Source organism: Micromys minutus (genome assembly GCF_963924665.1).
Source record: "Micromys minutus genome assembly, chromosome: 1".
Taxonomy (NCBI): Eukaryota; Metazoa; Chordata; class Mammalia; order Rodentia; family Muridae; genus Micromys; species Micromys minutus.
The window spans coordinates 104,399,533-104,470,363 of NC_137969.1; the positions used below are offsets into that span (position 1 = coordinate 104,399,533).

The 70,831-nt window shown below is 49.5% G+C and overlaps 2 protein-coding genes across 2 annotated transcripts; one reads left to right on the forward strand and one right to left on the reverse strand.

Annotated features, from left to right (window-relative positions):
• Window positions 1-6,144: 6,144 nt before the first annotated feature.
• Window positions 6,145-18,091, forward strand: CARD19 (caspase recruitment domain family member 19). The gene is made up of 6 exons (XM_080929531.1): window positions 6,145-6,249; window positions 13,240-13,382; window positions 15,700-15,853; window positions 17,032-17,091; window positions 17,248-17,319; window positions 17,806-18,091. The coding sequence occupies exons 1-6, from the start codon at window positions 6,243-6,245 to the stop codon at window positions 17,919-17,921; spliced, it is 552 nt and encodes a 183-aa protein (XP_080785657.1). The 5' UTR covers window positions 6,145-6,242; the 3' UTR covers window positions 17,922-18,091.
• A 6,971-nt stretch (window positions 18,092-25,062) lies between these two features.
• On the reverse strand, window positions 25,063-33,849 carry NINJ1 (ninjurin 1). The gene is made up of 4 exons (XM_080929538.1): window positions 33,715-33,849; window positions 27,508-27,736; window positions 26,297-26,460; window positions 25,063-25,727 (listed from the first exon to the last, which is right to left on the reverse strand). The coding sequence occupies exons 1-3, from the start codon at window positions 33,787-33,789 to the stop codon at window positions 26,306-26,308; spliced, it is 459 nt and encodes a 152-aa protein (XP_080785664.1). The 5' UTR covers window positions 33,790-33,849; the 3' UTR covers window positions 25,063-25,727; window positions 26,297-26,305.
• Window positions 33,850-70,831: the final 36,982 nt, after the last annotated feature.

Sequence of the window (70,831 nt, forward strand, 5' to 3'; positions counted from 1 at the left end):
TAGAGCAGAGAAATAAAAGTTTAGAAATAAGAGACTTTGGGATCATTTGTTTGCACAGAGAGAATTTGGAGATTTTTTTTTTTTAATTTCTATTTATTTATTTTATGTTAAGTACACTGTAGCTGTTTTCAGACAGACCAGAAGAGGGCATCAGATCTCATTACAGATGGTTGTGAGCTGCCATCTCTCAAGCCCCCAAGGATTTGGAAATCTTGTATGCCATCTTTGGCCACTGAATTGTAATGAGGCCAAGCCATTTGCAGCAAGACAACAAGGCTTCATGGAATCTCTGAGTCCTAGGAGGAAAAAAATTTAGAGAAGGCCAGTGAGGGCCATTCTGGGAAGAGCCTGTGGAATAGGAAGCCTTGTGGTTATCGACAGGAGCCAGCAGAGAGATGGAGCAAGCAGAAAAGAAGAAATCCTTTAAAAGAAGAGTCAGAGAGAAATGTCCCAGACCACAAAGGAGAGACATCCCTTTCTGTATGGTGGATGCTCAGTGCAATTTCTAGAACACTAGTCAGCTCTAGAAGCTGCCAGAGGCAGAACAGGCAACTCTAAGGTGGTACCAGGAGTGAGAAGGTGGAGAGAAGAAGCAGCTGAAGATGTAGACTCTCAAATCTGGAGTTCAGGATGGTGGGCAGAAGCCAGCAGAAGCAAAGGATCTGACCTTAGGCGAGCCAAATCAGCTGCGTGGTTCGGTTAGGAGAGACAGCCCCTTGTAAAGGGGTCCCAGGTTTTGATACCAGGTGTATAAACAGACATGACTGTTCCACAGTATGGTTAAGGGAAAGGTTTTTATTGTAGATTTGAGAGAGAACAGCCAGAGGCATCTGGAAGAGTCCAGAGCAGAGAGAAAGAAGTAGGCTGAATACGGACAACAGACTGGACCTGGCCAGGGAGAGAAGCAGGAGCTGAGCAGAGAGAGAGACAGAACACAGTGAAAGATAGCAGTTATACGGAGAATGAGCAGCTATGGGTAGAGAACCTGTGAGCTGAAGAGAGGTGAGTAGGGTAGGTCATGGGAAGGATGCTACCATGGACTCTGAAGTGTGTAAGAGGTACTTGTGACTCTCAGGGATCCTGGAGGCCAGCAGGAGCTTTGGTATGCTAATAGGCACCATAGATAGCCCCTCTTTCCTTCTGCCAGAGCTAAGGGAAATGACTTCTTTTGGCAGATAGGAACCAGCTTCACAAGTTCCTCCACCAGAAATCTTCCTGTAGTCCAGGTTGAGCCTACTGGGATGCCTTTTGGAGTTTGGGGAATATGAATTCCCCTTGGGGACTGGAGAAATGGCTCAGAAGAGCCTTTGCTGCTCTTCCAGAGGTCATGAGTTCAATTTCCAAAACCCATGTGATGGCTCATAACCATCTATAATGAGATCTTGTGCCTTCTTCCGGTCTTCAGGCATACATACAAGCAGACCTCTGTTTACATAATAAATAAAAAATGCAATAAAAAAAAGGGGGGAGTTCCCTTTGGACTTAACAGTGGGCTCAAGGTTTCACAAAGCTATAATCAAATGTCAGCTGGTTAGGTAGTTTCATCTGAAGCTTTAATTTGGGCTAAAGATCTACTTCCAAGATGACTCTCTCATCAGAGTTGGTGTTGGCTGTTAACTGGGACCCAAAGACTTCTTGATCAACCTTACAACTACAGCCGCTTCTCCAAAGAATATACCCCCCAATGACCCAGCCTGAAAAGTCATACAATATCCCCCAAGCTACACATGTTACATGGACCATCTGGGTTCCCTGTGGGAGGAAGCCACACACTACTATAACCACATGACAAGGTTCAGTGGAGCCATCTTGCATGTTAACAACCTCCTGAAGCATTTTCTGCTTCTTGCTCTGACTCAACTTCATAGTACCCATTAGCACCTACACAGATGTGTGTCCGTGACCTTGAATTTGTGTGTGTGTGTGTGGCGGGGGGGGGGGGCTACTTTGTGATCTGGTTCTGGCTTGAGCATTTTGAAAATACTTATTGAATAAATTAATAGATAAATGAATGGATGGTGTCCCCTGGTCACATGAGAATGTGGAGGATGCCCTGTCTTTTGCTCAGCATAAAGGCCCCTCATCAGTCACCATTGCCTCTTCATATCTTCAGCCATGTAGATCTCCATGTACCCTACCTCCCCAGCCTGGAGACGCTTTGTCTAGCTTCATCCTCTCAGGAAGACCCAATAACCCTGTCATACCTGACAGGTATGTCAAGGTGTGTCCTGGCCTTTCTGTCCCTCACCACAGTTGTACACTGTGTCATTCACATGCATTCATTAAATGACTACTGCATGAATGCTATAGCACATATACATACACCAATAGGGAATCATCCTCAGGAGGTGATGGTGCTCTGGAGTTGGGAGCACGGTGTCATGTGAGAGGGCAACAGAAGTTACAAGAAGTAGTCATATTAGGGCTGAGGCCGAGCGTAAAGTAGGGAAGACGTCCAGTGCGGAGCGGGGAGGAATAGTGTGGGAAGGAGGCACACACACACACACACACACACACACACACACACACAAAGGCCTGGAAAAAACAGGAACCATTGGAGGAACAGGAAGAATATGAACCCCAGGGAGCAGTTGATGTTATGGTCATACTCCTGTGGCTGCCTTGTGGAGTACAGCTATGGGGCAGGAGAGGGGGAAAAAGCCAGTGAGGAAGTAGCTGCCACCATCCAGGTTAGAAATGAAATAGTGACCATAGAGGTAGGAAGTGGGCTGGGTATTTGGGATCTCTGGAAGAGAGAGCCAACAGATGAGAAAGGAGCAGGAAAATGGTTAGGCATAAGGAGAGGAATGGTGAAAAGCGGGGACAGGCCTCACCTGTCTAGCACAAGTTGCCCTAAAGAGAATGAGTTTCTCCGTGCAACTTTTAAACTTTCTTGCTCTCATGCAGCAGACCCTCCTTAAACTCAGTCTTCCTGCCCCAGCTTCTGAGATTTGTCACGGTGACATAATAGGACTGTCAGGAAGATCTTGACAATGATTTTTTTTTTTTACTTGACTAAACTTTAGTTGGACTCCTAGGCCAACTACACCCCCTTGTTAAGTTTAGATTAAACTAACATCCCCACATGTCAGTTTAGTACCTGCCCTCCATATTCCATGGAGTTCCTTGTCCTCACCATCCTCCTAGACTGTCTGATCACCTTGGCCTGCCTCAGCAAGAACATGGAATGTCACTGTCTCAGCTTGCTTTTTCTTGCTGTAACTGTTTACCACACATGAGACAGCTGGTGTACACATCCGGTTAGCTTAGTTTACATATCTGGAGCATGGTGCTAGCATCTTCAGGACACCTAGCAAGGGTCTTCCTGCTGAACCACTCAGTGGAGGACAAAGTGAGAGGCAGCAAGCTTTCCTTCATTACAAAGCCATTCTTCATACCCCACTAATCCCCTAATCCACTAATTCACAGATGGATGAATCCATTTGTGAGGGCAGCGCCTTAATCACCTCCTGACAGTCCAAAACTGGTCACACCTCATTGTGTGCATTAAACTGAATGAGTTCGAGCTGTGAAACTCAAACCCTCACAGTGGGGTTAGCCAGTCTCCCTTACACTTTGTGTGGTTGTGTGTGTACATACTGGAGTATGTGCAAGATGTGTCTGTGGGTGCGTGTGGAGACCAGAATTTGCAGTACAGATTTTCATATAGGTACTGTGGATCTGAACTCAGTTCTTCAAGGCTTGCGGAGAAGGTGACTTGACTCATTGCATCTCCCCAGCCTCTTCACTCCAGATGTTGCCTTTCTTTTTACTTTATTTTTTGGTATAGTCTCATCTCTCCCAGGCTAACCTTAAACAATGTAGCCAAGGAAGACTTTGAATTCCTCCTCTACCTGCCTCTGCCTTCTGAGTCCTGGGATCACAGGTTTGTGCCGCCAGGACTAGTTTATTTGGTGTCGAAGATCTATCTAACCCAGGGCTTCATGTATGCTAGGCAAGCAAGCACTCCACCAACTAAAGCGGCAACCTTAGACTTCTCGTTACAACTTTGTATCTGCCAGGCCTCCACTGACCCTAGCTTTTCTTCTTTCCCTCTACTGCAATGGTCCTGAGTAAGTTGGGTCTCACAGGCTGTGACTTCCGACCCGCTCCTTTGACTGTGTCAGTGAAGGCTCCCAGCTGCTTTGCCGGAGGTGAGATGCCATACCAGCTGGCATGCTAGAACTCTGCACAGCCTTTCCATAGTCATGTATCTTAAGTCAACAGGTCCTGCTGGCAGGGAAGCAGCAACCTGTGCCTCTTAGGTCTTCTCTCCCTGCAAGCTGGGGGGGGGGGGGGAGAGGAGGCTCCTATATGGTCTAGGATATAGAATCTCTGTGAGCTAGAGTGGTGTCCTTGGATCAAATGTGGTATAAACTCTGGAGTGCCAAGGAGCAGGCAGCCTGCAGTTGGGAGGCTACCGCAGACTGCTAGAGCTGAGTGTGGGACTCTGCTCTAGGCTTCAGTTTCCTCATAAGACCAAGTAAGGTCCTCAGGTTCAGGAGAAGATATAAAGGTGAAATGCTGGCCTTCCTAATGATGAGTCTGGTAAGGGATGTCTAAAAATGGGTGGTTCGGGGAGTCCTCAGTCTCACCCTAATACAATAACACAGTGATGGATGGACAGTTATTGGAGTCAAGCTGTATCCCAGAGGCCCTTCAGAATGGTCCCAATGGGGTCCGTGTAGGGTTCCTTTCTGCAAGATGCAGATATTGGATCTAGCCCAGACTTGCCCAGGCACAAATGTAGGTACACACTATTCCCTGCTCTGGAACAAAGTCTGTCCAATGCTGTCTGTCCCTAAGCAAGCATAGAAGGACACTCAGGGCAGCTGCCTGCTGGCTCTCCATCTGCCTGGCCAATGGGGAGCCTGAGCAAACCTCGCTTTCTGCAGTGTTTAGCAAGGAGCAGGACTGTATTGATCACTACCACTGGGTCCAAGAGTTTGGAACTCTAAGTGACCTTGCAAGCCAATCTCCAGGTGCCTTTCAAGCCTCTCACAAGATGAGAGATTGCAGCACTGGGGGTGGGGGGGGGGGCAGGCATGGAGGGTTCAGGGACCCAGGGGATTTCTGAACTGTCTGGGAAGTGCATCCTGACTTGGGGCCCCCATTCCTGGTCTTGGTCCTGGTCTGGTTCCAATATCTCAAGTTACAGGTCTAAAGTGTGCCACATTAGCCGCACCAGCAGAAAGGCAAAATCTGGTGCCTGCTGCCATTGCTAGCTGTAAGGGTCCTGCCACCCCTACCCCCACAGGTCTCCATTTCCTAGTCAGGCCTGCGCTTGGGGGCTTCCTGTGCTGGGTCCCAGAGCTGGAAGGGCCAGACTACCTCTAACAGAAGGGAAACAAGTTGGGCGATGGAAAGATTTGTTGCCTGAGGCCACACATTTCATAGTTAGGAAAATTGAGGCTCAGTCAGACTACAAGACTTTCGTAACTAGGCTGCAATAGCAGGCATTTGTCCTCTGTGTAAATGGGGTTCTTGATAGAAGGACGATTCACCAAACTCATTGTTAAGTCTCAATTCATCACTGCCCGGGTGATGCCCTGGTTGCCAATGAACTCCCATCTGCCGTTTTTGTTTTTTGTTGTTGTTGTTTGTTTGTTTGTTTGTTTTGCCAGACCTGACCTCCTATGTGACCTTGGGTAATTCTCTTTTAAGACCGGTTTCTTCATCCAGAAGATGGGAGTGGGCTGGTCAGGGTGCAGCTGCGGAAAACTGAACCAAGAAGCTCACAACCCTTCCCTAACCTCAGCAAACAGCAGGCAGCGAGCCCGGAGGAGGGGCGGGGCATAGGCGAAGGGGCGCGGACTAAAGTTGCAATTGGAGAGGCTCTGAGTGGGGCGAACCTTAGGGGACTTGGCTGGAGTTCTCAGGTCCCGACAGGAAGCCGGGTACTGAGCGTCTCCCCTTAAGTCACTTAAACTAGCTGGGGCTGGACTCCCGACGTCGCTACAAGCGAAGCTCCGCAGGGGCGGGGCTCGCTGGAGCGCTTAATTTAGAGTAAGGGAAGTAGTTCAGAGCCGGGGCCCGGCCTATGCTGACGCGTCCCCAGAGCTCAGTACGGAAAGGGGCGTGGCTAATTGGAGGGAGGGGCTCAGTGCTAAGATGTCGTCGCTGGGCGGGGCCCATGGGGAGGAGGCGGGACTTAGGGCCAGGCCTGCGGGCGGCGGTCACCGGAGCCCTCGGGCCGGGCGGCGGACGGCCGAGGACGACGGGGCGGCGCCGTGTGCTCCGCCATGACAGGTGGGCGCAGGGCCAGGAGGGCGACGGGAGCCGAGTGACCTTGGTGTCAGCTGGCGCGGGCGAAGCGAGCCTAATAGGCGCATGGTGGCGGGGTGTCCCGGGTTCCGCGCGGCGGGCCTGGGGCGCCAGAGGTCTCGGGTGCGGAGTGGGGGGCCGTCGCGGGTCCAAGAGGCAGAGCAGCAGGTGAGCGCTCACAGGGTGCACGGCACGGGCTGCATCTGCGGAGCGGGGCCGCGGAGCGGGGCCGCATCCCGGGACGGGATGGATCTGAGAGAGGCAAATGGTTCTCATAGGCAGTCTGCCGAGACTTTAGAGCGGCGATTGCACACATCCCCCTTGGAGGCGGGACCGGCATTCTGCAAACCTGGGTAGCTTGTAGTACCAGGGAGATGCCTGTATTTCCCGCTTGCTCCGGGACCAGACTCCAGCCAAGTCCCTTACTATAGATGGGTCTAGGGAATTCGGAACCAGCAACTAGATCCATGTTCTCCAGGCTGGCTTGGTAGCCCCAGCCCAACCCTTGGGAACTCACCTACTTTATTCCTGATCCCAGAGGGACACGGTGACATTGCTGTGCTAAGTTCTCCCTGTAAAGGAACGCCGTGAGGATGAGTCAGCGAGGGACCCCTCCTGACATAGAGCCCAGGGAATGTGGTAGCTTCCAGATCCCACACTTCGTTTCTGGGAGTCTCTTATACATCATATGGTAGAGTTCACCGGAGATAGCCCAGAGAGTCTAGGTAAACCCAGAAGTACCCAGGGGTCTCTAAACTGGAGTCAGCGTTGGTTATGCACAAAAATAAGATCCCTCGGGCTGCAACCTGGTGACTTCTAAGACAAATTAGAGGAGAACCCCAGACTCTTTCCACTTTGTTATGCCTCCAGGCCCTTCTTGTTTGGGGCTGCAATTTCTGAGCATTGTGTGTAGAGCCCTGATTGAGCCCCTAATGTGCACTCTTGTTTAGAATGGCCATGTGGGGACATAAAGAATATTATCATGCCTGTGTAAAAATGGGGAGATAAAAATCTCAGTTTGGGTAAGTGCCCCCAGATCACCGTGCTGGTCAGTGGTAGGAGCAGAATGGGAGGGAGCCTTGGCCTCAGCATTTTTGCCTGGACCCTGCCCTGCCTCTGTCTTCCCAGATCCTCCAGTAAGTTCATCAGGATGTATGGGACAGAGCTCAGCTGTGTTGGCCTCCAAGGGTACATTGCAGAGACAGGATACCAGTGGAGTGAGGCATCCCACCTCCAGAACAGACGTTGAGGGTGGCGGCGTGCTTTTAGCTGGAAGTACACAGCCAGTCCCTAACTGTGGCAATGGTACACTTCCCTCTCTGCTGTCTACTTGACACTTCAAAGCTTCCCACTGTTTTCTAGTGGGAGATGGAGACTGAAGAACAGAAGCTTGACAGGGTTGGATGGGCAGCTCTGGGGCCACAGATCCCTTGTTCTTGGCTCAGTACCCTAGTGCACCGCCATCCACATTAGTCTTTGCTGTCTCCGTGTGTGTGCTCGTGTGTGTGTGTGTGTGTGTGTGTGTGTGTGTGTGTGTGTGTGTGTATGTGTGTGTGTGTGTGTGTGTGTGTGTGCTTGGTGGCTATAGATACTGAGGGTTGTGTCCTCACAGAATAGGTAGTATCCCACGGAGCGAGTGATCTAAGCCAAACCAAGTACTGTGACATGAATTTCTGGGTGACATTCAGAGAGGAGGTGATGTGCGAGTTATGGACCCCAGGGGAATGGTGAATTCGTGGAAGGGGGTTAAATAAGGTAGGCATGAGTCAACCAGATATCCCCAGCCTGCAGCGTGGGTCCTGACTCTAGTGGTGAGAAGGCTCTGGAACCCTAGGGGCAGAGTAAGGGCAGGTGGGACCAGATGTCAGAATGAGGACTTAGGTCTGGACTGCAGAAGTTGACGATGAGGTCACAGGGCCAAGTTGGCAGGAAGGGAAGATACAGGCAAGGGCTCATGGATTCTGAACAGAGTGGTCTATCTTTCTAGTAGAGGCGTTCTGGGCCTTGTTTACCAGAGCCTGGTATTCAGGCCTGAGTCTCCGTTACACCCAGTGGCTGCCTTTATGTGGTTGCATGAACAGCTTATAAGAGCCACAGGAAGCACAGGAAGTACATTGCCCTAAAGCTTCTGGCTTCAGCCCTGGGCTGGGCCACCCATGGCAGGTGACTCAGGGCTCCTGTGACTCATAGCTGTGGGCAGCAGAGTTCCATCTTGGCTAGTGGCTCTCAGGGTAGGAGGAGGCCGCTATGAGGCATTGGCCAGTATCTACCAGCAGACCTCGCCTTGCCTTTGGACTGAAGCCCACACACTGCAGAATTCCTCAGTGAGTGCCTACTGTGTGTGGAGGTTTGTACACACTGGCACAATGTGAATTCACAGCCTTGGCTGCTCCTGTCTGGAAGAGAGCAGACCCCTGAACTCAGAGTGATTCATATGTAAATGACAGAAGCCCAATGTCAACAGCCCCAGCTTATTAGCTTTTACCTCCAGGCTGATGGCAGACTTACAGCCTTGCTGTGCCTTCATTTTCCTCTCTGAAAGTGGGGCAGTTGCAGAGCTGGTGGGAGGATGGAGGTTATAGGTAGGTGTAAATAGAACCACACAACGTCTGCCCTGTGGATTGTTCTGTGAGTTAGCTCGGTGGTGTTCATTTGAACTGCTTGGGAGCACCTGGCAGTGTGGCATGTCACTGGGTGTCCTTGGGCTGTTGGTAAGTCTGTCTCCTATACACACTGTCAGGGGGCTGGGCCAGTATTGTGAGTCTCCAGCAGCCATGATGAAGTGGTGCAGATGGCCTCGGATAGGAATGGAATGGCCAATGAGCCAAAGTGTTGGCCTTGGGGGCAACAATGGCTTTCAACCAGGACAACCCTAGTCTTATTCTCTTGAGAGTAGCATCCTGGGCCGAGGATGTGGGGTCTTTGATGAATGCAGCTCCCACTGTCACACCGTGAACCCCTGGAAGACACCCCCAGGTTCCTGGCAAAGGGTAGGCGTGTTGATAGGCTGTGCCCACCCAGGTTGGGCAGGACCCCACAAAGCCACCTTCAGGGATGAGAGGTTGCAGGAGTCAGGAGACAGACCAGCCAGAAGGAAGTAGCAGTGGACCGGAGATGTGAGGAAGGTGGCCTGTTGATTCCCTACCCTGGGATGAAGCCAGGGACAGGTCTCATCTTTCCTGACATGGTGACCCTATTTTAAAAGCCCATCCTAGGGGTCTAATCCAATTGGAAGCAGATACATATACTTGCTTTTAGATTTGTTTTCTGCCTTTGAGTATTTTGCATATTTGCATGTACCATGTGTGTGCCTGGTGCCAAGAAGGTCAGAAGAAGCCATCAGATACTCTGGAACTGGAGCTGTAGACCATGTTCTCTCCAAGAGTAACACATGCTCTTAACCGCTGAGCCTCCTCTCTAGCCCTTGCACTTGGTTCTAAAGAACAGTTGTGATATATTTGATATATTCACACACACACACACACACAGAGGCCTACAACTGTAAGCATTAGGGAGATAGCATCTAGACATTTCTGTGGCTCAGGAAGATTCTTTAGACTCCCTCTCAAGTAGCCTATCACAACTCAGTGTGGCTCTGCCTTCTGTGACTCCCTCCTCGTGCCCCGGTTTCCCTCACAAGCATCAACAATGGAATTTTCCAACTAAGTTTTCTTAATAGACTTATTTATCTCATTTATTTTGAGTCAAAGTCTTTCTCCGTTGCCCAGGCTGCCCCGGCTTCTCCAGTAACTAGAACTGCAGGCGTACACTGCCTGGCTCTGGGCTTTGTTTTGGGGACTGTTGGCTGAAGATTGAGGAATTGGACTCTGGCCCCTCCCTCACATCATTACCGTTGTATATCTACTTACTATCGTTAGCGGAAGCCCAGAACCTGCACTAGCGTGCCCTCCTTGTATTGGCCATTCTGTAGGCTTTGATAAATATTTTATGCCATTGTAGAGAATAGTTTCACTGCCTAACATTCCCCTGTGGCCTGCGTATCCCTCCCTCTCTCCCTCCCTACTCACACCTGGCAACCACTGATTTCATTGTCTCCTTGGTATTGCCTTTTCTGCAGCTTGGTGTAATTAGAGTCATAAGGTCTTGGGCTTTCTCAGACAAGCTCTTTCACTTAGTAAAGTGTACTTAAGGCTCCTCCACATCATTCCGTATTGCTGGTTTATTTATCCCTTGCAGTGCTGAGGGCTGAGCCCAAGACCTTGTGCATGCTAGGCAAGCTCTCTATCACTGAATCATATCTTTAGATTTTTTTATTTTTGACATATGGCCTCACTAAATCACCTAAGCAGGCCTTGAAGTTAGGTCCTTCTGTCTCAGCCTGGCTCATCTTTCTCCCCCATATCCTGTGATGTATGTGTGTATGTATCTGTATATGCATGTGTGTATGCATGTGTGTATGTATTTGTATGTGTGTGCATGTGTGTATGTGTGTGTATGCATCTATGCGTGTGTATGTGCATGTGTGTATGTGAGTGTGTGTATGCATCTATGCGTGTGTATGTGCATGTGTGTGTGTGCATGTGTGTACGTATCTGTATGTGTCTGTATGTGTGTATGTGTATATATGTATGTGTGTGCATATGTGTATGTGTATATGTATGTGTGTGCATATGTGTATGTATGGGTGAATGTGTGTATGTATGTATATGTGTGTGCATGTGTGTATGTATGTGTGTATATGTGTGTAGTTATTTGTATGTGTGTACGTATCTGTATGTGTATATGTGTGTATGTATTTATATGTGTGTGTGTGTATAAGTGAAAGGAAAACCTCAGTGGCAGTCCTCACCTTCTACCTTGTTTGAGACCGTCTCTCTTCTGTTGCTCACTGCTGTGTATCCCAGGTTAGATGGCCCGTGAGCTGCTGGGGATTCCCCAGTCTCCAGCTTCACTTTTGAGGCAGGCTCCCAGAGTTCACCAGTTCAGCTAGACTCCTTGTCTAGTGAGCTTTAGGGATCTGCCTATCTTAACCTCCTCAGTGCTGGGATCACAGGTTAATGCCAACACTCCTGAGTTTCTGGGTTCTGGAAAATTTAACTCTGGTCCCCATATCTGTGTATTAGCCCCAAGCCCAACTGAGCCATCTTCTTCCTGGCCTCTTTTTTATTTGTCTTATTTTTGTTTTTTGGTCTCGAATTATTTAACCTAGACTGGCCTTGAACTCATAATCCTCCTGCCTCAGCATTCTGTAAAACCAGAACTACAGATGCTGATCACCATACCTGGCTACTCTGTCATCTCTGATGTTAGTAGTTTGAGCCATTTCTGCCAGTCTAGCTAAATGTCTGTTAATTCTGTTGACCTTTTCAATGAATAAACGTTGTTTTTGTTGATTTTTCTCCTTTATAAATGTTCTCTCCTCTTGGCATTGTCTTCTTCTGTTAGCTTTGTGTTTGGCTTTTCTAGTGCTCCCTCCCCCCCCCCCTTACAATTTGGTTGAGGTTACTATTAGGCTATTTATTTAGCGTTTTTAAAGACAGGTTTTTCACCGTGCACTGTGTAACTCCAGCTAGCCCAGACTCTCTATAGATTAAGGTGTCCTGAAACCCAGAGCAATCTTCCTGCTTCTGTCTCCAGAGTGGTAGGATTGGGGTGGGCGCCATGCCTGGCCCAAGCTCTTACTTGAAATGTGTACATTTATGGCCGTTGTTTCTTCCTCTCGGCACACGCTTGCTCTATCCCTTAGGTTTGGTGAGTTTGTTTCTTATTTGTTCCAATGTTGTTTTCAAATTTATTCTGTGGTTTTCATTTTGACCTATTGGTGATTGAATTAGTGATTAAATTCCCAAAGATCTGTGAACTCTGGTGGTATTGATTGCTCGCTTCATGTCACGTGACCAGAAAACAGCATTTGGTTTAAATGCTTTTAAACACACGGGGGCTTAGTTTGTGGCCTGGGATCTGCTTGTTTTGTGATCTAGAGTATGTTCGTTGTGCACTTGGGAAAAGTGTGGTTTTTGTATTACTGGGTAGTTTGTTTTGTGTGTGACTTTTCGGCACAGTTTACAGGATTGTAAGTCTTCCATTTCCTTATTGATATTATCTGGTTTATCTCCTGTTTAAAATGGTTTATTAATGTCTCTAAATATGATAGAGCTGCCTGTTTCTCCCTTAGGTTCCACCAATATTTCTTCATATTTGGGGATCTGAAACTTGGTGCATATATGTTTATAGTTGTTACATATTCCTGATGAATTAACCTTTTATTAACTATGCTAGTTTTTTTTTTTTCCCCTCTTGTACCAGTTTTGACTTAAGGTCTACTTTTTCTAATACTTATATAGCCATGCCTACTCCGTTTTGGTTTCTGTTCACAATCAAGTGTGTGCGACCTGACACCTGCCGGCCACCTGTGGCTGGATGTGTCTCCGGACAGCTGTGAATATAGCCCAATACAAAATTGGAAACATACAGCATTATGAGGTTCTTTTTTAACATAATGTTTGTAGTGACAACCTCCCGTGTTGAAATGTCAGAAGGTCAGACTTGCCCACACGGAATGTCTTTTTAATTCTTCCATGTTCAACTGATTTATGTGCTTAGCTCTGTGGTGAGCATCTTGTCAGCATTTAAGGCCGTTCTGCTCAGCTTTGCCTTTTGATTAAAGAGTTCAACCTATTTACATATGAAGTAATTGTTGATAATGAAAGATTTATTTCTATTTGTGTTTTGTGGGTCTTTTAGCTTTTTCAACCCTCACTTCTACCTTTACTGATTTCCTTTGTATCTAGTTAATTTTTTTCGGTTGTAACATTTTGATTCTCTTATTAATTTTGTATATATTTTATAGATATCTTCTTTGTATTTAACATGAAAATTACAGTTGCACCCTCCAGAGAGACTGTTCCCCTTCCAGTGGGTGTGGGTTTCCTGTGGTCAGCACCAAGGGTGCCATTTTTGGTTCCTCTTGAGGCTGTGCTGGCTCACCTCATGCTATTCCCGAATGTGTTCCAGATCAGACCTACTGTGACCGGCTGGTACAGGACACTCCTTTCCTGACAGGACAGGGTCGTCTGAGTGAGCAACAAGTGGACAGGATCATCCTCCAGCTGAACCGTTACTACCCACAAATCCTTACCAACAAGGAGGCCGAAAAGGTGCTGAGGAGTGAGCAGGGCCAGGGAACCTCTTGGGTGTCTTCTCTGAGCTGGGAAAATCACCACAGGCCCTGGATTATTGTCTCGGGAGCCACCTCAGGAACTCACAGGAGTCACACGTGGGCTTGGGCCAATCCACGTGGTCTCTGATCATTAGATCTTTATGCCTCAGTCTCAGATGTTCTTGTGGTTGCTGGTTCATTCCAGATTATGCCCAGTTTGCAGGAGATGATGCATATGGTGTCTTAGGGTTCCTGTTGCTGTGATGAGACACTATGACCCAAAGCAATTTGGGGAGCAAAGGTTTTATTTGGCTTATATTTCCATATCCATAGTCTGTCACTGAAGGAAGTCAGGACAGGAACCCAAACAGGACAGAAACATAGAGGCAGGAGCTGATGCAGAGGCCATGGAAGGTGCTGCTTACTGGCTTTCTTGTCATGGCCTGCTCTGTCTGCTTTCTTACAGAACCCAGGACCACCAGGGCTGGCACCATCCACGGTGGCCTAGGCTCTCCCCAGTTACTGTTCTACAGGCTTGTCTACAGCCTAATCTTACAGAGACATTTCTCAATTGGGGTTCCCTCCTTTCAGCTGACTCTAATAATATCTGCGTGAACACGCGGACTTGAGTTTGCATTTCTGAACCTGTAACCCTAGCAGGCCAGAGACAGGTAGAGCCCAGGGGGTTGCTGGACAAACAGTTTAGCAAAATTAGTGAACTCTGGGTATAGTGAGAGACTCTATCTCAAAAAAGTAAGGTGCGGAGCCATTGAGGAAAGCATCCTGACGTAACCTCTGGCCTTTGCATGCACCTGCATGGGTAAGCACCTATACCCACCCCCCAACACACACACAGTCTGGGACCACACCATGGGTCTTTGGTCTGCATCTTCCAGAAGGTCAAAGTAAGGGATGGCTCACTGCATTTTTCTCTTCATTCTTCCTGTGTTTATAAGGCCAAAAGGCCCAGCCTATGTTAGATGTGCAGTGGTCGCTGACCCCACCCACTGCCCAGCTCGGCCTGCCTGGCCAGGCAGACTTGAGGGAGGCTGGTCCCACTGAGAGCTTCTGCACCCCATCTGTGACAGAAGCATGACATTCTACTTGGCTCAGAGACTGTGGTGTGGCCTGGCCCACCTGAGCCAGGTGAGCAGCTGCCAAGAACATCCTTTCTGCACCATTCCCAGTTCTCACCTACAACCTTACAAAGAGCCGAAGTCATAACCCCATTTTACAGAGGGGGCAACCAAGGCCTCAGGTGTCACATCTACAGACACTAAAATGGTTCTGCCAGAGGTGGCATTTCAGATGCAGTCCCTGGCCTTTGTGTCAAGGGGCTAATCCTGCCTTGTCTCTCTAGGCCAGAAAAGAGGACCCTGAGAAGCCATAGGTTTTGGAAACAAGGGATGAAATTTGAACCTAGCCTTCCCCAAGTTTCAGTACATGCCCCTGGAAGTCTTGAGGAACTGAATAGAACAATGAATGCCAGAGACCCACTAGACCTTAGACCTTTGGGAGTCGTCCCTTCTGGGTAAACACCAATGATTCCCTTTCTGGGAGGTTGTCTCAAAAGCAAGCACAGTTGGGCAGGATAGAAGCAGGGTCAACTCAGATTGCCTGTCAACTCAAACACTTATGGTGTGAGCCACACAGTGGTTTTAAAAAGTGACAGGCTCAAATTCATCTCATTGTGTTACATAAGGTACTACTACCAAAAGGGGGAGGCCTTCTCACAGGCCAGGCAGGCAGGCTTCTCTTATCTCTGGTCAGTTTTCACGTGTTGCCACCAGGGGGCAGCACCAGACCACAGCCTCTTGGTTCTGGGCTTGGTGCCAAGTCCACTGACCTTCACAACCACATCAGAAGAAACTACTTTTTTCAACTGGCTTTTGAAATACTAGACTCATGTCCCTACAAACTGAAAAATAATAGCAATGGTCACGTATGTCATCACCCATCACCCGTGCTCCGTAACAACCTTACCACATAGGCTTATTTCCCTTTTATAAGAACTGACTCCCAGAGGGATGAAATGATTCACTGAGGCCACATGGGGAGAAGCCACACTGAGTCTCATTACTTAGGGTGATGCCCCCCACACCCTGCTTTCGTGGTGACCTCTCCTGGCCCGTTGCCCTGGAGACACAAGTATTAGCCAAGACTTAGCCAGCAACTGACTCCTCCAGTGTTGGACGTATATCAACGGGTGGTATGAGGGGTTGTGAGGGTTCTGAGGTCTGTGGCTCTGAGGCTGGGGTCCTGAGTGCTCTGCCTCACAGCTGTCCCGTCCAGCCTACCCTTTCTTCTGCCCTCAGTTCCGGAACCCCAAGGCATCCCTGCGTGTACGGCTCTGTGACCTCCTGAGCCACCTGCAGCAGCGTGGGGAACGGCACTGTCAGGAATTTTACCGAGCACTGTACATCCATGCACAGCCCCTGCACAGTCACCTGCCCAGCCGCTACACTCCTTGTAAGTCCTGCCCCTTATCCCTACCTACAGTAGTGCACTCATCAGGGACAGCACCAGGCCAACTGTTGACAGCATGGCCGTCCTCGGAGCCTCAGATGCCCCTCCTGGGCATATCTCCCCTTCCCTATCCTTCTTCAGAGATCACCCAGGGAGAATAGAACAGGCTGGCATGTCAGTCTGCCTCTCTCCCTCTGTCCCCCTCCCTCTTGGACACTCCCCTCCCCATGCCAACTTTCACATAGAAGCCACCATTCCATGTATCCAGTCTGCCTCCCCCTGCGTGCTGTGGCTGTGTCTTCATTTCTAAGTAGCAACTTCATCCTCACGTCCCTGTGCTCCTTGGCCCAGCAGAGCATGACCAAGCCCATGGCAGACCCCAAGTCTACCTGCCTTTTGTATCCTCCAGTCTGTTTATGTGGGAATTTTGTAGAGCATCTTTGGGGATAGGTGTGGGTGGTAGGTGAGAGAGATTGTGATCTCAGAGCTCTAGGTGATATGTAGGTCCCAAAGGTCTTGGTGGGGGGGGAGGTGTCACTCGAACTGCTGGGATCTGGGTTTCACAGTAGGGCTGGTATGTTCTCTGCTTGGAAAAGTGAGAGTAGGTGTTGCTACAGTGGACAAAGATGAGGCGACTCTGCCCGTGAGCTCAGCTGAGACTCTGGGCTGCTGTCTGATCCCAAGGAATCTCCCCCAGACCTCATGTGACACAGTGAGGACAAAATGAATAGGCTCTCCCTCTCCCCTCCCCTGAAAGCATTTCACTGGGTCCTTTAGAACCCTGCTGGATCCGATCCCTATCCCTACTGGAAATAAAGTACCTTTTATGGTTCCTAGGTGCCCTGGGGCCTGTGTGACAAGTCATGAGCCTGCTAACCCCATGGGGACATCTAGAGAAAGGTTCTTGATCGTGGATATTTGTCCTGTATTTGATGACTTATGGCAAACAGGACATTCTGTCCTACTCCACACCTATGATGTCACAGAAACTGGACCAAAGAAAACCCAAATTTAGGCAGTGTCCTCTGAAGAGCTGATCTCACTATACCTCCAACTGGGCCTGCCCACGGCACCCAGTACGGTGGCCATGAAGAAACATGAGTGTGCCTTGGGTCTCCCTGGGAACAAGCCCTCTCTCAGCCCAGCCCTCCACTAACCATGCTCTGTAATTTTGTTTCCAGACAACTCAGATTGCAGAGAGCTGGACTGGGGCATCGAGAGCCGCGAGCTGAGTGACAGGGGTAACGCCCCGCCACCTCCTTTCTTTCTCCCTTTTCCCTCAGGGCTCTGTCTGTGTCCTAAGGGCTTCTCCATCCCACACCGGGCTTTCTGTTAGGGGACAAACCCCTGTAGTGCTCACCAACTGCTTCAGGACACTCATACTCCTTTCTCCTCAGGACCCATGAGCTTCCTGGCAGGCCTGGGCCTGGCAGCGGGCCTGGCCCTCCTCCTCTACTGCTGCCCGCCAGGTGAGTGCCAGCCACCTCCAAGCCCCTGAGTAGATGAAGGGGGTCAGAGAGTGATCACCAACACAGTGCACAGCCAGCAGAGTTGAAAGTCATGTTGGGGTTACCTCCCCTGATGAGACTTGATCTCCCAACCTGTGATAACAAAGCCCCTACAAGCCCACTGAGGCCTGAAGCTTGCAGCCAGCCGTGCCTGCTCTACCCCCTCTCTTCTGTGATGCCTGAGTTTGCCATCTGGGAAGGCCTTTGGGGATAGGGCGGTGTGGGCTTGTTTACTGAAGGCCTGGGGGTCACCCAGGCAGGAGCTTTCGGAGTCAGGTGTCAGAGCCCGTTCTCATCTTTGGACCCAAATACAAAGACCATGTGTGAGTGGGAAAGTGGGACGTAGGGGCAGAACTGTTCCCCTGCCTGCTTCGGTCCAGAGGCATCCAGGACAGAGCCTCCTTCATGGCTGTCCCTTTGATTGACACTTTTCCCTTTGTCTTCCAGACTCTAAAGTGCTGCCCGGGACCCGCCGAGTCCTTGCCTTCTCACCCGTCATCATTGACCGGCATGTCAGCCGCTACCTGCTGGCCTTCCTGGCAGATGACCTCGGAGGACTCTGACAAACCCAGACCCCGGGTCTTACCTGCTGCTTAACCAAAGAATCCCATGGCCGCCCACTGTGAGGCCCGTACTTCTTTTTCTAAATATTAATTTTTCATTATTTATAATTTCTATGAGAATACATCACCTTTACTCTATAGGGTGCTTAATATTAAATGTTCCAGCTGCATCTGCCTGTCTCATGTCCTCTTCTTGGGAGGTGTGTGTCTGTGTGTGTTAATGTTTTAACAAAATGGCTACTTACTCAGGACTGGCCTAGGTGTTCCTGGCTTTGAGTCCAGCTTTGAGTGTCCTGCCATTGTCCCCTCCCTGGTGTCATTCACACACTTTAGAGGTTCACACACCCTTCTCTCCCCATTCCATCCCTCTTCAAACGACAACCATCTTCTAAAGATACCGCACCCAGTCCCCGACCCTTTACCTACCTCATGTGCCCTGCCGCACAGCCCCCTCCCTTGCTGCATCTTAGCCTTCCTGGTTCTTCCTGCCTGGATGTCCGTGGTGGCCTCATCACCTGGCTTTGCTATCTAGCCCACAGGCCAATATGGGGGAATGGCAGTCCCTCCCTGATGCTGACTGGTCCCAGGCCTTATTTATAGGGGAAAGGGTGAGGAGTTATCTCCATGGGAGGCCTGCCCTTTTTCTGAAGAGAAAAGGAGGAGTAGATGAGGGGGGGAGGAGGGAGAAGGACTGGGAGGAGAGGAGGGAGGGGAAACCAGTCAGGATATAAAGTAATTAATAATTAATTAATTACTGCATCCACTGATAGACCTTGAACAGTTTGTGGTTGTTCTTTCGGTTTGCACTAGTATACAAAAGGAAACTCTCTCTGCGCTTCCTGCCTGCCTTTGTGGCAGTCCAGATTGAATTGGGGAGTTCATCTGGAAAGATAATTAATTAATTTTTTAAATTAAAAAGAATTTGTTTTTCACTTAAAAAAATAAATAAACCAGCCACACTGGAAGAAGGTCCGACTCCCCCCATGAACACTTAGACAGTGCCTCCTTCCTCTAGAACTTCTCTATATAATCAAGCCCTCTCCTAGATCCTGCGACCATGTGCAGTTCGGGAGAATTGCATACATCTGGTTGGGAGGGGTGGCTGTGTACTCAGGGGAGGGTACAGTGACCCTTCCACCCCTCCCTTTGATGAGGAAAGTCAGTCAACAAGCCCAGCTGTGTGATCTTTTGCGCACAAGCCCAGCCAAATTACTGAAGACGGCCAGTTCGGCTTACAGAGTAGTCCATGCAAACTTACACGTGTGCACAGTACTCTGGATGTACACACATGCTCAAACATGATCATGCTGTGTAGATGTTCATGTTCACTCACATGTATGCCATATGTACGGATACACAGGTCCATTTGTATGCAAACAGACACACCAGGCATGGAATATGCGTCAGGGTTTGGGTCAGGGTGTCAGGCTCGGCTCAGGGTGCCTGGAGGGTTTGTTCTTGAGTGTCTCCTCCACCAGTTCCTCCACACCAGCCTTTTTTGAGGAAACACAACATCGTCAACTTGCGGAGTCATCATGAGTCTGTTTTCTGCCTAGTTTCCGGAGTCACACGTGCTAGGCTTAGAAAGTACGGGGGCAGGCTCAACTGAGATGACCCAAACGTGAGAGGAGGACATGGTGTTGGGCCCCCAGGGAGGGATCCCATTCAACCCGTGGGCTCACAGAACAGAGCATAAAACAGAGAGCATCGAACACAAGGAGAGAACTCTGGTTACCACCCTGCCTAGTGGCTGACCCAGGCCCTTAGGCTGGTGCCCTGAACGTGTACTGCGCATGCTCCGTTCTGCGCCATTGGTGAACTGCAGGCAAAGGTGAAGGAAGGCTGCTCCTTCCTCCCTCCCTCCCTCCCTCCCTTTCTTGTTTTGTTTTTTGAGACAGGGTTTCTTTGTGTAGCTCTGGCTGTCCTGGAGCTCGCCCTGTAGACCAGGCTGGCCTCGAACCCAGAAATTGCCTCTGCCTCCCGAGTGTCGTTTGCAACCACCGCCCTGGAAGGCTGCTTTTCCGGTGCCTTCCCATCTGCCAGGACACACTGCATGCAGTGAGAATGGTGGCTTGCCCCGCAGTGAGCATGCCACTGCTCCACCTCAGAGTTGCAGGAGCGGGGGATAGACTTACTAGTGTCTAAGCCTCAGTCTGCACCCCAGGAGACCTACCCTGGGCACCCTCTTGTGAGCACTGCTCATGGACCCAGCCCCTGCTAAAGAACCATGGCCACAGAGTGTTGTGTGAACTGACCACGTTGTTGGAGGGTCACACGACATGTGACACAGTAAAGGTGACACCTGGTGGAAGTGCTAGACGCTTGTGTCAGTTGTGTGGACGGTCTCAACTTGGCCCCAGAACATGAAGAGGGGTCTCAAGGGGCACTAAAATTCTAGCTTTTGTCAGGCAAAGGGTGAGAATGCCTAGGATGGTGGTTGGGAAGGTCCTGGGTCTGGTCCCCATTTGACACCATTGAATATACCCTTTCTTAGAGATGCCTCAAAGACCTGTGAGCCCTGATCTTCTGGCCTGACAGGAGGGCATCACCCTAATGCAGGCCTGCTCAGTCTCCCAGGATAGCTGACTTTCTCCTACCCTGAGGCCCTCAGCCTGCCAACCCTGGATACGGGCTGTCCCTGGATGCCCCTCCAAGAGTATCTGCCACTTGAGCTCCATTCCATAGCTGGACTCAAAGCCTGTGGCTGAGGCTTTCAACATCCTGGACTTCAGCTGCTGGGCTGGTTCTCCACAGGACTTCTCCATTACGCCAAATCCCGTAGAGGAGACAGTAAAGGAACTCTGCCTGGACCTCAGTATCCCCATCAGACCCTACCCTTCCTTCCAGCCATCTTGTCACATGGTGCTTGTGACCTAGGATGAGTGAAGTCCACAAGAAGCAAGGGGCACCACTGGCCACTTGCTCACTGATGTCCCTTGTAAAACAGGATGGCTAGGGTCTCATGCTAACACATCACAGTGCTAGAGGCTCCTGTAAGGATTAAGCCATTCTCTCTGGACACACCCCTTGTTATCTTTCTGGTCCTAGGAAAGGTGTCCCTGACTCCTTGAGGCTGTCTTGGACAACTGAAAACAATGTTCTTTGGGCATCGTTCCCTGAAGATGAGAGGATGGTGGGGTTAGTGCAGAATGGAGAAGCCCTCCCAACACAGGGAGTGTGAGGTGAAGGAGCCAGTGGAGGGGTCCTGGAGTAGAGTGGATGGACCATGGTGGACTGCTGAGCAAGGGGACACAGGGCACATGAGGGTGGAGCCCAGAAATGCCTCTGCATCTTGCACAACCCAAGCTGATGGTTTGGGGGGGGGTGTTCTGACTATGTTCTTGTGTGGTGTCCTTTTCCAGTTACTGCTGGATCAGCATCTGTAGGCTGGGCCACCTTCCCTTTGCAGATGGCTTGAGGAACTCTGCCAAGGTCCCCTAGCCATAAGCTCAGTCAGCCACAGACCATGGCTCTCTCTGGTGGATCTTGGGCTTGTGCCCTCTTTCAGATGAGGGTCTGGGACAGGTGGACCTGTTGTGCTTTCTATTCACTTTGGCACCTGAAAGGTGCTGGGGAGATGGAGAGCCGAGGGACAGCTGCTCAGTTCTCTTCCTCTCATCTCTATAACCATCTTGTCTATTTGACTCGATGTGAGACCGAGGACCCAGTGTAAACAGCAGGAGAGGAGGCGTGGCATAGCCTGGAGAGGCTCTGATGAAATCACTATAGGTCTCTGTAGACCAGGCTGGCCTTGAACTCACAGAGATCTGCCAGCCTTTGCCTCCCAAGCACTAGGATTAAAGGTGTTTGCCACCGTGCCCAGCCTCTTGTCAATCTTCATCTGATAACAAGGTAGTATCTTGCTGAGGATCCGGGGCACCAGGGGGATGAGCAAGGTTGTGTTTCAAGGATCCTCATGTCCCATTTTGCAGTTGACCTGGCAGGTGCCATGGGTGTGAGGGAGGGGTTACCCTGGCTGGAGAGTGGGTGGTGGCAGAGGGTGGTGAGCGAGGGTACAGAGAGCAGCAGCTGGGGTCTTTCCTGGAGCCCCTCCCAGATTAGTGGCACTGGAGTCAATGTTTTCCCCAAATTAAGTATCTAGGAAGAAATAACAGAAAGTCATGAAAGATAGGAAATGGAGTTATTCCCCCAATGAAATCAGGAGGGAGGAGAGGGCTTGTGGGAAACTGGAGGGGGGGGGGTAGGCTGAGTGTGGAGAGGAGAAAACACCTGTCGTCCAGCTAACCAGGAACACATCAGAATAGGTCCTCTTCCCAGCCCAGCCCCCCCTGCCCACATCGGCTCTTAAAGGACACATGGTAAGGACAGAAATGCTATAGACATATAGGGACATCCTATAGAATTAGCAATGCTCAGACAGAGCCAGTATTCGCCACAGGCTGAATGGGGCAGTGGTGAGGGGAGGTCTGGGCAAGACCAGAGTTCATCCCCAAGAGAGAAGCAAGAGAGCTGGGGAGATGCTCAGCTGTACAAACATGAGGACCCGATTCCCAGAACCTCCAGAAAAAGCCTGACCTGGCAGTGTGCGCCTGCAATTCCATTGTTGGGGAGGTGGAGACAGGGGGATCAGAAACCTGTTGGCCTTCTCTCTCTCTCTCTCTCTCTCTCTCTCTCTCTCTCTCTCTCTCTCTCTCTCTCTCTCACACACACACACACACACACACACACACACAAAGAGAGACAGAGAGAGTAAAAAGCACAGAACTGGGTACACTCATTACTCCCAGCTCCAGCAGAGACCCCTGGCCCCCTGGAGACACAGCAGGTGTGACTCCCATTCTTTGCAATCAGTGTTGGCCTTGAATCAGACTACGTGCTGCTGGGGGCAGGTGGCATGGATCTCTGAGAGTGTGTGTGAGGGTCATAGAGGACAGGGCTGAGAGAACAGGGACACACCCACCAGGTGATGGGTGTTGGGGGACAGGGACACACACACCAAGGGATCAGGTCACAAGAGGGTCCTCATTTCACCATGGGTGGCAAATGCCCAGTCAAAGGTCAGGTCGGAGCACAGGTTCCTGGTGAAGAAAGCTCCATGCTCACTAAGCCACCCTGACCAGGGAATCTGGCTTGGGTGCCAGGCTGGCCTTGGTGAAGCCACTTCAGAGCCCCTCTGGTCCCATCTGGGATTTCCTCTTTTGATAAAGAAGGAACTAAGCCATGCATTGGCCAACATCCGGCTGCTGTGTCCAGGCAAGCAGGTGGCTGCTGGCCAGCCCACATGTTGGGGAAGGAGGACACTAGGGACACAGTGCCAGGGGGTATGGCCCCAAGCCAGGTCTGGTCAGACCCAGACCATCTGCACAGGATTCTAGTCTCTACAGCTCTTTCTCAGACCTTTCCATCCAGCCCTTTATTTCGTGTGCCCCACAGTTTGGAGTGTATGAGTTCTGGGCTCAATCAGTCCGTTTGCCCAGCTTCTTGAGTAGCTGGGACTACTGCTCTACACTCAGCTTTCCCCCTGGATTTTTTTTTTTAAAGACAGGGCTTCCTGTAGCCAAACTTACTGTAGCTGAGGATAACCTTGCGCTTCTGATCTTTCTGCTTTTGCTTCCTGTGTGGAATTACAGGCATGCATCATGGCTTTCCTTGAGTATTTTAAAGGGATTTGACCATTCCTCTCATAGGTGTTTTCTCTCATCCATCACTTGGGTACCCAAGGTTTAGGGGGAGCTTCTGTGATGTCTGTGAGTCCTAGTTTCCTTAGAGGGCCTTACTGCTCATATGAGTGAGGGATAGGGAGCTGGGGTTTTGAGGAACTAAGCCCTGCCCCTCACTCTAGGCCTTGGGAAGGATGCTTAGAGAGGGCAGAGGCTGGCTGGAGGGGATCAGGTGTGGGTGGGTCTTAGAGCACAGGGCCGATGTGAAAGAACTGGGGTAGATAAAGGGCTGGAGCTGAGAGATACAGTGGGAAGATCAGAGGGGGGGCTGGGAACCAGCTTCTGTTAGGTGAGGGAGAGGGTACCTGCTGACCATGGGCAATGCTGCATGCTGCTTTGCAGATGCCTAAGTGTCAGCCCAAGGTGGGCGGGCATTGGACATTGAGTGCCAGTGGGTAAAGAGCACACACCTGACCTCACCCAGGCCACAGTTGATGACTAAAGACAAGACCATGGATGGCTGTTTCCCAGGCTCACACAAGCTCCCTTTCCCTGGGACAGGACAGGCACATATAGCCGCAAAGACACCAGTTAACAAATGTTTTGGGCAGCCATGGTGCACACTGCCCTCCAGCCCTGAAACTCCAGGTACCAGGTGACCCATCCTTGAGCTCCTTCACTAGAGCAGGCCTGAGGGACAGCTTTATGGAGAGGCTAGAAGGGGTATGTGGGGTCTTAAGTAGGGCTACAATAACACAGGCCCTGGGCATGGGACTGAGCTCTGCGGCGTATACTGTCTTTGGGTGCAGCAGGCTGGCATGTAGTTCTGGGAAGGCCAGCCAAGGCTGTTTCTAGCACTTGGCATGCAAACACTTGGCGGCTTAAATGCGGAGAGTTACAGCGTCTTTCAGACTTTGTACCCACGAGAATGGCAGACTCCAATTTCTGCTTATGTAGCAGCTGAGGCCCAGGCACTGGTATTCCTCCTACATCCTGAGGAGATCAGCAGTGCAGATAACACCCCTGTTCTATGAGGGAGTTCTATGAACTGTTCTTGCAACATGTGTGCGTAATATATACTTATGCTGTTGTGTGTCTGTAGAGGCTGGAGGTGAAAATCGGGCACTATTCTCTCTTGCTCCCCACCTTAGTTGAGGCCAGTGCTTACTGAACCTGGGGCTCACTGGCTCCCCCAGCCACCTCACCTTCCACCCCAGCACCTGCCACTGCACCTAGATTTTTACATGGGTGCTGGGGATTCAAACTCAGGTCCTCATGGTTGTGCAGTAAGCCCTTTACCACTGAGCCATCTCGGCAGCCCCTCTGGAAATGTCCCGATGCATTTACTGTAGAAAGGCTGTTGTGCCTCAGATCCCAACATCTGTCTCAAAACCTACCCCTAGACGGAAGAAAAGCTGAGCGTTCAACCAACTGTGGTTGAGTGTGCCGATGGCCTTGCAGAGAGGGTTGGTCTGGGAGTGGAGGATGATGTCCCAAGAGTAGAGGGTGGCACATGGAACCCAGCAGGGAAGCATTAAGCTTTATTGTCATTCCTGATTAGAAAAGTGGGGCCTGAACCCCTGAGTTGGGGGCTGGGGCTCTTCCCCGGTCACTACTGATAAAACATACCAGCATGACCTACAGCCCCGACGGGCATGGCTGCCTCTTGATGGCTGCCAAGCCCAGGCACTGAGGCTGGAGTCAGTGACCACTCCTGGAGCCAGCAGGTACTGATGGTTGTCCAAGGTCCCTGGGTCAGATCAACAAAGGCAGCAGTTTCACAGGGTGACCTGTGCAGGCTCCATGAGAAATAGGGCCACTGATATATCAGCAAAGGGAGGGGCATATCCTGGTCCTTCTGGAATGTCCTGAGACAGAGGCCAGTGCTGGCCCCTTGTCGAGTCCAATCATGGATTTGCTGCATATCCTTGGGTGGGCAGTGACCGTTCTTTGGGCATTGGTTTCTGCGGAGCTGTTCAGTTCTGGTCTTCATGGCCCTGCATCCAGTTCCCACATGCCTTGGGTGGCCGCCCACACAGCAGTCACAGTTGGATGGAAGTCCATCCCTGACCATGGTCCAGCGGTGGCCACCTTCGGCTCTGCGCACAGAAGAGGTATGCTTTGGGGGTACAGCAGTTGCAGGGAGCTGGACAGCTGGGCTGCAGGTCAGGTACCTTTAAGATCTCTGGAAAAGATGAAAAGAGAGGCAGGCGTGAGTGCTGTTAGGCCAGTGCCCAGGATGAAGAGGTACTGAGTTCATGCTCGTGACAAACTTGTGTGCATCAGCGCTACTTAGCCTTGGATGTAAGAACCTGTCCACCACAGACCAGGTGCGGCAGCCCTTTCCACACTGAATACAGTGTTCCTGGGTATTTGTCAGGACTCAAAATAAAGGACATGCCCATAATGGTGACAAGAGCCAGTCAGTACCAGCCATGGCCACTCGCCTAGCAAACCCCATTACTCCAGCTGTCGGCAGCAGCAGACCATGCAGTCAGCAAGAACTTGAAGTCTCCGGAGACAGCTTTAGAGATACCCATGAAGAAGACAGGAGGATGGGGCTATGTTCCCATAGGCCCTAGTACCCTGTTCCAGATGACCTACACACTCAGGGAGCATCAAGAACTGCATCCAGGTGATTAATAAGTGACCTGCTCATACCACATGTGATGATAGCCAGCCCAGAACCCACCACACCTGCAAGCCTCCCATGGCAGTGGCAGCAGCAGGCCTCAGCCTGCCCTGCCAGCTCACCTGGGTGTCCTACTGCCGGGGTGCCACGTCCATTACAGGCTTCTGGACCCCGAAGGCCGTAATGAAGATGTTGACCACCACGATGATGAAAACCAGTCCCGTGGCTAAGTTGTTAAGGAAGTCCAGCTTGGCATGCTTGGCCGGGTTGTTGAGGTCATACTTGACTGTGGGAGAGAGGGGTAGATGCTGCTCAGGGAAGCCTGGCCTGGATCCAAGTGTCTAGGGAGTGTCGAGTGAAGAGAACAGGGCTCATGGCCATAGTCAGGGTTTTGTTCCCCACTGGGGAAAAATGGCCAAAATTAAGTATGGATGTCCCTCTTTTTTATATCTGCCACGTTCTCCATGAGGAAAAGAGAAGGCCAGGCTGGTTAAGTGCAGAGATGTCACTTGTAGATGCCACGCCAGGCCAGGTTGGACCTTGTGAGGGTTACTTTACAGACCCTTCAATCTACTTTAGGCTCTGCTTCTACTCCCATGGCACAGTACAGATTGTGAGATCCTACAACATCCCTCATTAGTCTGAGGTCACATTGCCAGAAAGTAAATGTGGGGCCCTTGCCGTTCCTGACGACATCTTCTACTCTGGACAGGCACCAAGGTTGCCCTGGCAACCCCAGCCCATTTCCTATCAGGTATCCATCCATGCCTATGGTCACCTGTGGGTCATCTGCTAAGGGGACGATCAGTGGTTAAGTTTGGGCATTAGTGGTTGTACTCTACATTTTGGATTTTCACTCAGAACCAGAAAGAAGAGTCTTGGTCCAAGGTCATCTTCTGGGTCCAGAGTCATCTTATATCCAGAACCCCTGACTCTTTATTCTCCATTCCAGAGTCCTTTCCTCACCTCCTGCTCCAGGATTCCTTCCTCACCTCCCAAGACATCACATCTCCCTGAACCCCACCTCGTGACCCAAGGTCTCCTCCTTGATTCCTAGGTGAGGGTCTCTTCTTGGTTTCCTGTATAACTTGGCTGCTCTTTGTTACTAGACATAGGCAGCAGAGTCAGGCCTGAGTTGTTCTGAGCAGGGAACTGGCTGGCAGAAGCTATCGTGTGACAGGGAGCCACAGAGACCTAAGGAAGCAGATACCCAGTTCCCCCTTCTCCTGATCCACCCCACCTCCCAGACCCCGAGGAACCTAACCACACTCGACTCGACCCCACACATCTCCCTCCCCATCCCTAGGGCTGTACAAGCAGCCATGGGTCCTACCCAGGAAGATGAGCAGCACCCCCACTCCGATCTGCAGCACGAGAGAGATGGAGATGAGGACCACAAGGGGCACAAAGAAGGCGAAGTCATTGCCCTGCTCCACCACGGCCTTCAGCTGCGATGCGTTGGCCATGAGCAACGCGATGTCCAGCATGCTCTCCGCAGCGCTCTTCTTGTTGGCATAATGGTTTACATTGATGGGCCGGTTCCTCAGACCCCAGCGGGGTAGCTGTGGGAAGTGAGGTGGTCAGCAGAACAGAGTCAACTTAAGGCTCTCAGGGGAGCTACAGGAAGAGGGCAGAACAGGGCTCTGACCTTCCCTGGGGCTACAGGGAGTTGCCAAGACCTCTGTAGGTAGGGTTTCTGTGGCCCCAACCCTGGCAAACTAAGGAAATTTCCTGGAGTGAAGTTCTGTAGAGAAGGAAACCAGGACACCAACCTCAGCACTCACAGTGGTTTCCAGCAGGAAAACCCCATGACTCTCACCACCCCGTGCAGCAGGTACTCTTCCTGCCTCGGTTCACCTCCCAGCCTCAGCCTTACCCTGCTCAGTGTGACCACACACACAGAAAACACCCTCAGTTACAGCATGGTTTGGTCACCTTGTTTAGCTACAGCTACTCAGGATTATGTGGCATTAAGGGTTCACAGCAGGTGCTCAATAGATGCACCACCACCCTGCATACAGTAGAACAGGATGTGAATCTCCTAATTTCTCATAGTAATGAGATATAGTTCTGAGATTCTTTAGGGGTAGGACCCCTTGGTAGCATCCTCTCTTAGAGTTAGATCCAGTCACTGCCCCTCCCTGGAGGTCATTTCCCAGGTCACCTCCCACCTCTCTTACATGGCCAGTCATAAGGGGCCCTATAGCTCTTTCTCTACCCACAGGGGCTTCCCCTTCCAATATCCCCATGCTTGAGGTTCTCTCTGGAGTCCCCTGCTTCCAGAATACCATCCTTGATTCCCCTGGTAGGACCTGCCCCTCTCCTGTCACGAGAGATCACCTCTCTGGCTGGCCTGCTTCATTCTAAGGTACCTTTAAATGGCTGGCTTCCTCTTTCCACCGAGCTAGTCGCCTCTCTCAAGCTGCCCTGGCCGGGCCCCTTCTTAGCTACCTAGGAAAATCTCACCAAACCTAGGCTTAGCCCTTTGTCCACTGGTGCCCTGAGCCATCGAGCCCTGCACTGTAGCCTCCAGGGAGTGGGCATGGAGCTGAAAGAGGTAGCCAGGGCCTGCTGTTGGCAGCCAGCCACCTGGGGCCACCCCGAAAGATCCTGTTTCTGTACTCATGAAAGATGCAGGGATTGGAGGCAGTGCCGCAAGGCTGCGGGGCAGGCGTCTACTGCACTCACATGACTTTTCTGTAGGCCAGAAAGCCTAAAGCAGGCGCCACCAAACTGAAGGAGCCTTCAGTTGGACAGTGTGTATCGTGAACCTGAGATTTCTTCTGAAGTCAGGTGTTCAAGGCAGTGTGGGTGGTGAGAGGCACGGGCAGGCTCTGCTCCGGAACCTGAGCTAGAACATACAAACCCTAGCCATCAATGTAAGCTGCACTTCGAATAGCAAGCTCACCTGGGTCAAAATTCTTACTCAAGGGCTGGAGAGATGGCTCAGTGGTTAAGAGCACTGACTGCTCTCCCAGAGGTCCTGAGTTCAAATCCCAGCAACCACATGGTGGCTCAAAACCATCTGTAATGGAATCTGATGTCCTCTTCTGGTGTGTCTTAAGATAGCTACAGTGTACTTATATATAATAAATATTTAAATCTTAAAAAAAAAAAACTCTTACTCAAGAGCACATTCCATGTGTGTAGGGGTGGGGGGATGGGTATAGGCATTTGTATATAATTCCATGTGTATAATAGGGATCATGTATGTATTGTAAAAGTTTACATGTGTGTGGGTGCCCATGAGTATGCATATGTGCTCAAAGTACTGTGTATGCATGCCCATGTGTCACACAACACGGACATATAACACATAAGCACATACAGATAAACAGGCCTACACATGTACACATACACAAACACAGAAAGCAGAACTTTTGGTAGCTTAGTTGTTGGAGTAAGGGACTGAGGGATGAAATGAAGCAACAGGCTGAGCTTGCTGGCCGCTGGGCAGCAGGAAGAATTTCTTCTGATTCTGAACCATTTAAAGGCTTCCTGACCACATGGTCACAAGGACAGCAGCATGAATGAACTACCTCATGTCCCTCCCTTCCCCCAATGCTCTCCGCACTTTGTCACAAATGCCTGTGCCCCTGCTGAGCTTACTCACTTAAAGAGCAAACTGAGGCTCTCTATACTGTAAGCTCCTCCCAAAGCCACACAGCAAGTAGAGGTCAGGCTACAAAGTGAACTTTAGGGCTCAGAACCCTGGTGCCGAGACTTTGAAGGGACTGAGATCTTGGGGGTGTGGGGGTGGAGGGGTGGGGGGGGGCTGTCTCTAGTTCAGGACAGCTAGTCTAGCTTAGCTTCAGTGTCTTGTTAGGTCAGAGCTTGTGGAATTAATACCCTGAGGTAGCTCAGAGCCCTTGGGACCAACAGAGGCTACAACTCTCAGCCACCTGCTTACCTTTTACCCTGTAAGATGGTGATACGGGCCTCAGGCTGAGGGACAGACCCAAAGGCAAAGCAGGCTATTAAATGGTGTTAAGCTCTACCTCACCACAGCCTAGATCTGTGTCCCCACATGCTGCCTGTCTCCTCACCTTTGTATATGGGGTTGCCTCTGGGGAACTTGTCTGAAACTGAATAATAGAACACATTACTCTACTAGGGATCAGTAACGAGGGCTGTCTGGGCCACCCAACCATAGATCAGGGGGTCCTGTAGGTCTAACTAGCTGCCTGATCATGCTAGGAAGCCCTTCCAGGCCTGTACCGGTGACCTGGGCAGATCAGGGAACACACTGGTTAATGTGTACCAGGACAGGCGGGAGTTCCCTGAAACCTCAGTGGCAGGTGGGAACTGGCGTGAAGGGGGCTGTTTTCCTCTAAAACCCAGGAAGGACTGTTGTGGGTTACTCAGCCCCTACAGGGGGCTGCACTTGTGAGGGCCTTGTCATAAGGCCTAGGCCCACTTGACTGTCCATGGCTGAGGTGGGAAGGGAGTGGGTACCAAAGAGCTGGCTTAGTCCTAGCACAATGGGGATCTGTGCCCATCAGCTTGGCCCTCAAAGCAGGGTGCCATCCTTCATGAACACACTCCTCCATTCCCAATCTCCTCACACCAATGGCTGTCAAGGTGACTGCTTATCAGTAAAGAGACAGGGAAACGCAGGGGACATTATAAGATGGGGTTCGGAGGCTCTGACCTATGGGGACACCCTACAGCAAGTGGCAGAGCCAGAATGTTCCTTTGCTCTCAATGTCTGGCTCTCCCCGGCGACTTAACTGCAGTCACTGAGCAATACCAGCACAGGGACAAAGACAGGTACAAGGAAAAGAAGGGCCAAGCCAGTCACAGGTCTTCCATTAGCCAAAATGTTGTCCTAGGTGACCTAGAGGTCCAAGTCTAGATAAATCCTGGATGACCTGGCCTGGGCTGCTCAGAGGCCCTGTCAAACACCAGTAGACAGTGGGGGTTACTATGGTATGGTATGCCCACCTAAGCTAGATCCAGCCTTTTGTGTCTGCATTGCCCACGCCCTGGGAGCCCAGGAAGCAAGACTTAAGTTTCTCCTGATTTCACACATATATTCCCGGCAGGAAACCTCAGTGAGACAGCAGGAAGCATGGGAGGTGGGGTCCCTACAGCAGCTGGGCTACGGGCTGGGAAGACTCATTTCCTGTGGGTCAGAACTGACCAGGAGTGACCCCGAGGCCCACTAGGGTGGCCTTTAGAACTTGGCTAAGATCCTGACTGTCCCAGGATCTGCCAGGCAAGCAGAAGGGAGGAAAAAAAGAAGCTTCTCCTGGCAACTGAAGGCAGGCAGAGGAAGGGCAGTGTGCAGGACATAATGCCATGACCTGGAGACCTGAGATATGGTCATAGCTACTTCAGCTTACATTCAGTGAGGGGCAAGAGAACAAGGCAGGCGCCACAGGGTTATGGCCCGGTTTGATCTCAGCCTCCCTCCTACAGTGTTGAGCATGAAGCTGACCCCAGCGTCATGGCGTGAGTATGGCATTTCCACCTTAAACTGGTGTTTGCTGGTTTCTCAGCTGCCAGGTAAAAGTGAGCTAACTCACAGGAACTGGATCAGGCTGTGAACATTTAACAGGGCCTTTAGGTATTGGCTCTGGGGCACCTAGCACCTGGAGGGGCATAGACAGAGATTTCCCCCAGTGTGATGGGAACCAACCAGGATGGCTCTGTTGGGGCTCTGCTACCAGGGAGAGCGTCTCCATAGCCAACACCGCCACATACTGCACTCTGCCGCAAGCATTTCCTTTATGTCAGCCACATAGTTTTTACTTAGCAGAAGCACTTACTATGCCTCCTCCTAGATGATAAACCGAGGCACAGAATGCTGACATGACATACCTCAGAAAGTTGGAGGTAGCATCCTGAGGTTGGGAAGGGGGACAGGGCATCAAACCTTCAAGGTTAGCCACACCTCAAAGAAGCATCCCATCCCCAGTGACTCTAGACAAAACCTCCCACCCAACCCCCCTATCTTTGTCTGATCTCCACTTATACTGTTTCCTCTGCTTAGGTGCTCTTCCATTCACACCAGAGAGCTAGATCTGCCCCTCCAATAAGCCAATGCAAACACCACGCAGGGAGCCTTTCCTGACCCCTATGTTCCCTACCCGCTACCATGGCAGGCAGGCAACCCCACATACCCCTGAGAAGCCAATGTGGTCGATTTCATTCAAGTGGCTCTTCAAAGAAATGGTGGGGGGTACAGCTATCTCCTTCTTGTTCCCAGAGCCAAGACAGTGACCCCTGAGCTATCTGTAGAGCTGAACAGACATAGTATTGAAGGGTAAACCCACTGGTCAGAGACAGCCAGAGTTTCCCTTCAAATCAGCTTCTAAACCACTGATCCACCTGTTCCTGATTTGCATCCCTTGTCCTTAAAGACAGAGAGCTCACTGGTTCTTCATTTAGATCCACATACAAAAGACCCAGACAGATGATGGGCTCCCAAAAGGAATTCAGACAGGGTGTTTCTTGCCTACTCCATCCAGTGTTCACACATTTTGGCAGAGCCCAGCCAGGTCTCAGCTGGCACACCTGAACGGGTTCCAAGGCGCTGTCCTGTTTTCTCATCCGGGAAGAGGCGTTTGTGCCCCCACCTCTTGCTCCTCTGGTCCCTCCTCTCTGAACAACCCCATTCCCACTATATCAACCTGGGCAGAAAGTCTCTGTTCTGGTCTATTTTGCACCACAGAGACTTGTGGAAAATCCCAGCCTGGTGCAATTCCCCACGCCCATTCCTGGGGGGGGGAGGGGGTCGGAAATAGAAGGAATGTCCAAAGTCAACATGTCACAGAGAGCCAGAGGTCCATGCGGGATGGTACAGATGAAGGCTGGGTCCTGGCATGCTCAGGCTCTACCCTGGAGGTAGACTATGAGGTGAGAGGTCAGGAAGGCTGATCCCTCAACATAGGCATCCGACCCCTGCTGTGGTCTTGGCAGGCTAGGCACAGCAAACTCAGGGCAGATCCCTACAGTCCTAGAACGGGCATCCTGTATCTTGAGAGGGTGGCGTTCTGTTTTTCATAGGCAGGTGACCGCAGCAGGGACACAGCCTCGGGTTTCCCCCTATTACTGCTGCAGGCGACCGTGGTCACCGTGTGGTGACGTAGTTGTCTGCCTGGTGCTGGTCTCCAACCAGGAGGCGGTGATTCCGCTCCCGCCCGCCCCAGGGCACGCAGAGGGAGACAGCCCTGAGACGCTGGAAGTTGGAGGGTGGTGTGGGAGGCAGGAGAGTCCCGGAGAGCGGGATGCCAGCCTTCTCCACCCCAGGAGTAGTGCCAGCCAGACACAGGCTCTGCACAGCGGGGAGGCGGCAGCAAGCTAGGTGCCTCTGTCTACCTGCTGTGCTGGCCCCAGATCCGTGGGACCAACACTTGCGCTCGGGACTGGTCAAGCACGACTTTGCCCGGAAGCAGCGGCCACCACCACCCCGCAGTGCGGACGCCTAGCCTACCGGGCCCGACGCCCACAGGTGCCCGCTGCCGAGCAGGGCCCAGAGAGGTCGGCGCCGGCCAAGGTCACACAGCAGCCTGGGCAGGCGGTGTTGAGGTCTTACCGGGGCATCGGGGGAACCCGGGGAGCCCGGGCGCAGGTCGCCGTTGAGCTCATACTCCTCAGTGCCAGACTCCATGGTGCGGCCGCCCAGGCCGCCCAGCACACGGCCTGAGCGCGCCCACGCCCGCGCCTTCGCTACGGGCTACGGCTGTGCGCCCGCCCCCGGCCCGCCCCGACACGCCCCCGGCCCGCTCCCGACACGCCCCCCGCGCGCCACCGCCCCGGGACTCCGCCTCCACCCGGGGCGGGCCCGGGCCTAGACGCCAACTGCTGGGATCGCGCCTGGGCAGGATAACACTTCCCGGGCATTGATCTCAATTCTCAGGCACTTTCATGATGGCTAGGGCAAGCAGCCCGGCGCCTGTCCCCGCGATGACATCGGGGGTCCCCAGGGACCCTGTCTCCAAGTCGTTGATTAAGCGGACCCCTCCTTCCCCGCTCTGAACTTTGAACGTGAGCACTTGATCTTATAAGAAATGAGGCCAAGGGCGAGCCCCATGCTGTCCCGAGGTGAGGTTTGGTTTTTTTTTTTTTTGTTCCCCCTTGGTGAGGACACGCCCTGAGGGTGTAAGTCCCTTCAGGGTAACTCAACACAGGAAAAGGTTGTCAACGGTTACTCTAGGGCCCTCAGCTGTTCGGCCTGGAGAATAGAGATACATATGAGGGAGGGCCTCCTGTGCAGACTAGAGACAGAGGGAAGCCAGAGGGGGTTGCTAATGTAGCAACTTTAGCGTCCAAAAGGAGCAGATCGCATAGCCCAGGCTCCAGGGGTTTGAGGTGTTGGTTGGCTACCGCAGTCCTTGGCCCAATGGACCTTTGTGTCCCATGTCTTGAGAACTCTCCTGGCCTAGGAAGCTAAGTGGAGTGTAAAGGTGATGGGATGTCGTCCTCCAAGAAGACACCAGATGCAGGAGTAAAGGCCAGCTGTTCCTTCTTCCTCCTACTCTTGACTTCATTCTCAGGCCCCCTGCTCTACCTGGTACCGTTGTGGTCAAGTGACTCGGCTTCTTTCTATGCATCTTCTTGCCAGCTTGTGTCTTAGCATAAGGCTGGAGTTTGCTAAAGGCCAGATGACCTGTTGACCCTCTGTCCCCTGTCCCCCTTCCAGGAAGGAAGAGGATTAGAGGTTAAGATATGGTGCCAGCCTAGTGATGGCACATGCCTTTAATCTGTGGAGATAGAGACAGGTGTATCTGAGTTCGAGGCCAGTCTAGTCTACACAGCAAGTTCCAAGACAGCCAGAAATCCTGTCTTTAAAAAAAAAGATACCTGGGCTGAACAGATGGCTTAGTAGTTAAGAACATTAGCTGCTCCCATCTTTAATTCCAGTTCCAAGGGAATTTACATTCTCTTCTGGCTTCTGCTGGTACCAGACCTACATGCAGGCAAAACACCCATTTATATAAAATAGAATAACAAAGAAATTATTTAAAAAGAAGAAAAAAAGGTTGTTTGGATGCTAGGTCCTGTTGCAGGTGCTACAGGCTGGAACCAGACAGTAGAAGCCTGCCCTGTGGAGCAGATGGACAGTCAGAAACAAAAAAGAAGTAGGGAGGTCAGCACTTTGTGAAACCCGGTGCCATTCACCTTAAGAACGGGGCTAAGGGGTGGGGAGAGATGGATATATGGCTCGACAGTTAACCCTTGCTATCTTTGCAGAGGACCTGAGTTTGATTCCCAGCCAGCTCCAAGGAATCCAACAACTTCTTTTACACAAGAATTGATGTGAAATCCATTTATTTAATAAATTGCAATTATTTAACAATTTAATACTAGGCTTGGTTTTTTTGTTTTTTGGATTTTATTTGTTTGTTTGTTTTTTGACACAGGTCTCAGTATGTAGCACTGTCAGACCTGGAAACTCACTTTCTAGATTAGGCTGACCTTGAACTCACAAAGAACTATCTGACTCTACCTCCTGAGTGCTGGCATTAAAGGCATGAGCCATTATGCCTGCTAGATACAACTTCAGATACACACACAGAGAGAGACAGAGACACACATACACAGAGAGACACATAGAGGCACACACCCACAGAGAGACAGAGAGACACACAGAGGCACACACACACAGAGACAGAGACATACAGAGAGAGACAGAGAGGCACAGACAGAGACACACATACACAGAGAGACAGAGAAACACACAGAGAGACAAGAGACAGAGACACACATACACAGAGAGAGAGAGAGAGCAAAAGAGAGAGAGAAAGAGAGGAGGTAAACTGGGCAGTGAAGACACTCACCTTTAATCCCAGCATTGGGAGGGAGAAACTGACAGATCTCTCAGTTACAGTCCAGCCTGGTTCACAGAGCAAGTTCCAGGACAGAGAGGACTACAGAGACACACCTATCTTGGGAAAACTAAAATATGTAAAAGGCTGCAGAGACAACACAGTTGGTAAAGTGATTGTTCCAAGTGTGAGGGGCTGATTTTGGTCTCCAGAACCACCTAAAATGCGTGGTACTGTGGAATGCATATTTGTAATACTAGTAATGTCGAAATAGGAGCAGAGAGAGACATAGGTGGGTCCAGGAGCGCACGGCCAGCTAGCCTAACCTTTGTGATGGATTTGTGGGCAAGTGAGAGACCTGACTCAAACAAAGGGTTCCACTGCCTGGGAAATGATGCCCAAACTTGTTTTTTGACTTCTTCAGAAATGTGCATCTGTGCACACACTTGGGCAAGACTGGGAGATAAGGCATTCTTCCTCCATTCCTGGGAAAGGTGCAGTCCAGTAGGTCACACCTGAGACCTTGGGGGATGCAGTTATAATGGCCTGTGTTTGCTGTCCCCAGCCTCAGTAATAGTTCCAGGTTGAACAGGTGATCTTCACAAGGGCCTTGGCAACCAGTGCTTGCTCTGCATGTATGAATGGGATGCCCAACTCTTCAGGTTAGCTTCAGAAAGTCCCAGTCAGCCAAAGGTGTTTGTGGGAAACGGGATTTTTCCACTTACCCAGCTTCAGGGCCTGTTCTTGATGCTCTAGACCTCTGTGTCACCCGAGGTGACAGGAGGTTAGGGACAGAGACTGAGGGCAGCACGGTGGCTAGGTTCTAACTTGGCCCTTTCTGTTTCCATGACTGAGACTGATTGCTTAGCTTCTGACTCTGCCCATCTGTTCATGCCTCAATGCTTCGCCTATTTGGGAGTCCTGGGGACTGGGGATGCGAATGCCTACCATGGGAAGGGAATCTTACACTAACTAGAGTGTATCAATTCCACAGCCCACAGGTCAGTCTACCAAGTCCCTGTTGGGCTGGGCAGCATCAGGGCAGCATCAGGGCAGCCTTGATAGTGCTTGCCTACTATATCTTAGCCTGGGGCTTGGCATGTCTCATGGAGCAAAACAATGAAGGCTATCTCTGCCCACTGTATTCCGACAGCATGCTTCTGTGACAGAGTAACCAAGCAAAGCAACTTAAAGGGCAGATTATTTCAGCTCACTGTTTAAGAAGTTTGAGTCTGTGCCAGCTGGCTTCATCTGGTCTATTGCAGGAGGCCTGAGGTGAGGCTAAGACAGAAGGACATTGCAGAGGAAAGATACTCAGAGTGGCCAGGAAGCAGGCAAACACACATGAGGGACGAGGGAAAGGTCTACTGAAGTGGAAACTTGAGGGTTTTGTTTTGTTTTTTTTGTTTTTTTTTCTGGAAAGTCGGTTGGATGGTGTGTTGCTGGGGCAAACACGTGAAGGAACATTTCAATAAAGTGGACACAGGTGTGAAAGGCTAAGGCAGACTCGTGAAGGAATGTTTCACTGAAGCAGACACTGGAGAGAGGAAGTTCTGCTGAAGCAGGCACGTGAGAGGACACGTGATGAAGGATTCTTTGCTAATGACACACATGTATCGGTCGGCCTTACATTTCATAGTTGAGCTGAATTAGTCGAGACTCCATAGAGAGAAAAAGCACCAAAAACTTCTGATGGTGTGCTGCAGTGTGTTGCCGCTTCTAAGACCTGTGCTGAGGCACAGCGCGTGGAAGACACGTGATGTTTGGAGGGTATAAATAGGACTCCATGAAGTGACAGAGACAGAGCTTGGCTTGTGGTACAGCTCACTGTGCAAGCTTGTGGGTCTTGAGTCTTCCCTGATCTTCGCTTCTGTGAGGGAGGCACAGCCGAGAACTTCTCCTAGTGTCCCCTCGACCCCTCCTGCTGACTCTGAGACTGAGGCTGTCTCTCCTAGGCCGAGTCGCCACTGTTGCTCACCAGACTCTACAGAACTGGACTGCTGGTGTGTCTGTGAGGTGTTTTTGAGTAGACTGAGTTGCTGCTGCTGCTGACCTAGGAACTGAACTGCCAGTTTCCAGACTTCACAGGTGGGAGTTGCTCCAAAGAACCTTTCTAAACAGATCCACTCCCCGTATCCTTTCTTTTCCACTACCTCTGGTGGGTGGTGGGTTACAAAGGAAGTTAAAGCATTTAAGAATCGTCGTTAAAAATAGAATTTGAAAAAAATTAAAGTTACAGTCTACCATTCAGAGGCACACTCCAGCGACCCACCTCCTCTAGGCCTCATATCATTTCTGCTCTTCCAAGTAATGCCCTCAGATTGTGAATCCATTGATTAAATCAAAGCCCAGAGGATCTAGACACCTCTCAGTGTTTAGATGCACCAGCTGACGAACCAACACTTCAACAAAGGGGTTCCTGAGTGACAGTTCATACCAAATCATTGTACCTATTTTGTAGCCAAGGATATAAGTCCCAGAGAGATTGTCACAGCCTCAGAATTGCCTGAGGTGTTCTTTCCGGCAAGGCGTGACATGTGGCCTGTCACAGTGGTAGTCACAGTTCACTGCTGAGGTCACTGATGCTTCACTGTCCACTGTGCTGGAAATCTGTAGTGTGTGTGTGTGTGTGTGTGTGTGTGTGTGTGTGTGTGTGTTCAGGCAGGCAGGCTTCTGAGACACATTGGAACCAGTCTGTCCTTAGAGCCTCTGGGCAACTCCAGCTGAGAGTCCTTAGTGCTATTTCAGAGGGACACAGGCGGACTGGGATGGAGCAGTTAAGCCGTCACATTCTGTGTGGCTGCAATGTTTCAATGTTCTGTCCATGGCCTGGGGCAGGACTTCTCCTCCAGCCTTAGTTTCCTCATCTCTCAGTGGGAGAGAGGAAAGGTCGAGGCCTGTAGAGCTTCGCTGGCTGGCTGCCCTTCTGTGTGAGCCTGCAGAGGGGTTTCCAGTATGCTGTGTCATCCTTTCTTGTGTGACATGCCCCTCTTCCCTCTGGGCTCAGGAATGTTTACCAGACTTTTCTGGATCTGACCCAGAACAAGTCTTAAAGAGACAGCACTCTCGGTATCCCTGCTGTCTGTCTGGTTTCAAGGTCTCTTGGAAATGTTGAGAGGGGAAGACATTCGCAGTCCTCCCCTAGACGCTGGCTCTGAGCAGATGGTCCATAGGGACGTGACCACTGGAAGTGTCCTCAGGAAAGAATCAGGACAGGAAATGGTCCAAAGAAGTGTGGCTGAGCTCTGTGTATACACAAGCCCCACACGAAAACATGTTTGCATCTGTTTGCATGAGGGCACTGAGTCTGCCAACTAGCTCAAGGCCAGTGTCACAGGCTATTTCCCTATCACTGGGAGACTCTCCTGTGTCACTCACGGCTCATAGAAGCAGGACAGTCTGTGTAACATACGTCAGACACCCTGCCCACTCTGAACTGTGGGCTTGGGGGGCTGTATCCTAGTCTGTAAAGCAGGAATGCTATGTAGAGGGTATGTGTGGACCCTGATGGTTTTGTTTCTAGCCCCTTCCAATGGTACTACCTCCAGCAAGCAGCTCTGCCCTCCTAGATGATAAAAATCTGGGCTGGGGTGATGATACGCTTGGTGAAATATTCTCCTTGACAATATGAGGACCTGACTTCAGTTCCCAGAATCCTCCTTTTAAAAGCCAGGTACAGTGGTGTGCTCATATAATCCAAACACTGGAGCTATGGAGGCAAGCCGATTCCTGGGGCTCCCTGAGTAGCCTGCTAGCCTAGCCTACTTGGGAAGCTCCACGCCAGTAAGAAATCCTGTCTCAGAACAAAGGCTGCTAGCCCTGTGGCCTTAATAGGGCAGGGGATAGGCACAGGCATCGTCACAGTGAACAAGCCCACAGGTATCACTTCAATGTAGAAATAGGGTGCCTGTTATCCTTGGTCGCCCAGAAACCGGGATCCAGCCATGTTAGCTTTGGGAGAGATGGGTATCTCACACACAGGCCTCACATGTCCAAGGTTTTTCCAAGGAAAGTTGGGGCCTTCCTGCTTATCCATGTGCTCCGGGAACTTGGGTGAAACCCTGGAATCTGAGCCCCCACACAGCACAGAGTTGCGGCTTTACTAATTAAGGGCACAGTGAAGACCTTAAGTGGTTAGACACCTGTAGGACAGACCATGTCTTCACAAGCAGAGAGTCTTGGGGAGCACCCCCACACTCCTGTCCCCAAGAAGCCTCAAGGCAGGAGTGCCATTCCATCTCACAGAGAGAGAGAACAAGATCAAAAGTGACTGTGGCGTGCCCTAGTGACACTGTTCCTACCTATGGATACTTCTGTTCAAGCACAGAGGCAGAGTCATGGTGCCTGGCCCTCAACCCCACACTCCCGAGTTTAGCTTCATGTAATCTTTTCTTCCTGCCAAGTGGAAGGACAGTCATATTAGATCTCAAGGGGATCTTAAGCAGGGGTACCTTGCACAGCAGAGCCAAAGACAGAAGCAGCTTGTGTTCCTAAGACCTGGAGTGCAGGCTCTGCCCAAGCCCCCGTCTGCCAACTTCTTACTGTGTGAAAAACAAACTCTCTTGTTTGGAAACTGTTGTAGCTTTAGTCTTCTGACCTGCATTGGCTGAACTCAGCTCTAGTTTTAAAATCTTAACACTGGCTGGGGATGATAGAGTACTTGCTTAGTATGCGTGAAGCCCTAGGTTTGACCCTGGCATCATATAAAACCAGAGCACTGGTGTGTCTGCCTGTAATCCCAGGATAAGGAAGGTACAGGCAGGAGAATTATAAGGGCCTGTCTGGGACACATGAGATCATGCCTTAAAAAAAAAAAAAGCAAACAAAACAAAACAAAAGGACTAGTCAATCCCTCAAGGCTTGCTGGGAAAGCACCCCATGCCTCTAAATACACCCTGCCTCCTCTCCCGTCTTCCTTTTGTCCCTTGAGACCTTTCAACCTGAGGGCCATTGTGCTCCTGCCCAGTCTCCAATAGCTGGCTGTCACCTGATGACCATACACCTGTTCCCTGGGGACCTCCCTGCACCTGGGTATGGACCTGAAAACACTGTATTTGTGTGTTTGTGGGGTTGTTGCGTGCCAGTGTCTGACCAGTCAGCCTGAAAAGGGAAGGTCACTTTAGAGCTTACAAGCTATCCACTGTCTGCTATCTGCCCAGGGCACAGCCTCGCTACATCCTCTATCCATCCCTTAGGCATGATGCCAGGTGTCCCTTTGCCCAGGCTGTGATCAGCAAACCACTAATGACAGAGGCTGCCTGAACTCCTTATTCTTGGCCCCCACATGGACCACATTGAGGTCCACCAAGCCACTGGTCAGAGGGTGTGGGAGTGAGGGCGGCAGGCTGGCGGGGGTAGGTGGCTTGTGGCTTGGCAAAGAAATGTCTGCAGGCTGATCATCTCTCCTTTCACCTCCTGCTTGTCTGATGGTACAGGTTGAGCTGGGTTTTAGCCACTGGGCTCAGCCTGTCTGGGAGCTGGGAAGCCATGAGGAGGCGGTATTTCCTTAGTAAATGGGGTCTAAGTAAGTGCTCAGGGCTAATCCAATCATCGAGGATCCACAGGAACTGTGCCAGACACCAATAAGGAACTTCTAGTTAGTTATTTCTAAGATTGCCAGAGAAGTTGGGAGCATCTGACCTTGCCTCTCTGTATACTATGATCCCCCAAACCCAGCTCCTCTAGGATTTAAAACATCCATCTTCCTCTCAACCCCATATCACTGAGTCCCCTTCCCCTGAGGGGATGCAGGGTGCCCTGGTGTTATTTGTATTCTGATATTAATTCTGCTTCCTCAAGAGGGTCTGCCCAGACACAAGTGGGTCACTTACTCCAGTGATTTCACCGGAACGTTCTCCCCATTTTAACAAGTCAAATAAAGGTGAGAGCCTGAGATTGGGCAGTGGAAGGGAAAGGTGGGGCTGGAGTTTTAGAGAGTGGAGGACAGGGGAAGAGGTGGAAGGAGGCTGGAACAGAACCACTGGGTCTGGAGAAGCCACAGGTAGTAAGGGATAAATATCTGGGGGATAAATGAGTACAGTGATAGATCTGCCCGACCTAAGCATGTGGCTTATAAATATCATAACTGGGATGTACGGTCTTTATACGGGCTTATTGGGGTAAAAAAATAACAGCAATGTGTTCTCCCTTGACTGTAGCTGTGGGGGTATCCATATTGTAATGGCCTTTCTCTTAACTAGTTCAAGAGTTCAAGGACGAAGCACTTGCCACTGAGCAGTAAAGTTTGCTACAAGTGAGAAGTCCAGGTCTGGCCCGCATCCCTCACCATGGAGGGGTTGGGATAGACACAGGTCAGATCCAGGCTATGTCCTTTGTGCCTATAGAAGAGGAGGGAGGCCTAAGCATGTGATGGTGCCCACCCTTAATCCCAGCACTTGGGAGGCAGAGGCAGGTGGATCTCTGGGTTTGAGTCCAGCCTGGCCTACAGAGAGACTTCAGGACAGCCAGGGCTACACAGAGAAACCCCGTCTCAACCCTGCTCCCCACAAAAAGAAGTGGGGAACTGAGACCTGAGATTGAGGCTGAGCCCAGTGGCTTTGACCTATTCTGGGCCACCTGCCTACCATATCCAGTTGCTTGGATCCACCTCACAGTTCTTTCTGCTTCCCCTATGAAATGGTATTCCCCTCAGCCCTGAGGATGTCCAGTTTTATGCTCCCACAGAGCCCCTGGTAAGATAGAACTTTGATCTTAGGCTATGGACCCCCTACTGCCACCCTGTGCCTCCAAGCTGTGGCAAGAACAAGATAGGGGCCAGCTTCGAGTTTTATCCAACCTGGGAACACTAGTCACCCATTGCCTAGGGGGTGTGTCTTTCTTGACTTGCATCTGATTTGGTCTATGGCTTTCAAACTCAGAAACACTTCAGAAGCAGAAGACCCCTACCACCACCGGAAGTGGAGGCAGCATACCAAGCCCTGCCCAGCCGTCATACTCAGTCCAGGAACAGCCACTCTGCGCCAGTGGACGTCCTCAAGGAAGGCCTGTGTTGTAGATTTGGTTAAGAAACAGGGTGGGGGATGGGCAGGTATCCTCTATGGTGGACAGTCAAGATTCATGGGTGTGGTCTGTTCAAGATGAATAGGTGTGAAAGTGCTGTCCTTCATTCCCTTACAGCATCCTGAGAAGGGGGAAGGCCTAAGGAGAGGTCCTATCCTAAGCTACACAGAATGGCTGACACCCTTGAATGCAGGTTGGTGTAGCCTGGACAAGTCTGCCCATCTCAGGATGATGGGACATTTAGATTCGTCAAAAGGCAATGTTTGTGCTGTCACTGCATGGACTGAAAACAGGAGGAGCAGGGAGCTTGGTCTTCAGTGTGCCCTTTGTCCTAGGGCCTGCTCACTATAAAGATCATAGCTCAGGGCCTCCTGTTTCATTTCTTTTCCTCACCCTTGGGCTCACAGAAGACTTGGGAGCTGACAAGGTCTGAAGAAGTGGATAGGGAAGCTTTGAGGTCTCAGGCCTTAGGGAAGAGTTCCCAGAGAGGAAGGCAGGTATACCCCTGCAGCTCAGGAGGGTCCAGAGCAGGCCTGGTGCAACACACTGCCCATCCACTCTATGGGTGTTGACTATGTTCTTCGGAGCTGCCTCTGGGGCGGCTCCCCAAAGGCCACGTTTCCTGTCCTTGGCTCAGATGGCGTCGGCTGGCAGAAAGCCTAGCCCGGCAGGCCTGTTGCTGGGCATCTCCTGAGTGGATAAGAACCTCCCAGCACAAAGGGGCATTTATAGGCAGGGATGGCATGTCTCCATGTGAACACAGGGAGGACAGAAATAGCCTTTCATGGAGCACTGGTAGGGCTGGGCTCGCCTGCCCTGCACAGGGGCAGATTTCCAGCTCCTTCCTCAAGCTGAACAAGTTGTCTGGGTTTAGTCGTGAGATTCCTGGTCCTGGGGAGGTGACTTTCTGTCCCCATAGGCTGAGATGGGGGAGGATAAAGAAATGGGGGGAGGGAAGAAATGAAAGAAGGGGAGAGGAGAGAGATGGAGACCTAGGTCACACCTCTGCTAAGACACTGGGCCTCAGTGGTGACAAGAATCACTTCTGTCTGGGGACTGCCCTACCTCACTTCTCCTCTCACTAAGCTGAGAGCTGGTGTCTTGGGGGCAGGGTATAACTTCTGAGTCCCTGATGGTGCCAGCTTCTCTAGTTGTTCAACTTTGTGTGTTATTACTTCAGTGTCTACTGTCCCTCTGAGTACAACCGAAAGGAATGGTATTTTCAGTTGGGCAGTGGTACAGCTTTAATCCCAGCTCCCAGGAGGCAAAGGGCAGAGGCTGGCAGATCTCTGAGTTAAAGGTCAGCCTAGTGTATAGAGTGAATTCCAAGATAGCCAGGGTTACACAGAGAAACCCTGTCTTAAAATATAAGAACAAAACCAACCAAACATAAAAGATGACGTTCCCTCTGGTTCCACAGACCTGGAACATGGGGGGAAAGGGGGTTCAGGGTTCCAACGTAGCTGGGCCATCACATCAATAGAGTCAGAAAGCAGGGTGTGTGTGTGTGTGTGTGTGTGTGTGTATTCTGTCCTTGGTCCCTCTTCTTAGAAAGCTACCAAGATGAGTCAGGGGTGGGAGAGGGGAATTCCTCTCTGATGAATTTCCAGAATGAGTGTTACTTCCTAAAAGTCATGCCTCTCTAGCCACTATGGTTGGATTGCGTTTCCACCCTTTGTGTATGCATGTTTATATAAATGTATGTATGTGCATGTGTAGATATGTGTCTATAAGCTAATGGAGGCTTAGATGTCAAAATCCTGTCATTGTTCAGGAGCTGTCTCATCATCATCGTCGTCGTCATCATTTTGAGACAGGTCTCTCACTTGCCTGGGCCTTTCTGAGTAGGCTAAGCTGGGTGGCTATTGAACCCAGGGACCCACCTGGCTCTGCCTCCCTAATGATAGGATTGTAAAGCCAAACCACCATCCCTGGCTTTAGGAAAAACAAAACAAACTAAAAAACAAGCAAACAAAAACCCTTGGGTTTGGAGATCAAACTAAGATTCTGGTTTTTGTAAGATAAGCATTTAACCACCTGATCTATCTCCCCAGGCTCCTTTCCACTTTTAACAAGTACCATACAATGACAATCAGATCTCAACATATGCAACATCTCAAGAACACATCCTAATCATAGCCAAACCACAGCTTATCTGTTAGGAATTTTATAGCATCTCTGTGTTAAAAACCAATGCTGATACAGTGTTTGGAGAGATTAATAAGTCACCGAGTTGTTAGAAACAGAGATTAGAAACCCAAAGGCTTGGCTGGTACAGAATTTGTTTTTCTTCAACAAGAACAAAGGTTTGTGATAAGGTGTCTCCCAGGTTTGGGTCTCTTCACCTGCTTCTGTAGAGTCTTAGAGTCTAACTTCTGCCCTCAAGGTAGCCGTAGGCATAACCACAAAGGAATAATTTGGGTTTCCAAGAGAGGGAGTGACTTAAGCACACTGAATTATATATTATATTCACTGGGTGGGATGTTGTGACAGTCACTGACCATTGAGACCAGGCACCAACATTGCTGAATGTTTACAAAAGACTCCAGAGAAAAGATAGGCTTTCTAAGCTCCTGCGATTATTGTGGGTTACAGAATGTCTGTATGAGGCTGGGAATGGTCAGGACAAAGGTTGGTTTTCAATATGTCATCTGTCTGTCTGTCTGTTGTCTATCTATATATTCATCCATCCATTTATCCATCCATCTACCCATTCATCTGTTGTCTATATCTGTTATCTGTCTGTCTGTCTGTTTTGTCTACCTATATATCCATCCCTTCCATCCACCTATCATCTACCTACCAATCAATCATCTATCTGTCCATCTATCTGTTTTGAGATGCTATCTTATTATACAGCCTAGGCTTACCTCAAATTCACCATTCTCCTGCCTCAGCCTCCTGCCACTAAACCTGGCCAAGTTGTATTTTCCTTTCTGTGTGTAGCATGTGTACAATGCATGTGTCTATGTATGGGGGTACGTGTACACCACAGGGCAGAAGTAGAGTAAGAGGAAAACCTTGAGTGTTTGTTGGTCCTCCCCTTGTGACGTTGTGAATAGGTCTGTGCCATACATGTTTACTGTTGCATACATCCAGCTAACTGGTTCTAGACCTTCCTGGGATTCTCACCTCTACCTCCTATCCTGCCAGAGGAGTATTGGAATCATAGATGTGCGCTACAGAACCTAAATGGGTTCTGGGGAATCCAAACACAGAACCTGATACTTGTGAGTCAAGCACTTTATCTACTGAACCATCTCTCTCCGGTGCCCCACCCCCATGGTGTCTTTTTAAAAACTTTCCCAGAGCTTGGTTTAAATATACGCATACTTATTTTTTTTTCTTATTATAAAAGTATGTTCTCTGTTAGAAAACTTAGAAAACCAAAGTGAATGAAGGGGAAAAAATACTCCAGCCCAAAAATAACAAATGTCCTCATTCAGTTGGTAACTGCCACCCAGGCCTGGGAGGCATCCTCTGCAGTGTTTATGTCTGACTCTGGCCACTTGGCCAGCACAGGGCTGATCTTGGTGCACCAGGCCTGTTTGTTCACTTGGCTACTGCTCTTCAGGTGTTTCCTCCTGCTCCTGGGACCACAGCATCCCAGACATGCTCTTCTGACAAGGATAACAGAAGCTACCAGAAACACAAGCACAGTGCGTGTGTAGTCACAGCTGGGACCCAGCCACAATCACTGCTGCCTGCTTTCGGATGATACAGAAGTGAGCCGAGAAAGCCCTTCCCCACGGAGCAAGGGGCAGGGTCTGACACTTGCTGATCTGCCACCAAACCTGGAAACACATCTTTTCATCTCTTTCTGGTGCCTTCAGATGAGGATCTGCTGCAACACCAGAATCTTTCCATAGGTGCCATAACATTTATTTTTTTGAGATAGGATCTCAGTGTGTACCCAAAGCTGACTTCCAATCCCCTGGCTTCAGCCTCTCAGATGGCTGCTAGGAAGACAGGCACCATGATAATAACCTCACATGTCAAAAATTTCTTTTGTGATGTACAACCATAGACAACTCTATTTTATGGTTATTCCGAGACTTATCCAACCTGACTGTCATTGTTAGTGTCCCTTTCTGTCATGTCTCCTAAAAATGATGTAGCTAATGTCTCCTGGTAGCTAACTCTGTGCACATACTTAGCTGATGAAAATAATTAATTTCCTTTTTAAAAAAGATTTATTTACTTACTTATTTTATGTATGTGAGTACACTCTCTTCAGACACACCAGAAGAGGGCATCGGATCCCATTACATTTGGTTGTGAGCCACCATGTGGTTGCTGGGATTTGAACTCAGGACCTCTGGAAGAGCAGTCAGTGCTCTTAACTGCTGAGCCATCTCTCCAGCCCCAAGAATTAATTTCTAAAAGCCAATTATTGATTTGGTGGTCGGCGGTCCTTGCTTCTGCACTCACACCCAATGGGATCTTCCCTGGGGGTAAGTTGGGGCTGGTTTGTGTGGCCAACACATCACAGCAGAGGTGACGATGACTGTGAACCTTGAGGCTGGGCCATGAAGTGCACCATAGTGTCTGCTCTCCTGTCCTGGGTCACTGGTGCCAGCAGAATGACTTGCCATATTGTGAAGAGACTCAAACAGCCCTGAGGAGGCACCCGTGTGAGCAAAAAGCAGCACTAACTTATCCTGAGCAAGATTCACCACGACGGCAGGACTTTAGCCCAACGCCATCTGACTGTAGCCTCTGTGAGACTCCAGCCAATCCTGTGGGAATACGTGTTCCCTCAGTAGCCCGAAGCCCAGGCGCTTGATACTGCCCTGTGGCTGCTGCTGGTGGTGGGATGTTGGCCAACACAGGATCCTGTGAAGGAAGAGATATGTTGTGGGAAGGTCTGCCTCTGCCGGTCAGCAGCTCTGCCCCGGTAGCTAAGAGGATGGACCAGATACACAGATAGGAAGGAGACTGTGAAGCTACACTCTGCATGTGCCCTGGTCCTCAGAGGAAGCTTGAGGCAGAGGGTGGACTTACTGCTGTGTATGGTTGTTTTGTCTGTATGTAAGTCTTTGCATGTGCATTCCTGGTGTCTGTAGATCCCGAGAGAAGGCATTGGATGCCTCGGAACTGGAGTTAGAGATGGTCGTAAGCAGGCATGGGGGTGCTAGGAATTGAACCTGGGTCTTCTGGAAGAGCAGCCAGTGCTTTTAACCAGAGTCACCTCTCAGCCCCCATTAGCTATTCTTACATCTGTTGCAGCTCCTCTCCCTCTTCTTTCTCTACCTCCTTCTCCTCCCCTCCCCCATACCTTTCCTTGGTTTGGTACTAGGGATGGAATGGAGGGCCGTATACCTGCTAGGCAAGGGCTCTGTCACTGAACTTCACCACCAGCCCACCTACCCACCCTTGTGTTGAGGCCGTTCTCAAGTTGTCCAGGTTGCTCTTGAGCTCGAGAGTCTCCTGCCTCCTATGGAGTAGCTGGGATTACGGGCGTTTGCCACAAGCCTGACTTTTACACCTCTTTGTGGTGCCTAAAACTATAATATAAATCTTTTCCCAGTTCTGTTCCTAGCATCCCACCTCCGTCTCCCAAGAGGCTGAGACGGGCATCCCGCTTGCCCGCCTCTCTCATTTTCTTAACGGTGGCTTTTGATAACCCAAACCTTGGATTTCATGAAGTCCAGTTAACCACATTTCAAGGTTGCACTTCCCAAAGGCCTCTTTCTCCTGCAGGCAGACTCCAGTTCCAGGCCTAAGAGCCTGCTGGAGGCTCCATGGTACTGCAGTTCTTTCCCGTTGAGCGCTTCGCCAGGCTTCACCAGAAGAGGGCGCTGAGGCGCTGCGGGATGCCGGGCCCCTCTGGGCTCCAGAAGACCTGAGAACCTCCAGAAGGCTGGAACCTTTCCCAGGCCTTTCATGCTTAGCTGCCTGAGGCCTCCTCTAGCCCTTAACAACTGTAGACACCTCCCCAGGCTGCCTGTCCCTCCGAGTGCCCTCCCTCTGGGGCTCCCTGTCGGGTGCTCTTACCATTTACAAGTATTTTATGTATTAATTTTTTTTAACCATTTTAATCATTTTTCTGTGTGTGAAACAAATTTCTAGACCCTTTCATTTTCCCATAAACCAAAAGCCGGAAACAGCCCCAATCTATTTACTTTCTGTTTCCCTGGTTCTGACCAATCTAGAGACCTCATATCCGCAAAGCTGTACAATGTGTGGTCCTTCTGGAACTGTCTTCTTTTCCTCAACCCCCACAGTGTCCATACAGCCATCCACGTCAGAATGGATGCCTGGACTTCCTTCCTTTTCAGGGTTGAATAACATTTAGTTACATGGACAGACAAGTTGCTTACCTCATCATCTGCTGATGAACATGTGAGTTGTAGCCATGTCCTGACTCTGTCATGAACATGGTGGACAAGACATGCTACTCAGTGAGTGCAGAGGTGACAATGGTGGGGAGGGAGTGTCTCTCCTGGCACCTGCTCAGTGCTAAGACAGAGTGAAGCTCAGACTGACCTAGAATGGAACCTTCCAGAGCCCGCACAGGTGCTTACTAGTTTGCTGGTGCTAGGCTGGGGTGATTTCTGGGCTACCTGCTCCCAACCCATCTCTCAAATATCTTTCCACTCTCAGTTCACCCATCAACCTATTCTTATAAAGCACTCCCTCTAGAAGACCGAGACTAAGGCTCATTCAGACCCTGGGCTGGGGTGCGGAGGATACCATTTCCCACACCTGGCACCCTGTCCACCCTGTAGGCTGCAGTCCAACATTTGGGCCTCCCACACACAGCCCATTTTCCTGTGGAGCTGTTCCCGTCACTGGCTGCCATTCTGTTGGCACCCAGAGGGCTTGCCTGCCACCCAAACAGCAGATGGCCAGGAAGAGAGCTGGTGCACACATCACCCGGAGGAAAAATGAATGCAATTGGCAGACCGTGCGGTCACAGAGGCGTGTGGCTGACACATGGCTTCTTGTTAGGTGATGCCCTGTGATGGCCATTGTGTGGGCAGCATGGCCTTTGAAGGTTGATAGCTCATGACCCCACAGGGCATGGGCTGCAGCAGGGGCTGTGTAAGGATTTTAGGTTTCCTTGTCTCTTTGTTTCCCAGGCTTGCAGGAGTCCCAGAGATGCAGTCTAGATCCAACCCTCTCCAGTTCTGGTCATGGCTAAGTGACTTGGTCAAATATTCAGCTGGCACATTAGATGAGCCAGGGCCCACGCCAGGCACTGCATACATTTTGCCATTCTGGACCCAGTGTGACTGTGAGTACCGTACAAATGAAGTACTAGTTCTTAATAAGGGAGACATTTCTTCCTCGGCACAAAAACCATGCTAAGTTTCAAAACTGCCTGGGGTGGGAATGCCACATCCTCAGGAACTCACTTTCCTCTCCTCCTGCTTGGCTAGCCTCAATAGATAGCCCCACCTCCTGTGCCCACAGGCTGCCTGGGTTCCAGGCATCGTGCTGTCATCCCAGCCAGCAGCAAGGGATGAAAGAAAGAAAGGCACACTCCCTACTCTTGAAACTTTGTGGAACTTTCTAGATGCCCTTACTTACATCCAATGGCCTGACTGTCCTCTGGAAGTTCTACCTACCTGCGAGAGAATTTGGGAGATGTAGTTTCTCTTGCAGCCATGTTTTTGACTAAAGTTTAGGTTTTTCTAGGTCTCAGGATAAATGAAATGGCATTAGGCCACCTCTATGACACAGACCTGTTTTTAACCAGTTCCAGTAACTTCTGAAATGTACACCTTACACATTCATTATAATCAAATTATATGGCATGGAATTCAGTGCTGGTGCTAGAGAGATGACTCAGTGGTTAAGAGCACTGACTGCTCTTCCAGAGGTCCTGAGTTCAATTCTCAGCAACCACATGGTGGCTCACAGCCATCTGTAATGAGATCTGATGTCCTCTTCTGGAGTGTGTGAAGACAGCAACAGTATACTCACATACATACAATAAGTAAATCCTTTTTTAAAAAGAAGAAGAAATTCAGTGCTATACTGTGAAACTGTCTTCTTGTGCCTGAGGTCCCCAGTGTGACCAGAGGCTATGGAGGGCAGTTGGTCACTAAGTGGGCCCAGAGATACCGTCACTGGGAGAGAGTTCATACTGTGTTCTGCCCTAGAACCTCAGATCTGGAAAGCTTGGTATGCGCTCAGCAGTGGTCTACAGCGGCTTCTCACTGACACTTGAGAGGGCCTGGTATGCCCAAGGTCAAGCTAATCCATTCTTCTGCAGGTCTTTGTCCCCATCACACCGTGGAGATTCACTGCTTGTGCCATCTGCCTCGATTGTCCCATTAAACAGCACACAGCCCAACAGACTTCCCTTTGCTTCCCCTTTTCTCCCCCCCTCTCATTACTTCCTCTTCCTTATCTCCTTTTCCCATTTTTCCCCCAGTATTAGGAACCCAGAGCATCCTGAATATTAGACAAGGATGTCACTGCTGAATTACAACCCAAGCCCCTCACCAGGTGATTCTTAGCAGGTGCTCCTCACTGGAGGTGGGGGGGGTTGGGGGTTAAGGGGGTGGCTAAGCAGATGCCCTAATGCCAAGGCAACCCAGCCCCTCACTTCGGGGGGTGGCTTTTAATCAGGTGCTCTACCACTGAACCCCCACCTCTTCCTTTTTCTCTAATAGACAAGCTTCGGTGGAATTCTCATGGCACGTGGTCCGCCCACACAGAGCGTCCATCTTCGTGGTTTTCCATGTTTTCACTGAGCCCTGCCTGTCGCCAGTTGCAGGATGTGTTCAGCATCCTCCGTTTCAATTTCATTTTTGGAATAGCCATATCCAGCAACTGTTTGGATTCTAAAATGACTCCACCTGCTCAGCCCCCACCCCTCCCATGCAAACACTCTTATTTTTTGAATTCGGGTCTGATTCTTCCCAGAGCCTCTCTGCAAATGTGTGAGTCAAACACACAGAATGTTGTTTCTGTGTGCCCAGATAAACGGAAGGCGTTTCTCACACTCCTAAATTTTTTGCATTCTTCCTGAGGGCTTCTGCCTGTTTTTCAGGGCCACCTGGCTGGCTCTTGCAGGTCCTACTCCCTGGGATGGGACCAGCAGGCTCAGAGTTCCCTCTTCTAGTTTTCTCAGCCTTTAGTTCCCAGCTATCTACTGCAGAAGGGTGACTGCCGTTTTCCTTCTCTTGCTCCTTCAAACCCTGACCCACATGTCAAGGCTCTGGCCTCAGGCACTGACCTGAACTCCTTCTGAGATTCCTCAGATGACTGTCTCAGGAGTCCAGGATTCTCACGAGGATAGTCTCTGTTTTCTAACTGGAGGCTTGTTTGTGTACATTCTCACAAGATGTTCACTGAGTGAATAAACGAATAAGCCCCTCAGTTCCATTTAGTACTTCTGGGACCTTAGGCATTTACCTTTCCTCAGCCTTTAGCTTCTTCCTCTGTAGAATGGGGATATAAATTCTTATTTATCTACTGAGGGTGATATGAGGTTGATTGATATTTGAAACTGGGGGTGGCCTGAGGGAATCTTAGAGAGTTCATACTGCCTCTTTTCTTTCCCATCTAGGAGCACAGAGGCCACTTTGTCAAGTCCTAACCTGAGTGGCCCTGAGCTGGGCAGCCCTGTTGTGGATGGACAGACTCGGCAGGAGGCCAGGACCCACCTCCAAGGATGGGACAGCAGGGTCTGCGATACCAGAGGCTGCCAGAAGAGGTCGCAGCGCATCCTAAGGTTGAAAAGGAGGGAGGGCAGAAAGGACTACCCTCAGGGGCGGCTGAAATCAGGCAAAGGTTTATCACGCACAAGCAACCAAAGGGAAGCAGGGAGCACAAAGTGTGCTCCATCAAAATATAGAACGTTTGAAAAAGAAACCCACAGAAGGGAGACAGTATTTGCAGATCTAATATCTGATAAGGGATTCATAGCAGCGTTTTACAAGGAACTCAGAGAACTCAACACCTGGACTCCCCAAATAGCAGGTGTGAGGCAGAGGCGGGGCAGCGGAGTTGAGTGACAGCGCAAGCGGTTACAAAGTTTCTTCGCTGTTGGATGGGAGAATTGGCTGAAAACAGTACAGGAGAAACTGTAGCCAAATGTGTTTGTGATTCCAGGGAAACCAACCGGAAAGTAACACAAGCAACATTGTAACGGTGGATCAGGCTCAAAGGACAGGTGGAGCAAGCTAACCTGTTAGTGTGGTAACTGGAGGCAAGGTTCTCCCAGAACAGGGCAGCACCAGAAAAGTTCTAGAGGATAATTTAGAGTGACATTCGTTCATTCGTTTGTTTGTTTGTTTGTTTATTTATTTATTTATTTATTTATTTATTTATTTATTGGTGGGGGGCATTGTATGCCTCTTGATGCACATGTAAAAATTTGCAGGAGCCAATTCCCTCCTTTCATTACGTGATTCCTGGGGATCACACTCAACACTCAAGTCTTTAGATTTGGTAGCAATCACCTATACCCGCTGAGTTATTTGGTTGGGCCCTACAAGGAATATTTCTCATTTAAAACTGTGGGGACATTGACAGTATTCAGGTCGCGATCACTGTTAAAATGGCACAGGAAACTGCTCATTCTGCTGACTTTCTGAAATCTTTCATTTTGTAAATAATTTCCATGCCTTCCTCTTAATAAACTGATGGTACCTAAACTAATGAAGTGTGTGCACATGTACACACACACACACACACACACACACACCTCAAGAAACAAATCCACTTGAGGATAGAGGATCTGAATAAAAAAACAGCTTCAATGAAGATATGTAAATTGACGGGACTTGGGGGTGGGAGGTAGAAAGAAGCCCGGTCTCATTAGTCACAGAACAAACAGCGTAAAACCACAATGCAGTTTCACAGATGGCAGAATGGGCAGAATAAATACCAATTAAAAGGACGTGCTATGGAGACAGCAGAGAAACGGAGCCCTTGGTGTTACTGTGGTATCATGAAATGGTGAGGCCGCATTGTATCGAATACTTCCTGGAATATCCTCAAATGGTTAAATGTAAAAATATCTACCTAAAATGAGCAATGGTGGGTGGTGCCACAGGCCTTTAATCCCAGCACTTGGGAGGTGGAAGCAGGCAGATCTCTGTGAATCTGAAGCCAGCCTGGGCTACAGAGAGAGCTCTAGGACAGTCAAGGCATTTGTGTGTGTGGGGGGGTGTGTGTATGTGTGCACACTTGAGTGTGTGTGTGTGTATTTTTTAGGTTTAAAACAAAACAAAAAACAAACTATGAAGATATTTATTGGTGTCAGGCAGTGGTGGTGCACACCTTTAGTCCCAACACTTAGGAGGCAGAGGCAGGTGGATCCCTGAATTCAAGGCCAGCCTGATCTAGTCTACAGAATGCCAGGATTAGATAGAGAAATCCTGTCATAAACCCTTCCCACCTCCACCCCCAAAAACTTGTAGCTTCATTCATAAAGCATCAAAAAGAACAAAGAATAGAAACAACACAATGTCTTCATCGTCCGGTGCTGGATGCACAAAATGTCTATTGAGCCACAAAAGCACTGAAGTTCTGATGTTTTGTTCATGAGTGTGGATGGGTGTTGAAACCGTGTGAACTGAGAGAAACTGAATGGGGAAAAAAATAGAAAAGTCGTGATTGACCCTGGGTTTGGTGGAGAAGACATTTAGTGTAGATAAAAGATAGAACACAGCCAGAGGCAGTGCCATCTGGAGAGGCCAGAGTGAAAATGACCCTGTCCCTGGTCATGTGAGGAGATGGGGGAGGGGAGACAAAAAGAGGCCAGGTAACCAAACCCAAAGGGATTCTATATGGAAGGACAGCTGGAGGAAGGGCAGCCCAGCCCCTAGGTTAGGGGGCAGGATGTGCCAACCATACCCTGTAACAGGGGAATGCTGGGAGAACCTAGTGATCTGTGCCCACTTTGACATGCTAATGAGCACCTCAACTAGCCATTTGTCCTGGGTTTAAGACCTAACAGAAACCAGACACACAAAAACTAGGTTGTGTGGTCAGTTTACACGAACAGTTTAGTACTAGGAGTTCTATTCAGGAAGGAAGTAGCAGAGCTACTGTCAGAGTCCAGGAGGAGGGGAGGGATAGCTCAGCATTACAGGGTTTTCCTTTAGGGTGGTGACATGCTTTGGTCTTTAGTGGTGATGGTTGAATGTCATATACGCCAGTGAATTACTTTCTTTGAAAAAACACAGTCTGCCAGTGTGGTGGTGCTTGTCTGTAATCCTAGGGATTGGGAGGCTGAGACAAGAGGATTTTGATTTAGAGGGCAGCCTGGCCTACATAGCAAGCCCCTATTGTCAGGCGTACTTTGTGACGTCTGAATTATGTCACGATCATAAAAAGAGTCGTTTAATGTAAGAGCATGTTGGCTCACTTTCTGACTGCACTGGACTTTTGGCAAACCCCAGTGTGATAGTCAGCATTTCTACCTAATTTCCAGAAATGTTCTTCTTCCCTTCCAGCCTGCTGTGTGTGTGTGTGTGTGTGTGTGTGTGTGTGTGTGTGTGTGTGCTGAAAGGCTGCAGCCAAGGACTGACAGGACAGCTGGGACAGGTTAGTTCCCTGTCTTAGGGCTGTGATGTGGTTCAGTCACATGGGAAGACCATCTGGGCAGCTGTGTGTTAGGGTCTGGGGGGGGCTTCGAACACCTGCTAGAGGCTAGACCCCCACCATGCTCACACAACACAGTCAAATTCTGTATGTGTGTGGGGGTGGGCTGGGGTAGGTATTCATGCCGTGGCATACTTCTGAAGGACAACCTTGGGTGGTGGTCCTCCCCTTCTGCATTGTCTGCAGCAGGGTCTCTTGGCTGTTTGCTGCCTGTGAGTATACCTCAGGCCAGCTGGCCCTGGCTCTTCAGGTTTGCCTGACATTGCTGTGCATGTGTGTTTGGATTATGGATACATGTTTCTGCACCCCCTCTTTTACATGCTTCTGGAGATTCAAGCCTCACGCTCTATGGGAAGTGCTTTAACTTACTGAGCCCTCTCTTCAGCCCAACATGGCTGAGAAGTTCTTAGAAGTTCTTAGAACTTCATAGTTGCAAGTGTTCTTTGGAGTATGAATGTAGTCCACTGAGAAATGGGGTGTGGGCTCAGTGGCAGAGTGCCTATGCATGCATGAACACCGCTGGAAAGAACAAAAGCTCCAAAGACAAGAAGCCTGTGTTGCAGCCTGCCCTCCTGCAGGCTCACCCAAGGTACCAGCTTTCAGCAGCTTTACCGGGTTTTGCCTCTTTGCTGGCAAGACCCTCTCCAGGGCAGAGGGAGGCCTGTGAAGACGAGTCCTGGAGACCGCGGCTATGAAGAGAACATTTCGTAATGGTGTGCCTGGGCTGGCGGGAAGGCAATTCCCACGCCACAGGTGGTGGTTGGAGATGGGAGAAGATGATGCCATCTGAGCTGGGCCCCCAGGTGTCTCAGCATGTCATGTGCACTGCTCTGGGCCCTCCCCTCTGCTCTTTGCTGCCTTTCTGTCTTTCAGCAGACTGCTGGTTCCTTTTATTTTCTCAGGTCCTGCCTTGCAGTCGGGAAGGGGGTCTCCCCATTGTGGTAGGTAAGAGCTCCCCATTGATAGGAGGTATGTGTGCAGGGCTGGATCACCTCTCCAATTTTGCCCTAGAAAGAGTGGGGACACACTTTTGAAGATGACCTGGGCTGCATGATCAGGCAGTTTCTTATGAGAAGGAGGCCTCTGTGCCTCAGACACCGCTTGAACCCCCTCTGTTGGACCAGTGTTTGCCAAGCATGTCTTAATGAATTCGCTTGTAGAAGACATACACAAGTATACAGCTAAGGAGGGGAACTTGGTAAAGCATACACTGGGGTTCTGGAAAAGAAGAGGGATTCTTTTGGGAGGGGCAGATGATCTTTTATTGAAATATTTTCTCTTGTTGCTTGAAGGTATAAAACACTTCATGATTTTGCAAGTCACCCTTGCACAGGGGCCATTGTGCCTTTCCTGTGTACTGGAGCACATGTGTCCAGGCCTGTGTGAATGTGTGTGTAGCGGCCAGTGACCAAGCCTGGGTGTCCTTTCTCAGGAGCCATCTACCTTGTCATTGTGTCTGGGGTTCACTGATCAAATGAGGCTGGCTGGCCAGCGAGCTCCAGGGACCTGGATCTGTGTCCCCAGGGCGGGGTGATGAAGGTACACCTCCATGCCTGGCTTTTTCATATGGGTGCTGGGATTGAACTCAGTTCTTCATGCTCCTATGACAAGCACTTTACAAATCCCGCCATCTCCCTAGGCCCCAAGCTCACAGTTTAACCAGGGATAAATCTATCTCCTTGCTGTTATCTAAAACAGCTAGCTGCTCACCTCCTATGGGGCAATAACGCCTGTTCCTCTTATATCCTTGCCTTGCTTTTGAAGTCACCAGGAGAGGATGTAGCCAATGGGGACTGAGAGGCCACTTCTATCACAATGGCCCGTGGGACAAGGAAGGAAAGAGAGGTCAACATGTTTTCAGACATGTTTTCAGCTGTCTGGGTACAGAAGGAAGCCTCGAGAAATTGGGGTCCTGGCGCCATGGAGAGACAATGGCCGAGGCTACAGTCTGACTTGAGCTGCTGACCCCAAGTTCTGCAGACATTGTTTTGTTCTTTGTGTATGAGCGGATCTCAGGCCCCGTTTACAGAGGATGTGTTAGGAGGTAGTTTCCTGAGTTCGTCCATCTCAGAAATGAGTTCTACCCTGTTGGCAGAATCAAAACAGAGTTCAGGTTCCCTAGGCCCAGAACCAAGTCCTCTCCTGCTTCTTCAGATGCTTCCTGTTTGCCTGTTAACCAGTAAAGGATGTGAAGAGAAAAGAAGCTGTTATCCGTTATCTAAACTAAAGTCCTAAATGTGTTACTTGGTCTTGACTTCACTGACTACGTGCAGCTTACCCACTCCTTGGTTTCCTTATCGGTCTGAAATTCCCGGCCAGAGTCCAGGAAGGGGCCTGACAGCAGAGGCTGACTCAAGGACCCTGAAGCTAGATGACCCAGATAAGGCCCAGCCATCAACATTAATTGGTCAATGCAACAGCCCACCCTGCTCCTCCTTTGTGCTCCATTCCTATAAAAATGTTGTACAATCTTCCTTCTGAGATGTGGTTTAGATCTTGACTTGGCTTCCTCCCTGTCCTCACAGAAAATAAAGATTTCATTTTTAAGTTTCTGGTGACTTTGGGGGGGGGGGGCTTCTACCCCGAACTCAACTGGTAAACTGAGGCTACATGGCATCTCTTCCTTAGGCAGACACAGTTAGTCTGGCCTGGCCCTGAGGTAGGACTTGGTTCTAGGCCCAGAGGGAAGGTTCATGATGGATGGCTACCAATTAGCCCCAATTTAGGCTCAGAGGTCATCTGAAGAGCTAGCCAGGTCTCCACATATCTGAGACCCAGAAAGATGGAGCCAGAATGCCTCTAGTTGGCTCAAGTTCCTGGGGTTAGTTATTCTGTCTGACCTGGCTTGGCCTAGGGCATCAAAATGTTTCTGTTGTGGTGATGAGGGGACAGGATTAAGGCTTCATCCAAAGAGGCTACGGTGATTGTGGAGGGAACTTCTGTGGGTAGGGTAGCTTTGGAGATGTGGGGGGGGGGGGTTCCAGCAACACCCTCAGTATCTAGCTTCCCTGTCTAGTTATCTGCAATAACTGTATAGCAGGAGTGAGAAAGGGGTCCATTCAGTGTGGCCAGATGAAGGGCCAGGACTAACAACATGTACTTCAAAGTCTTCCTTTCTCTTCCTCCCTCAATGAGGAATGACCACAGGTTGCCTCTCTCAGCACATGACAGACTGTGGTCACATGTCCTGTGGGAAGGTACTGTGTCCAGTGTGAGTTTGTGTTTTCTAGTTGTTGTTTTTCCCAGACGTGGTCAGAATTTTTTGCTGGAGTCCAGAGCTCAGGTCAGTCTGTATGAGCAGGTGTCTGGGAAGGGATGGGGGAACAGCCCCTGACCCAGAAATTACCAGCGTGGAAATTGCCACTCTTCTCCTAATCTCAGATTCAATTATCGCATTCTGTGCGCGGTACTGTGGGGACGGATACTCCCTGCCTCGCTGGCACAAGTGCCAGTTGATATAACCTCTCCCAAAGGGCAATCATGGAGAGTCTATCAAAATTACAGATGCATCAAGCTTTCAACTCAATAACCCTGCCTCTGAGACTTCTTCACAGAGGCTCAGCACGAGTAAGCCATAGACTCACTGCAGACAGGCCAGTGACTTAAACTTAGGACCTTCTGGACTGTTTCCCCACCATCCAAGGAACTGGAATCTACAGTGGAGAAGATAACATCAGGACAAGCAGAGAATCCTGCCTGTTCTCGAGTGTAAACAATAAGAGGGGCTGGAAAGAGAACCTGTCATTCTTGCAGAGGTCAGGAGTTCAGTTCCCAGCACCCGAGAGAGGCAGCTCACAATTGTCTGTAACTTCTGTTCCAGGGGCACTGACGCCCTCTTCTGGTAAAAATTATATAAAAATTATAAAAGTCCTGGTAGATGTTCAGGAAGCAGAGGCAGGCAGATCTCTGTGAGTTCAAGGCCAGCTTGGTCCACAGAGTGAGTTCTAGAACAGCCAACCTACAACACATGAGAACCAACAACAACAATGACCACAAAGTCTCAAAAATAAAACCACAACAACAAAACAGAGGTGGTGCTGTCTGCCAATGGATCTAGAGTAGTCAAATGGGTGGAGGGTGTCAGAAAGAAATCTCTAATATACTTTACCTATTGTGTATCATAATATTATATTTAACTGTCATGTCTATTAGAAATTTAACAGCGGTGACACTAATATTTGGAAGTCTCCTAGCTTTTCTTGTGTTCTGGGAAATTTTTATAGCAGAAGTTCAGGGCTGTTTGTTAGCAAGGTACAGCTGTGGCTGTTTGTCTGTAAATCCTAGAATAGCACACCGGAAGAAAATAGAACCCACACAAACAGGAATAAGTCTTGCTGACGTCCAGTACATTGTCCTATAGCTCTTTTCTCTGCAAACATTCTTTGTAAAAACATTTATTTTAGCTTCTCTCTGTCTCTGTTTCTCTCTCTCTCTCTCTGTGTGTGTGTGTGTGTGTGTGTGTGTGTGTGTGTGTGAGAGAGAGAGAGAGAGAGAGAGAGAGAGAGAGAGAGACGCATGTGTGCAGGTACCCATGGAAGCCGGAAGAAGTTATCAGAACCCTCGAAGCAGGACTTGCAGGCATCTATAAACCCCCTGATGTAAGCACTCGGCTCTGAGTTCTGGTTGTCTGAAAAAGCAGTAAGTGCCTGGGCCATATTCCAGCCCTGAGAACTTTGTCAAGACAGGGTCTTACTACGTAACCTTGGTTGTCCTGGAACTCTTTATGTAGACCAGGATGGCTGTGAACTCAGAGATCACCCACCTTTGTTTGGATCCTAAGAGACAGAATTAAAGGTATGAGTCACTCCACCTGCCTGAGATCATTTCTACATCTCCCCCTCTGACTCCTCCAACCCTCCCCACGGAGCCCAACTCAGGGTGTGTCCCTTAGTGCTTGCTATATAACAAAAGTCTCACTGATGCCCCCAGCGACTTAGGACAAGAACAGATTTCTTCAGGTTTACTTATACAGAGGGGACATGGGATGGCCACTCTCTGTTCCTGTACCTTCCCATCCCAGAGCCCAGGCTGAGTACAGGAACTAGATAAATGCCAGTTATGTCAGAAGCTGTTGTGGGCTGGGTGCACAGCCCCCTACACTCAGATCCCAAGGGACAGAGAGTGTCTTGTTTGTTTTGGTGAGTTGGGGAGCATCTGCTTCAGAAAGATTCAGCTTAGGGACAGTTGACAAGGTAAAATAAATGCCCTCTCACCCCCCCACCCCCATCCGAGCAGGGCAGTCAAGCACACGGTGATCTACCTCAGCACACAGAAAGTACAATCCATTTTTTCTCTCTAGATCACAAACCTACTGTACTCTGACCATCGCCTGGGTTTAGAACTTCTCAAAGAAGTCCCATGTTCCATCAATAAGGAATGTGACAGCCAGTCCTTTTACTGGAGCCTAGAACCACTCCCACCCCCTTCAGCCTCTTGAATAACTTGGAGTTCACCACGTTGTGATGGTATCTTTACCTTCTCTGAGGTAAATTTCTAGAGATGGAGAGATGACCAGAAGGTGAGGCTTTTGCCAAACTGTTCTCCTAATGAACTTGCAATGCCTGTGGTAGCTCCTGGCTCTGTTAGAACAAGACACTGAGCTCATCTGTGAAGACCTTGGTGCTGTCTGGGGGCACCAGGACTGTGGGACTTGTCTGCACACGTCCTTTATCTGGTATTCGATTTTCCACTGTGGATTCACATGAACTACAAGCCTGAAGCTTGTCACCCCTTCACACCCCTTCTTATGCCTGCAGAGGCCAGAGAGGAGCATCAGGTCCCTCTGGAACCAAACTCACATGTGTTTGAGACAAGCAATGTGAGTTCTGAGAACTGTACTTGGGACCTCTGTAAGAGCAGTACCTACTCTTAAGCCCTGAGACATCTCTCCAGTACAAGTTTACTCTTTTTTTTTTTTTGGTGGGGGGGAGCAACCTCTTCACCAACGCCCAGCCCTTCCATGCAAAGAGTACATGACCTACTTTTCCAATCAAAGCAACCGAGACCCGCTTATTGTGATTGGCTCAGGGAGAGGCTCACCCAACCTACGTGCATGAGATTCTCAGGTCTATTTTTCTGCATGGCCCAGTAAGGAGCATTGTGAGACCTGGCTCTAGGAAGAATCAATGCACCCCGAACCCTTTGCAAAAGAAATTGGAGCAGTGAAAAAAAAAAAAAAAAAAAAAAAAAAAAGGCAGAGTCCAGGAGCTATGCTGGATCCAGCTACACCTGAAACTTCAGCTTCCTAGAGTCTTTATTTCATCAATCAGTAGATTCTCTTTGAGCTTCAGCTGGTTTGAGCCAATATTTGTCATATGCAAGTGAGTATCCCTGGATGCATGCCCTTTGAAGGAGGGTGCCATATTGGCTTAACAATGTCTCCACTGGGGGAATAACCAAGGCTAGGTGGAGACAGGAGAGGATGATACTGTTATAGGGTAATGATACTGTTACAGTGTACCAAAGGAGAGAAATGTCCAAGAAGCCTGAATAAATTAAATGCAGTCTTTATTAGCTGCTAGCACTGGGACTGTTCCAAGTGGATGAGTGGGAAGCAGCCTGGACTTTCAGTCATAATTGTGACATACACAGAAAGGTAGCTTTGGACATCTACATCAGGGAAGCTGAGAGATAGCATTTACATGGTCAGGCAGTTAGCCCCTTAGCTCAGGGTCACATTATATAGGAATGTAGGGCTGGTCCAGAGTCCAGTTTGCCTTAGGAATTTAGGGCTGATCTAAGTGACCAGAGACCAGTTTTACCCAAGATAGTTTTAGAACTTAACAGCATTCTTAAGAGTACCCTCATGAAATAGCATAACTATAGTTCAAGCCCACTACAGTAATGGAGGAATCAGAGTAACTTGGAAAAAGAAAGCAAAGGGGCTAAATATCTTGCAATGTTTCTCTTTAAAATTTTTTATATTATTATTGTTATTAATTATGTGTTCTATGCAGGTGTCTGGAGCTGCAGTTGCAGACAGTAGTGGGTAATCTGAGTGGGTGCTGAGAAATAAACCAAGTCCTCAAGAGCCATGGGCACTCATAGCCCAGAGCCATCTGTTCTGTGACAACTCTTTCTGCAGGTATAAAACTCTTCAAAATAAAACGATAAAAGTTGAGGAAAATATGAACAAAACATTAAGCCTCCATCATTCTTTTGGCTAGCAGTGCAGACTTGGGGAGGGGACAACGTCCGGGTGCTGTTATTTTGGAAGCTCTGCCCTACTCTACACCCTTGTCAGTCCTGGCTTGTCAGCGCTCAGCTCCCCAAGCTGTGAGACCCAAGGAGCTAGGGGACCTACCTGTAGAGCCTGGGCCAGAGCCACGCCTCTAGCTTTTGCCAGCATGTGACCCAGGTGGTGACGGATTGTCACATAATCTGGCTTTGTTGTTACTTCTAGAATGCAAAGATGATGCTCTATCTCATGTAAGTTTTGTGGGATTTTAGGTCAGTCCAGGGACCAGATCTAGACTGCCCTGGGACAGAAGGTGGGAGCACACCAGTGCAGGCTCTCCCTGATCTACTCACAGAGCTAGGTGGGAGGAGTTGGATCCTATCTCGATGCTATTTGTTGGAAGAGGCCACACCCTACCCTGGCTTCAGGGCAATGAGCTCATAGTAGATAAAAGCCCCTTTCTGGGATGGGCCTCTCCTCTGCACCTGTGGTTCCCTTTGGGCCTTTGGACCCCTGCTCTCCTCCACAAGAGACTCCCAGATGGGTGGGGTGAGGCTGTCTGAGGGTAATGTGTTGGCTCAACTCCACAAGTCAAATAAATGCACGGGACCTCACTGCCCAGGTACCACAGTTAGCATGTATCCCCAAAGTATGTGCACTGGAAACTTCATCTCCAGTGCAGCAGAAAGAATGGGGCTTTCCGGATGGGACTAAATCCTGAGGGCTCTGGTTTACAAGAGGTTTAATCACTCAGGGATTAATGGGCCGCTGGGTTGCCAGAGGTGTGGCATTGTTAGAAAAGCACTCTCCATTTCGGTAGCTTGTTCAGTCTTGCCACAGGTTATGACACAGCAAGGCCAGCATCTGTGGATGTCATGTCCTCTAAGATCATGCCTCCAAAACTGTGAGCGAGCTTCAAGTCTTTATAAAGTACCCCAATTTAGGTATTTTGTTACAGCCACTGAAAATGGAGGCAAGCATGAGAAGGGGTGTATGGGGACCATTTAACCCCCCAATGTAGAACTCAAAGACCAAGATGCGACGCCAGTGCACTTTTAAATGATGGGAACCCTGAAGAGCAGGTGTTGCGGTAAAATTACAAAAAGAATCGGCAGCTACCAGTTCCTGCGCGTTTTTACTCCGTGCTCATCTGCCCGGAGTCTCGGGCCACTGAGCCAGAACCGCTCGCCCGGGCTGTTTCTCTACCACATGTTCCGTTAGCTGTCCTCTCCCAGATGTCTCTCTCCCAGCCCGGAACTTTGCTCACATTCCTCCCAGCCCGGTAAAATCTTGACTCAGTAATCAATAATTTATCAATCAAATTTATATGTTAAATTCTCAATCCACAATCCATCCACACAATAAACTTACAACCAGTTGACAAAGATATAAACCACCCACCTAGATAAGACAAATTAACCTATAGAAATCCTTGAAAATATTCATAGATACCGATCGCCAATTAAAACCACCTGGATCTAGATCCTCCTTGCTCCTCCTCTCCCTCGTCCTTCCTAGTCTTTGCCCCGCCTACCTTTCCTTCTCATCCAATGATAGGCTGGACCCGCCTTGCTGCATAATGACATCATCATACGGGTAGGTACATTTGTTATTTTCTTCCTCCCTCCCTCTCTTTTTGATTTATGTATTTTATGTCTGTGAGCTCTCTTCAGATACACCAGAAGAGGGCATCAGATCCCATTATAGATGGTTGTGAGCCACCTTGTGGTTGCTGGGAATTGAACTCAGGACCTCTGGAAGAGCAGTCAGTGCTCCTAACCACTGAGCCATCTCTCCAGCCTGCATTTGTTATTTCCAATCACCCTTCCACACTCCCAGCAGAGGATGGGCATCTCCCAGCCAGGCCTCCCAATGCTTTCTCATTTGCTCAACACCGTAGTTAGAACACGGCATCATGGAGGCAATCGCTGTCATCTCAGTGTGGAACTTTCTATTCGTTATTAAAGTAGTACTTTAAAAAACATGTCCACATTTGGGAGCCTTTGTATCCTGTCAACTCTCTCCCTACATCCCTCCCTCTATATTTCTGAGACAAGGTATTGTATAGCCCAGACTGAACTTAAACTACCTGTGTAGCTGAGGATGACTTTGAATTCTTGATTCTTCTGCCTCCATCTCCCAAGTGCTGGGATGCTATGTGTATGCTATCCCCATTTACCCCATGCTTTTACATGTGCTGATAAAACTCTTTACCAATTGAGTCATATCCTCTACCTCATTTGTTTATTTATTTAAAGATCATTATTTATTTTATAGGTGCCTGCATGTATGCCTATGCACCACATGTGTGCAGTTCGCTTGGAGCCCAGAAGGGAGTGATGGAACCCCTAGAACTGGAGTTACAAATGTTTGTGAGCTGCCATGTGGGTTCTGGGTCCCTGGAAGAGCAGTCAGTGCTCTTAATGGCTGAGCCATTTATTTCCTCTATCCGCCTACTTGGGTCCTTTAGAAAAGTACAACATTTTATATCTTCTCTGTCTTCTAATCTGGGGTCCTGGGGTCCCAAGATATCCTCTGGGCAGCATCCCTTATGCCCCAAGGCAAATGATGCCCATCAAGTTATCAGTCATGTGACCCATTCTTTTATTTGCATGAGCTCTGGGGTCAGGTGCATAGGAGGCCATAGGTGTCTGCAAGGGCCTTATGTTCACATGTCTTTAGCTGAGTGAGCCGGGTGCTTCCAGAGACAGCTTAAGGCACTTTGAACTGAGCCTGCTGGAAAAACACCAGAAGCCAGCAAGCTGCACACATGCTAAGTGGAAAAAAACCCCTTCGCTTTCGCAAGGAGGATAATGCAGCCCCTTGGAGGTTGCATGTGAACTTTCAGACAGACCAGGGCTCTGCTGGATGCAAATTGGAAACTTGGGCTGAGAGACCCCTGCTGGCACAGGTCTGAGTCAGCCTCTTGGAGCTGGAATGACAGCTTGTCTGTGGCAGACAATAAATCCAGACTATGCTTAGAGGACCTGGGAGGGCTAAGGTTATATTTTATGTTTTAATTACTGTGCTCAAGAGATCTCTAGAATAAAAAATGCCTCTAACCTGTAAGCCTCACTTTTCCAAGGACAGATAAGCCTGTAAGCTCTAGGTCAGATAACTCTCTGGAATGCTGAGGGCTATTGTTCATGTAGGATAACAAGCCATGTGTTTTCACTTCTCTAAATCAGGTCAATTGCCCCAAATGCAAAAGATGAGCTTGATCACAAGCAGGTGGGAAGTATGTGAAGATGCATACTCGTCCCTTATTGGACGAAGGCAGCCTTGTGGATTTTGCCTTTAGAAGCACCTAGCATAATTCACAGCCATTCTCTGGGAATCCCAGATATGGGCCTGGCCAGTGTCTATCATCCTGGCCAGTATTTAATAAAGCTCGATTCAAATTTGGCTCAAAAAATTGTGGTCATGGTCTTATTCTCACTTGGTGGGTTAACAGACATTGTCACAGTGATCTGGCAGGTGTTGAGACTGGCTGCCACCTGATCTTTTCTGCTTTGTGCATAGCACTCTGCTAGCTTTGTGGTAACTACATGTACCACTGAGTCCTCATGGGCTTCCATGATGTGGAAACAGTGAGATAAGGCTTGTCCCTGACATACTGGATTAGCTCTTCTGACTTGGTGGCCAATCCTCTGTTTGTGAGTAGGCTTGGCCAACAAGAAGAGGGCATGAGACCTAGGATGCCCTGGCTGAGGAGTTTGCTCAGAGTCTAATAAGTTCGACTCAATAAGCTTGGCCTCTATGCTGTCCCTGTGACACGGGGCACCATTTCAGCAGCAGTAAGAAGCATTGTTTCTTAATTAATTAATTTATTTTGTGTGTAGGGGTCTGGGAATGAGTATACATGTGTGTTTGCTCATATGGAAATAAGGGATACAGCACCAGATGTTGTCCAGAGGAGATCCCAGAAATCTTTCCTCTTTGAGTAAGGGTCGGTCATTGGCCTGGAGCTCACCAATTACACTAGACTGGCTGAACAGTAGGTCCCGGCACTGGAATGATAAACCATCATGTCTGGCTTTTTATAGGCATGTTGGGGAGCCGAACTCACGCTCTTGTGCTTGCAAGGTGAGCACTTAACAACAGAGCCCCACAGCCCAGTCCCTCTACCACGTTTTGATCCCTTTAGGAACTGCTCAAAATTCCAGGGGATTGGGCTGTATGTATCACTCACACCTCTGCAAGGCAGATACCTCCGTCGGCAGGTTGATTAGTGAGAAAACAGACATTCAGAGAAGCTAATGAATATATCCAAAGTCACAGCCAACAGGACTTGAACCTGATCCAGGACTCTTTACTCTGGTCTTTGGTGCATTTGTTTGGACCATGCTTGCTGTGGATATCCTTCCTCATCTCACACCTGGTGAGAGCTCAAGTCTTCCTTTTCTGAAGACACAAACTTGGGCTGCTCTGGCCCAAGTGTAGAAAGCTGCAGTGTTCAGAAGCTTTTGTGGGCAGTGCACTGTCTTAACCCTTCTTCTCTCTTGTCCCATTCCAGTACTGCTTGCTATCACAAAACACCACAGACAGTATTTATGTGGCTTGGGCATATTTGATTGTGTAGGAATTGCATGATTTGCTTAACCCGATTGCTGGCATCCTGGCGTTTTCTAGTGCTTATTATAAACAGTCCTCCTGTGAATACCTTCATACATCACTGGTCACTCCATTGGAACCGATTCTGCAGAAGGAATTACTGACTTAAACGGCAAGAGCTGTATTCAGATGGACCGATGCCCCAGCTATAAACTGTTTTCCACAAAGCCTGTGCCAGTCTGCACAGCTGCCTCCATTTAAGGGCAGTGGGACAAGACAGAGGCCACGTGACAAGCTAGGTCTGCAGAAGGCATCAGGGACAAGGGAGTTACGCAAAATCAGTGCTTTGCTCTCAAGGGTAGTGAGCAGATGGAGGTGCCTGAGGCCAGGGTGGGACTGAGGAAGGGTTGTGGTTCATCTGCCTGCCCAGAGGACAGACCACCAAAACCAAAGCCTCTAAGGAGCTAAGGGCTTCTCTTGGAGGCCTGGGGCTGGCCATATGGCAGCTTCAAGGTGTCATGGTAAGCCTTCAGCCCTTATAACTAGGCACACAGCTGATGGGTGGCATACACTACATGGTTGCCTTCTCTGTGCCTTAGTCCCTCCTGTCATGTCTCAGAGTGACATAAAAGCTTTCCAAAAATATAAAAAAAGAAAAAAGAAAAAAAAAATAGCTCAGACCTGGTACTTCTGAGCGCCTGGGAATGCTGTCTGTATTTGGTATCACTGCAGCAAGACCTACGGGGCTTCTCAGCACTCCTCTCTGCTCAAGCTTTGAATTTAGTTCCTGAGAAACTGCCTGGTTCATCCCGGGAACAGTAAGTGGAGGATGGGGCCATGGTTTCTTTCATACCTAAAGTGCCCCTTCAGTAGGGTCTTTGGGTGGGAACCTCAAACATCTGTGCATTCCATATCATTTAGGGGCCTTTCGCTCTGGACCAGGAAAAGAAAAACCCAGACATATGTATGGTTCTAGATGTGACATGTGCCTCATCAGCTCAAATTAAGGAAATCTGTGCTTGCAAAAAGATATCAAGCACACTGCTTGTTTGATAGGTACTTGCTGAGCATCTCCCATGGAGACAAATTGCTTGCAGATAAAGCTGTGGCCTCCAGAGCCCCTGCAGTGGCAAACATTTTGGGTAGTGATACTGAACACAACATTATACGTGTATATGCATGTGTATATCCTGGGAATGGAGACTAGAACTTCACATATACTAATCTACCATTGTGCTATATCCCCAGGTCTCCAAACATGTGTGCTTCATTTGTTTTCTTATAAATGAGCATGTGTTCTTAAAAAAAAAATCTAAAATCAAAACAAGGGCTGGAGGGATTCCCTCCTTGGTGAAGAGTCATTATTGATCTTCCTAGCATTCACACCAGGTTGGGTGGACGGGTTCTGATGTCCTCTTCTGGTCTCCAAGGGCACGTTCGCTCACATGTAATGCTTCCACATGGGGATACACACGTGTATCTTAACATCCTTAGATGTTAAAAGTAAAAATCAACCCAAGAAACTGGCGAGATGGCTCGGATGCATTTGGGAACAGTCGGAAATCGTGTATGGTGGCGTCGCCATCGTCGTCATCTTTGCTTAGGATTGCTTTGGCTGCTCTTGTGTGCACTGTATGTGTGCTTCCGCATGAACTTTAAGATGCTTTCTTCTGCTGTGAGGAAAGAGTTTCATTAGACCCTAGATGAGGGTCATGTTAAATCTGTTGGCATCTTTTGATTCTATAGCCATTTTCTCAATATTCATTTTGTCAACTCGGGTGTCGGCAGTCTCTTTACCGGCTTCTTCAAACTCTTCATTAATTTAAAACATTCATTGAAGGATTCTTTCATCTCCTGGGTGAAATTTCTTTCTAGGTATTTTATTTCTTTGGGGCTACTGTGAATGGAATTCCTTTTCTATTTTTTTTCTCAGTATGCTCAATATACTTCATTGTTTATTTTTGCAATACCGGAGAGCAAATCCTGCACTCACTACAGAAGCATTCAGCCACCGAGCTCTACTCCAATCCGGACAGTTTTATTAGAAGGTATCATCTGCCATACCAGAACTGTCATCTGAAATGCAATTGCCCCTGGGATCACAAAGAGAGTCCTTCCCAGCAATCAGTTTCTACTCAGAAGACCATTGGGCCATTTTCTGATGTATGTGTCTTATCTTGGAGCTTCATTTTTATTTGTTTCCTTTTCTTTTTGGATTTTTAAAAAGGGGCCTCATGTAACCCAGGCTCCCCTCTAACTTACTATGTTAGTGTAGGATATCCTTGAACGTAAGAGCCTGTGCTTCATCTCCTGAATGCTGGGGTTACAGGTAGGCATCACCACACCTGGTTAGCACAGTCCTAGTTGGCTTTCTGTTGCTATCATCGAATACTGACCTAAAACAACTTGGGGAAGAAATAGTTTATCTGGTTTACAGGTCATGGGGCAGTGGTGGCTCATGCCTTTGATCCAAGAACTTGGAAGGCAGAGGCAAATAAATCTCTAAGTTTGAAGTCAGCTTGGTATACAGAGTTCTAGGACAGCCAAGGATACACAGAGAAACCCTGTCTTGGAAACAAACAAACCTCAAACAACTAAGATAAATCCAACATTGGGTTGGGGAATTGGAGGAAGGAGCTCAAGGCAGAAACCTGGAGGCAGGCACCGAAACAGGAACATGCCTTGTTTGCTCAGCTCAATGTCTTTCTTATACAATCTTATACAACCCAGGATTGCCTGCCCTGGAGAGACACTCCTCACAGGGGACTGCCAAAAGGAGCCATCTCAGCTTTGTTTCCTGTTAGGTGATTGCTCTACCGATTGAGCTACATCCTCTGCCCGTAGTGCAGAGAATTCTGATGGTGTCTCATTGTTGGCAGGAAACATGATTGTTTATTCCTTCCTATAGCATGGTACAGTCACTGTAGTAACTCTGTGACACCCAATCCTCTTCCCAAGACGAACTCCTATCTTTGTAGAGTGAGGTACGTGGTTGAACAAACTGTGGCCTGTGCATATACTCTAGCCATTGCCTCCTAGGACTGAGGCTCTGTCCCCTAACTGTTCCAATCTTGGGCCACACAGTGTTGCCTGATCTTTGTCCTGTCTTGTCCTTCCTCAGATCTCAAGGATGACTTCCTGTGACACTCTTCCCCCTCCAGGCCTCTTGCTCTGCACCCTTGGGATCTGTCCTCCAGAACTGTCTCTGTTCATGTGCTGCAACTGCTAGGGTGCCCCAACTTCCCAGGTGGGCCCAGGGAAAACCAGTGATGAGACCTGGCTGTGTTAGACCTGAGTTCTACAGAGGCCAGAGCACGTGCAAACTGAGACCCGCACCTGACAGAGGTACCTGAGGACTCACGGGTGAGGCTTCACCTGGGCAATACTGACTCCTCTTTCTAATTACGGCCTCACGGGCTCTGGCATTAGCCAGCAGGAGTGGCCTGTTCTCCTACTGTCCTTCCTTTCTTCAAAGTTTGTTGAGCACTTACTATGTGGTGAGACTGTGGGATATGACTGCCATACCTATCCATAGGTGAGCAAATTGCATGTCCTCTGCATTG

Coding starts and splice junctions, on each gene's coding strand:
- NINJ1 (XM_080929538.1), bottom strand. CDS start 33,789: ATGGAGTCTGGCACTGAGGAGTATGAGCTCAACGGCGACCTGCGCCCG. Junction 27,737..33,714: donor CGGGTTCCCCCGATGCCCCG/GTAAGACCTCAA, acceptor CACTTCCCACAG/CTACCCCGCTGGGGTCTGAG. Junction 26,461..27,507: donor GGTGCTGCTCATCTTCCTGG/GTAGGACCCATG, acceptor TCTCTCCCACAG/TCAAGTATGACCTCAACAAC.
- CARD19 (XM_080929531.1), top strand. Junction 13,383..15,699: donor CCAACAAGGAGGCCGAAAAG/GTGCTGAGGAGT, acceptor TTCTGCCCTCAG/TTCCGGAACCCCAAGGCATC. Junction 15,854..17,031: donor GCCCAGCCGCTACACTCCTT/GTAAGTCCTGCC, acceptor TTTTGTTTCCAG/ACAACTCAGATTGCAGAGAG.